The 72,089-nt window shown below is 42.6% G+C and overlaps 1 long non-coding RNA gene and 2 pseudogenes across 1 annotated transcript; 2 read left to right on the top strand and 1 right to left on the bottom strand.

The window, feature by feature from the left end:
* Positions 1–7,553: 7,553 nt before the first annotated feature.
* On the bottom strand, positions 7,554–8,499 carry LOC141548873 (uncharacterized). Its single transcript, XR_012484138.1, has 2 exons — positions 8,289–8,499; positions 7,554–7,848 (listed from the first exon to the last, which is right to left on the bottom strand). It is a non-coding gene; the product is annotated as an uncharacterized LOC141548873 (long non-coding RNA).
* Positions 8,500–28,315: 19,816 nt separating this feature from the next.
* On the top strand, positions 28,316–35,498 carry LOC141549073 (structural maintenance of chromosomes protein 6 pseudogene; annotated as a pseudogene).
* Positions 35,499–71,782: 36,284 nt separating this feature from the next.
* LOC141549074 (structural maintenance of chromosomes protein 6 pseudogene) overlaps positions 71,783–72,089 on the top strand; it is a 9,985-nt pseudogene continuing 9,678 nt past the window's right edge.

The raw sequence follows: 72,089 nt of genomic DNA on the forward strand, positions 1-72,089 counted from the left end.
AACATAGGGAGGCACAATATATTCATCCATGTACTCAGATGCTTTCTTTTCAGGACTATATAGATATATATTTATATATGTGTATATATATGTATATATATATATATATTTATATATGTGTATATATATGTATATGTATATATATATATATATATATATATATATATATATATATATATATATATATATATATATATATATATATATGTATATAGTCATTCCACCAATAAATTATCTCTTCCTGAAAATGAGAATTATTCTCCCTTGCTAAGTCCGGGAGTACTCATGTATGCCTCTTGGTCCATAGCTATCAGTATCCATGTGGTATTTATGTATGTATGTGTGCACAAGTTCTCTCTCTCTCTTTACACACATTAAGATCTCCTCTGTGATGTCTGCATATCTAACAGCATTCCGCTGCTTCTCCCAGGAGAGAAACTATCTGGAGTCTCTTCTCCATGTACGCGCAGAGGTTCTCAGTTCCTCATCCACAGCGTTACTGACAGAAAAGAAGGTTTCCCTACATGGAAGAATAGGGGAGGAATGAGCGTCCACAAATGTTCATATACGGAACATATAGATAGGAGTCAGGAGAGATAATGTAGTGTATTATATGTGCTGAATGCACGGGTGCTTATGTGTGTGTATATCGATGTATATATGACCATGTGCAGTAGATGGGGGAGCCTGTATATACTGATGCATTTACAGAGAGGACATGTGAGTACTAACATCTTCCCCGCAAGGGAGTAGGGAGGAATATTAAATATATATGTGTGTGTGCATGTATATATGAATATGTAAAGAGAACATTTCAATTCCCAGATTTATCATATCCGGAGAAAGGAGGTGAGTCCTCACACACGGAAGACAGGAATACCCACCCAAGGGACAAATATGTCCACCTGCCCTTCCACCTTTTCCCATGAGATTTCCTTTAGGAGTTCAGCTTCTCAGCCTGTTGTGACTTTGCCCCATCTCTGCTCGGCCCAAGTCAATGAGATGTTTCTCAAGATGCTCTTGAGACCCCCTTTTTTCCTTCAGCATGATTCATAATTGAAATGGATTAATCTTTTTTTTTCTGTTCCTTATATATTTGTATATTTTATTTTTAAATTCTTAAAAAAATTGGTAGTTCACATATGGCATACATGACTTTCTATATACCCACCACATAACACAATATAAATACAATAATGCTCCACCTTTATGAATTTCACTGCTAGAAACCTTAGCCATTTTTATCACTGCTGGGATTCTGGGGGAAGCTTGGGGGGAGGAGAGGGAGGAAGGGGGAAGCACAAAAAAAATAACTGTCACAAAAATGGATTAATCTTTTTAATGAAATTACTGATGTGCGTCATGAGTGAGTGTGTGGGTGTGAAGGTGTTTCTGTGTTTGTGTTTATGTCCCCACGTCCATCCCACCCTCTGTTGGATCCTTGCTGCGCCAATGTGTGTGGTCATGTGGGAGCCTGTGTAGAGCTTTGTGTGTCTGTTCCGAGGTAAATGCCACCCACTGTGTGATTATTGATACACATGTCTGTGTGTCTGGGAGCATGAGTGTTTCTGTGAGTCTCTGGCGTCTGGGCGTCCTGACTTCCGCCCCACCCCCCCTTTCCATGGTAAGGAACAGGCTGGAAGAGGTTCCATGGGAGAGCTGTTGCTCTAAGCTGCATTGCGGCTCCCTCTCCGCCCCCGCAGCGCCCAGAGGCCGTGACGTCAATGCCCATCACCTTGGAGATGCAGCAGTCTCTCAGCTCCCATGGCTGCCCCCTTCATTGACCCCCACCAGACATCCCCTCCCTGTTCCCTGCAGTAGTCTCCTTCCTGTACACAGCCTTTCGGACTGGTCCAGCTCCCCCATTCCTTCTTCTCTTCCTTTCCCTTCCCCCATCCGCCCCCCTAGTGGGGCGAGCAGCCTGGGGAGGGTCCCGACTGGGCTGGTTCTGGGAGCCGGGGAGGGAGGGAGAGGAATTGTCTAGCTTTCCCACCATCTTGTCTCCCATTGTTTTTTCTTAACCCCAAAGTTCAGGTACTTATTTATTAAAGTACAAATAAATGAATAAATAATAAAAAAGGATATAGAAAGCTTTATTCTCATAAAGATCAGTAACCATTCTCTCTTCACAATATATAACAACATGAATACCTACATCTTGTCTAATCATATTTGTGAGCACGCATATTTTCTCTCTATATACAAATTTTCTCTATGCAGTATAACTGTTCTTTTAGAATCCTTTCTTTTTTCCTAAACTTGTTTTACTATTTCCCTTCCATGAGAGAATATATGAAGAATAATTTCTATGGATACAAAGATATTTATATGTAGAAAATAGAGAAGAGGAGTGCCCTAAAATGTAGAAAGAAGACGTGAATGAGTACTCCTAAATGAAATACTCATAAACATAAAATGACTATAGGAGAGCTCATAGATGTGACTTATGGTAAAAGTATACATATGGACCAACAGAGTTATAATGTATATGCATATATATGTGTGTCTATATATATATGGTTGTAAACACATACATACAATGAATTATGATAGCTCATAAAATATGTGCATAGGAGTACCTATGGAATAACCTCCATATATATGTATATATGTAAAGAGCGAGACAGAGACAGAGACAGACACAGACAGAGACACACACAGAGTCAGAGTATGGATATTGGTGTGTTTCGGGATGACTGTGCATGTGCTTATGTCCCAACTTCTACCTCACCCCCTGTGTCCATCATAGCTACCACACTGAGCAGTGTTTAAACCACATCTTTCTGTATTGTGCTTCCTCCCTTCTCCCTCTGCCTGGGCTTAGAGCCCAAGGCCGGTGTCCTCAATGACCATCACCTTGCTGATGCAGGAATCCTGCTGCTTCCAAGGCAGCCCCTCCCTCTGTGGTCCCCACACAGACATGCCACTCGCTGGTCTCCCCGTAGTCAGCCTCAGCTCCCCACACAGCCTTTTCCCAAAGTCCTTCTGCTCATTTCCCTTCCCCCACTCCAGGTCCCACTCATTTCTCCTATAAATTTCTACCTAGAGCAAAGGATGAACATATTTAACATCTGTGCGTTCTGTATTCATGTGTGAATGCTGTTACATGTGGCTACAGTGTTCTAATACATAAAATTCATATTTGTGTAAATAAATGCATGTATCACATCTGACACATATGAAGACAAAGTGGATGCCCAGTTAGAGAAGTACTCACGTCCTTTCTCTCATTCCCATGTACATGTTGCTCATTTATTCTTTCTATAAAGTCATTTACAGGAAATAGGTTCTACCTCAGAAACACTGGTGAGCGTTTCTCTATACCTACATGTGAGACTTCCCATTTCCACTCTCTATTCATCTATGTAAGTACTCACGCTCCCTTTTCATTCATGTGTTTCTGTGCACACACTTACATTATCCCCTTTTACTGACTTCTAAGAGTTCTCTAATATTCTTCCAGTATACCTGAAAGTGTCCCCCACTGCGGCCTCCCAGCAGAAGGAGTATGTCACTACTCATACACAGACATGGAGGCAGAGAACATGGATAAGGAATAAGGACTGAATGAGTCCTTTTAAAGAAAGTCCTCTAATGGGAATAGAGAAAGATTATGTAAGTGCTCTTTATGAGAGAGTTCATGAGTAATAAATGATATTGATGTAGTGTGCCCCCCATAAGCTTTTGGGGGGCTCTTACGTACCCCTCGGGGGAAAGGGTGTTCCTGAGTCTCATCATCTCCCACCTTCTGGCAGGGGCCACACTCATTCACCATAGGCAAACTCATTCACCAGAAGACCTTGTCCAGGGGCACAATCCCAGCCTTCTGCCTTCTGCTGAATTGGAGATTAGTCCCTGGAACGGCTCCCAGCTCCTGGCCTGGGCAAACCCTGATAAAGCCTCAGAAAGCTAAGAAAAAACAGTTCTGAACCCCGAATCTTTGCCAAATTCCTAATCAGGAGTTGGCCCCTTGAAAGCTGTCTTCTTTATGTACTCTTTTCTTATCCCATCTTTGCTAATTCCTATCAGGAGGTATTTGCCTGTCTGGACTTAGCCCACTGATGAAGATATTTTCTTCTCAGGGTAAACCAGTCTCTGCAAAATCATCCTAACAAGATTCTTCACCCACTCAGAAAGCTTTCTCCTTACTCTAAATAAATCCCCCTTTGCCACAGACTTCGGCTTTTCACATTCTTTCACAAGGGACCTGAGACAATGACCAGAGGGGATCTCTTACCCTCGATTCTCGCACCTCCACAACATGATCCAAAAGAGGCCATAGAGCATAATTATATACACTGAGTACACCAGTGCTCTTACATGAACTATGATTGAGGGAAAAGGGTGAAACCAATAAGTGAAAAAGATACATGAAAAACGAAATACAAACAAGGAAAAATGGAGCATTCATAGCCATGAGAACATGGCAATATTCAGATGCACAGGTATAGTGAGAGAAGAGGGGATTTCTCACACATGTCAAAATACACATGGAAGCTGGGAATGCTACGTCCAGATTTCTCAACCTCCTTCCCATGAGATTCCCCTTAGGAATTCAGCTTCTCAGGCTGTTCTGACTTGGTCTGTACCACCTGCCACCTTCCCAAGTAAATCTGTGGTTCCAGATGACATTCTTGAGACAGCGACCCCCCTCCCCCACCCCGACTTCATCTCTTTGTCCTGAGTACTGTGGGGTAAGGCAAGTCCTAACTCAAAAGGACGACTCAGAGATTTCTGAAAGTGAAGAACAGAAGCTTTATTAGAATCCTGTGAGAAGCGGGTGGTCCCATCATTGTGTTCTCCAGAGAGAAGAGGCCAATTTCACAGAAGTTAAAGGAGATTATATGGTCATAAACCACAAGAATCCATGACCTCCTCTCCTGATTGTGTTAATTTTCACTACCTTGCTCAATGCCTGCTCAAGTGGGAATAGAACGGGTTTGCTAAATTCTAGTCAGGCTGATAGAGTTGACTTATTGCAGATGTGCTTACCTCAGTTTGTGGTCAGTTACAAATTCCTGCAGGTGTGCTGGCCTAAGTTTATGTGGTGGTCAGTTTTAAAAGGTTTACAAAGGCTAACTTGAGCTAGTATTGATAAAGTCAAATAAAGAGATAGTTCAAGATAAAAATAATTAACAGGAAATTCTTGTCTGAGGAGGGGTAAAAGGAGATAATTTGAGATACAAATGATTAAGAGAAATTTCTGTCTTATTTACAGATATCTCTGGAACCTCTTGGATAACATCTCTGTGCAATCTTGATCCCTAGTTATGGATAAAAGAATCTCTAAAATTGTTTTCCTTGCACTGGGTCTACACCAGCCTTATGCCCGCCAACTGGCATCCCCTTGCCAGGCAGTTTGGCCTTCTTGGAGGCCAAATGTCTGTCTATCCCATTACTATCAATAAAGACTTTGTTTTGATACAGCATTGAGTAGAGAATTCATTCCCTACCAAACCTGACCTACATTACTTTAGGAAAAGAGGGAGAGGTTAATCAGACCAGGAGGAGCAGAGCTGATCCATCTGGGCTTAGAGCCTCAATTTATTCCTCCTCAGTAGGAGCATTCTTTTGTAAGTTTGGTACAAAGAATTTCATTTTCCCAAACCCCTCAGATCTTCACAAACTAAAATTTAGCTTCAATCTACCTTTGTTAATAATTTTAGGAGAAACCACACAATCCCTCACAATAAGGAGATTTATTTAGAGGTAAGTAATCCATTCAGCCAGAGGAGTCAGAATGGTTCTAGAATAACCAAAGAAATTTAGTTTACCTCAGGCTTCCTCAATCAATACATGGAGACTTCTTGAATATCTCCAAGCCCTTAAATAATTAGTCCTGTTCTTCTCTAAGCAGTTAACAAAAGGTCAAGGGGATTATCTCAGGTATTTCTGCTAAAAAAGCAAGTCTTTGCTCTTCTTCCCAGAGCCTTAATAATAAACAGTTCTTTGGTGCAGAGTCTGAAGTTTTCCGAAGTTATTATTCTGAGGATTCCTCAGTTTCCCATTTCAGTCATTACTAACTGACAGAAATTGAAAGTGTTAGGAAATGACTGTATTGGGAGTAAGGGTGGGAATGTATGTTTCTGTATGTGTGTGTGTCATTGTAGCTGTATCTGGGTTTCTGTGTGTCTCAGATTCTATCTTAACCCCTGCTGCCCCCCACCCCCGTTCAATCATTGCTAACACCTCAAAATAGACCAAATTGGAGGGTTTCATGTCAGCCTCCTCTTTTTCTGTTGTACTTTCCTTTAGATTTCTCTCAGCTACAGCATTCACTGGAGTCAGTTTAGTCATGTTGAGGAAGTTTATACTGTTCTTGCTAAAGGTGCCCTCCTACATGTCTGGCTTGGATTTGACAAGCAGTCAGATTAGGCTCCCACTTCTGTCCTCTTCAGCCTGTTTGCAGCACTGTGAGTGATGGATGTCTACCAGCAAAACAGAGATGAGCCTGGCCAAGGTGGACTCCCTCCCTCCCCGCTGAGAGCAATGGCCAGGGTGCTCAGCGCTCCTTTTCCCCTCCCCGACCTCTGCTGCAATTGCAGGAGGGGCCAGGGGCTTCCCTTGGCTTTTGCCACCCTGGGGGCTGAACATGAGAGAAAGCAGCCCGGGGACCACAACTGATTCTTCCTTCCCTTGTCCTTAATTCACTTTCCGTTTGTGGTGTTCTGTGACCCTATCAAAACGAGCTTTCTACATTCTTCTCAATGAATACTCACATTGTTTCTTTTCCATTTCCTGGAGTATTCTTTCTCTTATTACCCTGCTTCATTATTTGTCAATTCCCTTTATTATTAGAAACATCGAATGAAGTCGTATCGCATATGTGTGCATGAATTTGGGGACAGATCATGAGGAAGAAGATGTGTATTCATATCTTGAGAATATTTATACTCATTAATATAGAGAATGTGATTCCTTTTGCATATGAGAATAAAGAATATATATGTGAATTCATGCATGTCAATATGTGGAGGATATATATGAAGAGCACCTGTAGCACCTGCATGAGTACTCTTAGTTGTCAATATATAGAGAACCTGTGGGTACTCATGTGAGTCGACATGGAGAAAGCGTGTGAGTACTCACACGTGCCAACATGGAGAACACGGGAGTGCTCACATATCACTATAGAGAATGTGTGAATACTCATGTATGTTAGCAAAGTGTTACAGAACTTGGTAAAGTTATCAGAGTTCGCTCACTTGCATGTTAGCCCATGTGAGTGCTAATAAATGGGTTCTGTAGAAAGTGTGAGTCTCATACATGTTAATAACAGGGTGTATATATTCATCTCCCAGGAGATCTATCCCATCCTACAGCTGTCCTGTGTGTGCTCACCCTGTTTTGGCATTGGATGCCTGATCTCTCATGTTAGAAAATTAGTAAAATGTTTCTTAGAAAACGTGGGAGGCTCCACTTTTCTTCCCTCACTTTGATAAATTACATATATATATATATATCTCCTTTAAAATTGCCCGTGCCCTGATTGTTGTGGGTCCTTTCTCCAATCCCCAGTTCCCTTTCAGCCATGCCGAACACTCTGCAATGGGTCATGTTGTAATGCTTTTATTATAGGCCACATCTGTCTCTGTTATGCTTTTTCTTAGTTTTATAGTAAAGTCAGTCTCTTTCCTAATACAACGGTGTCTACGTATGTAGCCACTGTCTGTTGAGGATGGGATGAAGGTTGCTTCTCTTTCTCGCTTTACTCTCACCGACTATTTGCTTTTCTTCCTGGCCTTAGTATCTTCCTCCTCTGGATAACTAGGAGAAGGACATCATGATGGTGATTTCCACGAACTCTGTAGGACTGGGAAGTGCCTCTCTCCTTCTCTGTGGCAGAACCTGAGAAATTCACCCAGAGAGGAAAAGAGAGGGTACAAGAGCTGCTCTTGATCACTGCTGAGGTCTCCTTTATCAAAACCCATCCTACCCAACATGGAAGCCCATTCAGACTGCACCCCGACGTCCACACAGTCCCCTCCAACATTAGTAACTGGTCCCCCAACATAGACCCAAGAAGTCCCCCCTAGTCCAATGCTTTCCCTTGGAGCAGCCCCATCCAGTAAGTTCTGCCCTTAGTCTAACCCACAAGCGACCATAAAACTCCTTGTTTTTCCGTGGCCTGTTTGCTGCACCAGAGCCGCTCTCCCCGCCCCGTTCCCGCTCCGCCTTCCCACCTTCCCACCTTCCAGGGACTGGCAGACCTCAGAGCAGGTGGGGGGGGGGGGCGGTGTGTGGAGGGACAAGCTGCCCTAAGGAGCAGTTGGGTTCTGTTTCCTCACCTCCTGCACTGGCACTGGGGTGTTGGGGCGGATGTTTCTTCGCCGCCTGCGGCGTTTGCCCCGACGTTTACGCTTCCGTTGGATGTTGGTCGGGTTTGCTGGCATCTTCGATTCCACAGATTTCCACTACCAGCACCCAAGGTCCTTAGCGAGTCCCCAGCCAAGGAGAACTGAGTCTGGGCAAATCGGACCTCGCGGTGTCATCCATCTCGCCGTGACGTCGACAGCCCCCTTTGTGAGGCAGTAGCTGCCCACGTGGGAGCCCTGCGTCCCCTTCACCGCCCCTGACGCCTGGCTCCTGGTGCCCCACTCACCTTAGGGCACTCCAAGTTCCACTGCCTCTCTCCTTTCTCCCCACCCCAGCCCTCATATTTGGGGCTCCCCACAAAGCTCCCAGACGCCCACAGAAAAATCCGCATTGCCGGCCCGCCCACCTGACTGCTCTCAGTGCCCTGCCTCCAACATTACTAGCCGGGACTCTGGCCAAGTGACTTTCCTCTGTTTCCCTCTGTAAAACTGGCAAACCCTCCGGTATCTTTGCCTAGAAAACCCCAAATGAAGAGTTGCACATGACTGAAGAAGTACTCAACCCATTTCTGGAGTTTCTCCTTTATCCGGGAGTCTTCATATCGTCTCTGCAGGCTTAAATGAGTGTGACCCTCTCCCTGTGACAGAGGAAGAAGATGAAGATGCAGAGAATCTGACTATTCACATGCATAAACTGGGAGAGAAGAGGGAGTCCTCACAGATATAGAACCATGGGAGGACTCCTTTATGGGATATAGCCCCAGATGTGCCCAGTAGAAGCGGACATGGAGATGTGTGAGTAATTATACAGAACAATGAGAGACACAGAACACATACATGAGCACATTCTCTCTCTAATTCCTCACCTATCTGAACAGAGAATGAAGGAGGACTTATATAGAAGGGATACATGAGAACTCCTATAGGAATGGAGAAAGAGGAATAGAGAGAGAGGGAGATGGAGAGACAGAATATCTGTACAAATATATATGACTCTAGAGGATATGTAAGTGTTCCCCAGATCCCCATTCAGAGAGAATACCCGAGTACTCATCCACATGAAGATATGTCCCAAATCTTCACCCGCTTTTTGCATGAGATTTGACAAATGTGTTTAGAGCCAGAACTTGGTTTTTCCACAGCTACCAGATCCCTCCCCTTAGAAAGTAAGTGAAATGTGGGGGAAAGTCTTTGGTGCAGCCTTTGCTCACCTTACCATTACAAACGATTTCTCTCAGTTACAGTTCTCTATGCTTGCATTAGAATAGTGTGTGTGTGTGTGTGTGTGTGTGTGTGTGTGTGTGTGTGTGTGTGTGTGTGTGTTGTGCACCAGCTTTTGCTTCGATGCACATTCCCCTTCAAAACCTGAGTAACAGACGGTAATGAGTGAGGGTGGACAAGTTTTTCTGTCGAGCCCCATTTCTTTTGGTTCTGCCTTCTTTTCTCTAACCAGTGACTCATTTGGCTGAAGGACTCACAGCTCCCCTGGTGACAGGGCTGTCCCACGTTTGTGGCCCCATGTAATTGGATTCGGTTTCTCCCTCATCTTCCTCTTCAGTCTGTTTGCAGCCAGGAGCTGCTCTTAGTGATGCCTTTGGGGCGGATCCCCACACACTGGGGAAGACTCTTCTCCTGCATGGCAGAACCCGATAGATACATCCAGGCTAGGAAAGGAAAGGGCCCACGAGCTTTGCTGAAGGTCCCCGTCACCCCATTGACCCTAGCTGCCCCTTCTCACCAATGAAGATGTTGGACCAGATGAGCTCTGACATCTCTTGCAGCCTCCATCCCATGAAACTCTACACGTCCACTCAGACTCCCCTCGCACACGTCTGCCTCACTCCAGGGGAGGAAACCAGGCTGGTCTAATGCTTTCCCTTGGGACAGCTGCCAACCAGAGTTTTGGCTGGGCATCTGGATCTAAGGCTTGGAACAAAACCCCTGGGTTGTTCTGGACCCCTGGGGTGCTTCAGGAACAGGAGCTGAGCAGGGTTAATGGTCAGTGACATCAGTGACAAAGCTCCCCCAACTCAGCGACCCCCAACCCCTTTGCCACGTCCGGTGCCTGGGCTCTGCGCCCCCTTCTACATTAGCTCATCCCTTGGCTCCATATCCCTCCCCCATCCCCCCATTTTCCTGTGCCCCAGGTATTTGTATGGATGAGTCCTCATAGATTCCCTGTATTCTCACACATGCAATTCCTTATATCCTTGACTCCTATTCACATGAGTTATTGTATATTCTCTATGTTCATGTGCATAGATTCTCTCTGTGTTCATCTGGATGAGGATTCATCCATTTTTATTAGTGTATCAATGAGGATTTCTATATTCCGTTTATAGTCACAGGAGCCCTCATACATTTTCTCTATACAGTCATATGTGTGCGTGCTCCTGTATTTTCCCTGCAGATCTGTGTGTATTTGTCTCTGAATATTTTGTGAGTTCTCATTTAGTTTTGCCCAGTCATGTGGGGGTTCCTCCCTTCTCTCCTGATGTCTGTGAGGATACATATGCTTTCCCTGGATCCTCAGGCACGTTTCCTCAGATCCTCTCCATTCTTATATCTGAGGGCTCACATATTCTCTGTCCTGCCTTTCACAAATGGGGGACTCAGCATTCTCTCCCAAGGGGAGAAGCAGCGGAGCTTTAAAGAATGTTCAGGTACAAAGGTAAGACCGGCCAAAGGCATTGAAGGATGGACCTGAAGGGAAGATGACAAAAAGAAGAAAGACAGAAGGAATGGCCACAGTTTGAATTCTGAACACTCTACAGGGTCCGTTGTCCCTGGGAACCATTTTTGAGATAGGAGGCTCTAAGTGCTTGAATTTGATTTTTCAATTCAAAAACAATGGAAAAGGGCTTCCTCTGTGCCAGGCATTGTCCTCAGGATAGAGGCACCGAGATAGAAAGCAGGTTCTGTGCTCTGGGGGTTCCGGTTCCCCAGAGAACATTGACTGCTAGATGTCCTCTCCAAGCCAGCCTAAGGTAGGAGCTGAAATCCTCTGGCTACTTTCTATTGCAATCCCTGCTTCTTAAAGGGGAGACCTGGTTTGGGAGGCCACAGTCCCATGGACCCTCAGCAAAGATCCTCCTACAAGCAACCTCCAGCACTTTGTAGAAGTAAAGTCACCTTTACCAAGAAATGAACAAGTCCTGTGAGGCTAAGGTAAGGGGTGAGGAACTGGCTACTGGGATTCTCTGCAGAACCTGCAACTGGGAATGTAGACATAACTCCTCTGGGCTGGTTCCTTTGTGAGAAGTAAAGCTTTGGGACCCAGGGATCTCTCAGCAGGATCTACCCATCATCACTCCCAGATACCTTATTCACTGATCTGCTTATTTTAGAAAACTTTCCCTTATTTTGCTGTCCAAGTTAACAACAGTGAAAACTCCTTAGAATGACATAGAATAGGGAGAAAGGTAAAGTCCTGAACTTGGTTTCAAAAATGACTGCACAAGTATAAGCTGAGGGAGCTGTGACTCAATGCCAGTATGGAACAGTCCTGTTACTATATTCTTCCTGGTCCAGGCCACATCCAGAATTATCTCAATCTAGATCCTCTTAAGAAGGGAAAGGAAACATATGGACCTGGGAGTACTCAGTAGGAAGTATCCATGATGCTTGTCTGGAAATTGGATCTGTCAATCTATTTGTCTATCACTCCATCCATCATCTCTCTTTCTCTCCTATCTATCTGCCTATCTCTATCTACCTCTATCTGTATCCATCTATCTGTTTGTCTATATCTATATAATCAATCATTTGTGTTCATGATATTTTCATTGATCCCTCTGATTTTCCCATCACGTTTATTTCTAAATATATTTCTCTCATTCTTCCTACCAAAGATTCTCACTTCTCCTGACAAAGATTTTTCAAAAGAAGATAAAAACAATGCAGTTAAGTTCATATAGCAAATGCTAATGCACCTATCTGATGTACTGATTCACTAATAGTGGATATTAAAGTTGTGTTGAACTTATCTTCCTACCAAAGTATAACTGCTGTGAGGTCAGGGATGTTCTTTCCCAAATGTTGCATTTCTCCCAGGGCCTAGGATAATTCTGCTGCAAATGGCAGGTCCTGAATCAATGTTTATTCTAGCCCATTCATTCTGTAAAACAATTTGGTAGTAAGCCTAGAAAGTGACTTAAAATGGGAATGTCCTTATATGTCCTTATAAGCTACAGATTCCACTTGTTGTTCCCAAAATCATAGGACATCTTTAAGTTTTTTTAATTTATTTAGAATTTTTTCCACAGTATATATGCATGAGTAATTTTTAATAATATTATCCCTTGTATTTATTTTTCCAAATTATCCCCTCCCTCCCTCTACTCCCTCCCCTTGATGACAGGCAATCCCATACATTTTACATGTGTTACAATATAGTCTAGATACAATACATCATTTTCTTGTTGCAAATTAAGATTTTGAAAATAAAAAGGTTTAAAAAAAGCTTTCTCTGAAAAATGAACCATCCAGGATAAAAAAAAAATAAAGAATTTAGAATGAGAGCTCTAAGGTCCTGAAGTTTCTTTACAATTCAGTAAGATGCACCTATGATGCATCAGGTATGGGACTGGAATGGGAATGCAGAGATCCAAACCAGTCCTGCTTCTCTAGGGGAGAAATTCCCAGTGTCCCAAGATCAAGTTCCCTTGCTTCTTACCAAAGCTGGCCCCTCCGCCTGTTCAAAACATCTCATTCCACAGCATCTCCTCCAACAGAAGCAATCCTCCTCTTGCATCTTCCCTCTTTCATTCACTTTGGACCTCTCCCTCTCTCCTGACATTCCCTACTGTCTAGAAGTATGAGTGTACCTTTTCTCATTCCAGGAAAGCTCCTCCTTTGATCCTTCTATCCCCACTAAATAGCAATTAGCTTCTTAATACATTAGAGCAATTGGCTTCTGAATACATTTCTCCCATTCTCCTACCCAAGAAGTCATCCTACAAAATAGAGATTTTCAAAGGTCAAAAAACCCTCAAAACAACTCAATTCATTCATTCATTTCGCACAGTTATTGAATGTGTAAACAATTTGCTACTAAATCTCAATAGTGACTGATAATGCGGATGCCTTGGAGTATTGTTGAGTTGCATTACAAATAGGGGGAAAATATTTCTGTATACCCCACTTTCCTAAACCATAGGGACAACTTTCAGTCCTTAAAGCTGTAAGAGTTTAAAGTTTGGGGCTGTATACAAAAGATTCGCTGTTACACTTGGTGGTCACAAAGAATTGGGAACAAAATGGAAGCCTGTCGATTGCAGAAACAAATGAATCAGTTTTCATGAGGGAGAGAAAAGCATGTATTAAGTGTCATCTGTGTCCTGGCACACAGAAGGTGCTTAAGGAGTAAACTGTCATTCAATACTACAAAGCAGGCTCTGTGCAGAGGCTCTACAAGAACCATCTCATCTATTGCACAGAATGGCACTGCCTTCTGAAGCAGGAGTCCCCCCATCTCACAGGGACTGTCTGACCTCTGAGCCCAAGGGGGTGAAAGGACAAAGTCCCTTAGGGACCATTTGGGGGCCAAAGTCCCAAGGCGAGGGCTTATGTTTTTCAGACACTTGTCTCAGGAACCCGAAACTCAGGTGGGCTTGGGCTGGTCCCCTCCCCCCTCTTCCCCCGCTTCTCATCCCTGGGCATCTCTCTGCAGACTTCAGGTTACTCAGGGAACCACCAGGTAAAGCCCACTGATTTTGGAAAAAGGGGATCCCCCCACGCCCTGCTGAGCATCAGTGCCCGGTGACATCAGATCCCACCATGGGACCAACTTCCTTCGCCACCCTTCCTTCACTGAGCACCTGCAGACATCTCCCTGCAGGCAGCCTCCCTCCTACATAAATCTTGAGCACATTTCTCCTCCCCTCCCTTACTGCCTCCTGCTCATTTTCCTCCTGTCAACCAGCTTCTCCTTCTCACTTACCCCCCCACTACAGGTGGCCAGGGCTGCCAGTGGGGTTTACTGACGGTTGTCATGGTTTGACCAGGGCAGGGAGAGGGAGGACCCCAGAGACCAGGACTTCTGCCCAGTGACCTCCTGCTGCCTGTGCAGATGATCCCCTGTATAGCGGGCCAGGAGGTAAGAATCCATTCCAGGCCCTGAATCTTACAGTAACTGGGCTCACCCAAACTCCCTTTCCTCATTGAAGTAGCAGAGACTGCTTCTTAATATAGTCAATTAATAATCTAGCAACGGACCCAAATGCATACCCGGCTCTTTGGATTAAAGGCAAACCTTTGAATTTAGGACGGGAAAACAGCCCTTGATAGAGAGCAAAGGCAGTTGGGAGAAAGTGACTTGAGACCCTGATGTGTATCTAAACTATGTGCATCTCTGTCTCATTAACCCAGATCCGGTGGTGATCCTTTACATCTCAGTGGATCTTGTTTGTTAGAGAAAAGTATAGGCCCTTCAAAGAGTGCACTTTGAGGTACATATATCTGTCTCTCTGTTCCATAAACTGTGAAGAGTTCTGACTGAATTGTTTTGCCTGGATCCTTCACACCCTCATTCCCTTGGGGAGGGGGATTCCTACACTGCTGTCCCTCTCCCCCAACCCTTGGGTTGTGTGCAAGCATTCTCAGCCATGAGGGTTCTCCTAATTCCTCTCTCCATTCATTTTCCTCTTTATTAGCACAGAACGACTCTTTTTATTCCTATCTATGGCCTTCTATGCACACATGTGCAATATGGTAATATAATCCTGTGTAATCCAAAAAACTCCTAATCTCATTTCTTCATATCTCTATATTTCTCTATAGTTACTCATATATAATTACAATTTCTCCTCTAGAAAGTACAAATTCTTCCTAATTTTGCCAATGAACATATAGAGAATGTATGGCAACTCATAGTGTGAAGTGAGAGGAGAGATGCACACATATAGGTATGTCTGAATCTATGTAGTCTAGTTCTCTCTTCATCCCTACATAGATGTCCTCATTTGATCTTTCTAGAAATTCTTTGGCATGATTTATGTCTTCTATTTCAGAATCACCATTAGTAACCATTCTCTCTATTCCTCCATGTAAAAGTTCTCCCATTCACTCTCTCTTCATCTGCAGGAGTACCCGTATTTCTGTTCATGTGTGTACATAGAGGCTTACTTTCTTCCACTGTTTGCACTGATGAAGTTCTCCTATGTTCTGTCCATCCACCTGAAGGTTTTCCACTTCTCTCCTCATCAGAGGACGCAGGAAGATGCTGCCCATGGACGCAGAGACTATTTGGTACTCTTGTGCAGTAATGCAGACAGAAGAAGGGGGCCTGCACCTCTGTGGATATCAGCTGAAGGAGTATCATAAATGAGCTACTCCTGTCTGAGCCTCGATTGAACATCAGAGATCATCTGCTTCACGCTCCTTACTTGAGGTTCAGGAAAACTGATTTCAAAAGGAGGGACATGGACAAGAGCACACAGCCCATATGGGGCAGATCCAGACGTTGAACTTCCCTCTTACTTGCCAGGTTGCCTGGCTTTTGCATCTTGGTCTCTCTCTCCTCCCCACAGCCAAGCTTCATGAGCTGAAGCTCCTTGGGGAGCACTCCCCCAAGCAGGTGGGCAGGTTCCCCATAGAGCTGGGGTTCTGGATGTCTGCAGTTGTTACCGTGATGTTCAGTAAAAATAAACCAAGACTCCCATTCCCCAGCTTAGGGACAAACTGGGACACATACACACTTACCAATCAGAATGTCTTCCCTGAAACATTTTTTCCCATTTATGAACATTTCCCTTTAGAGTTGTGACTCTAGTCAAGGTCCCTGTTTCTGCCTCAGAGAATTACCAACACAGTGAAGGCAAAGAGGCAACGGTGGCCAAGCCTCCACTAACGGTGGTAAGCCCTGGAGAAGGAGATATCAAGGCCTTCTTGGTGTGGGAGGGCTGAATGAGAGTTGGGCTTTCAGTGAGAGAAAAGAAGGTGTCGATTATTACCAGACCGCAGATGGGAACATTCTGCTGTGCAAAGGAACCTGCTTGGGCTGCAGAAGGTGCTCTGGAAGTCAAGGTGAGAAAGGGAGGAAAAATTCCTCCTTGACCAGAGCTCCTGTGAGCTTTCCTTTTCCCCCATGGACAATTCAGTAGATCCCTGACCACCAGGGAAAGAGGGCTTCTTCATCCTGCATCCAGGGAGAACAGAGGGCGTTATTACATTCTGAGGATTTAGAGTAATTACCGATCATGCTGGTTTCTCTGTCCAGAGTTGTGGACTATCAACCATCGTGGGCAGTGAGGATGACTATAAGGGTAGAGTCTATGGGCATGTGGAATGGAGGGCCATAAGAGACTTCAGAGCTTATCTGGCCCATTATCCTCATTGAGAAAAAAGGAAAAGTGAGTTTAAGAAGAGGGCAAAGACATGGCCAATGTCATACAGCTAGTAAAGAGCAGACCCAGGCTGTGAACTGCTTCTCTCTTGACTTCAAGGCTAAGAGGCTTCCAAGATGGCCTCTTCCTCCTCCCATAGCCAAGATTCATGGGCCAAAGATCCCCGGGTACTTGCTTTCCACAAGTAGGTGGGCAGGTTGAGCTAGGATTCTGGTTATCTGCAGTTATTGCTCTGGAGTTAAGGAAGAAGTAACCCAAGACTTCCATTCCCTAGCTTTGGACCAGTGTGGGAGGCACACTTTTCAGAGTGAGCCTTAGCAAACCTCATGCCTTTCCTCACTTTTCCCATTTGTGAAATAAGGGGATGGCTTACTTTGCTCAGACCTACTTGACCATTTTCCTACAGCTTAGAGGTGATAGTTTAGGCAATGCTCTGCTGTCCGAGAATTCCCATTCTGATGAAGGAAAACGTGGGCCTTTAGAGACCCAGGGAAGAGAAACAGCTTGGTGGAAGTGAAATGCTTGAAAGTTGCGATTTGTGTTTTGGGATAGAAGGGGGATGTAATCAACACAACAGAGCTAGGGATTTGCATCTATACACTGGCAACTGTTGGGGCTGCAGAAGGGGATTCGGGAAATCAGGGTGCAACAAGAAGCCTAAACAACCTCTTGACTGGAGCTCATGCACTCTATGCTCGCACTTCTTCCAGAAGCAAGTGGGGTTCTTTCCATCAGGGAAAGAGGGCTTCTCCCACAGCCTCATGGACATCTATCACTCAGGTTTGATACCCCAACGGTGAGAGGGGGTACCTGCGATGCCCGGAAGCATCCCACAGGCCCTGGAGGCGCAGCTCCTCAGCACAGAAACATGTGATCAGGGAGCATAACCCCAGGCCCCAGGACTCATTCCCGCTAGAAGGACACAGGGTCGCTGGGAGACCCCGTCCTCCCCCTCCTGGGCTCTGAGGGGCAACAGGCTCTTGGGATATATGGGAACCAGGGGAACTTTGGTTCAAGAAGCAGCTCCAGGAAGAGCCATAGGCTTCATTTTAAGCGTTAAAGGTAGAAGCAGCCCAGAAAGCGAGAGACAGCAAGGCCTTCTCACCCAGAGTGCCGGGTACTTTATGTCCATTGTTGGGGGGGGATGGTTCTGGCTTTGAGGGCAGGGCCTGCGGGCTCTAGGCTGGGGAGGATGCAGCACTAGCAGAGACCTCGGAGCCGTCTGGCCCAGGCCCTCCTGAGGAAAAGGAAAAGCGGCTTCTAGAGAGGGCGGGGACATGGTCAGTACCACTTCCCTCTTACCTGCCAGGCTAGCTGGCTTCCACCTTGGCCTCCTCCCCCCCCCTCCCACAGTCCAGCTGCAGGGGCTGAAGGCGCTGGGAAGCTTGTCCTCAGAAGGGGAGGAGCAGCATCCTCACAGAGCTGAGCCTTCTGGGCACCTGAAGTTTCCTTAAAAGTAGCCCAAGCTTCCATCCCCAGCCTGGGATGCCCATGTACCACAAGGAGCCTTAGCAACCGCCATGCCCCCTTCCATTTATGACCTAGGGGATGATGCCGGGTTACTTCGCTCACATGGAACACTTTAGTGGGTTGAAAGGTGTTAGTCTAGGCAAGGTGAGGTTCCTACCCTCAAAGCATTCCGAGGCTATTGAGGGGAAAGCTGGACATGCCCACTATGGTCTTGGTGGAAAATTCTTGCCAAAAGCAGCAAGCTTTGGATAAACAGCTTGGGGTTGCTGCTGGGTTGGGGTTGGCTGAGGGGCAGTTGGGCTTGCAGGTGCAGATGGTCCACAGAACCGAGTGGAGAATTTTCATCTGTGCAAAGGGACCCATTGGGCTGCAGAAAGAGGCTCTGGGAATCAGGGTGGGAAAGGAAGAACAAATAACCCCGTGACCAGAGCTCATGTGCTCTATTAGGGGCAAATAGACCAAAAAGTAATTGGAAACTAAATAATCTCATCTTAAAGAATGACTGGGTGAAGTAGCAAATTATAGAAACAATAATTTCAGTCAAGATAATGACAACAATGAGACATCATACCAAAATTTGTGGGATTCAGCTAAAGTGGTAATAAGGGGAAATTTTATATCTTTAGAGGCTTCCTTGAATAAAATAGAGAAAGAGAAGATCAATGAATTGGGCCTTCAACTTAAAAAGCTAAAAAAAGACGAAATACTTGAGACTTTAAAATTAAAAAAATAAATTGATAAAATTAAAAATAAAATTTTTTTTTTAAGAATTAATAAATACACTGATGAGGGTTGGGGTCCCTTTAAGATTCCTAATTGCCCAACCCATGACTGACCTTGATTCACAAATCCTGGTCAAAGGCACCCTTTGAATATCTGGGCTCAACCCCCAATCTCAGCTCAGCTTCCCCCAGCCCTCACCTGATCTGGGCTAACTGAAAAGCTTGCCAGAATTGGGTACCGCCCATCATCTTCTAGGTTTGAAAGAAACAAGCTGGACCACCCTTAATGCAGGAGCCCTCCCAGCCAACACATGGTATCCTTCCAGCCATGTAAGGGTTCCTTCCCACAAATGGCCACCTTTGGCCCTGGCATCTTTCTAACTGAGCTTTACTTCCAAATTCCTACAATAAACCTTTTATTTATCAACCTAAGTTTTCGGGCCTCTAAATTCATTTTACAGGGGACACTGCACCTCATGGGATTATCTATGTACAGAGAAATGGGATTCCCCCTTTGCTTTCCCTCATTAAAACTGAGTTGGTTTTATGAAAAAAGCAATAAAATAGATAAACCTTTGGTAAATCTGATTGGAAAAAGAAAGAGGAAAATCAAATTGTTACTTTTAAAAATGAAAAGTGGGATCTTTCCACCAATGAAGAGGAAATTAGAGACATAATAAAGAGTTACTTTGCCCAACTTCATGCCAATAAATTTGATAACTTAAGTGAAATGGATGACTACCTCAAAAATATAGGCTTCCCAGATTAACAGAGGAATAAGTAAATTGGTTAAATAGTCCCATTTCAGAAAAAGAAATAGAACAAGCTATTAACCAACTCCCCAAGAAAAAATCCCCAGGACCAGAAGGATTTAAAAGTGAATTCTACCAAACATTTAAAGAACAATTAGCCCCAATATTATATAAGCTATTTGAAAAAATAGTGAATGTAGGAGTCCCCCCAAATTCATTTTATGACACAGACATGGTACTGAAATCTAAACCAGATGGGTTGAAAACTGAGAAAGAAAACTGTAGACCAATCTCCTTGATGAATATTGATACTAAAATCTTAAATAAGATATTAGCAAAAAGACCTCAGAAAATCATCCCCAGGATAATACGCTATGATCAAGTAGGATTTATACCAGGAATGCAAGGCCGGTTTAATATTAGGAAACTTATTAGTATAAATGACCATATTAATAATAAAATTAACAAAAATCATATGATAATCTCAATAGATGCAGAAAAAGCATTTGATAAAATACAACATCCATTCCTACTAAAAGCATTTGAGAGTATAGGAATAAATGGATTATTCCTTGAAATAGTAAGGAGAATATATTTAAAACAGTCAGTAAGCATCATATGTAATGGGGATAAACTGGAAACCTTCCCAGTAAGATCAGGGATGAAACAAGGTTGCCCAGTATCACCATTACTACTCAATATTGTATTAGCCTCGGCAATAAGAGTTGAGAAAGAGATTAAAGGAATAAGAGTAGGTAATGAAGAAATCAAACTATCAATCGTTGCAGATGATATAATGGTATACTTAGAGAACCCCAGAGATTCTAATAGAAAGTTATTAGAAATAATTCACAACTTTAGCAAAGTTGCTGAATACAAAATAAATCCACATAAATCCTCAGCATTTTTATACATCACCAACAAAATGCAACAGCAAGAGATAGAAAGAGAAATTCAATTCAAAACAACTGTCGAGAGTATAAAATATTTGGGAATCCATCTACCAAAGAAAAGTCAGGAATTAATTGAGCAAAATTACAAAACACCACAAAAATAAAGTCAGAGTTAAATAATTGGAAAGACATTAAGTGCTCTTGGATAGGCCGAGCAAATATAATAAATATGACAATACTCCCTAAACTAATCTATTTATTTAATGCTCTACCAATCAGACTCCAAGAAACTATTTTAATGACGTAGAAAAAATAACAACAAAATTCATATGGAAGAACAAAAGGTTGACAATTTCAAGGTAAGTAATGAAAAAAAAAATCACATGAAGGTGGCGTAGGTGTAACCTGATCTAGAACTATATTATAAAGCAGCAGTCACCAAAATCATTTGGTATTGGCTAAGAAATAGACCAGTTGATTAGTGCAACAGGTTAGGTTCACAGGACAAAATATTGTACAACTATAGCAATCCAGTGTTTGACAAACCCAAAGCTACCAACATTTGGGATAAGAATTCATTATTTGAAAAAAACTGTTGGGAAAACTGGAAATTAGTATGGCAGAAATTAGATGTGGACGCACACTTAACACCATGTACCAAGATACGATCAAAATGGGTACATGATTTAGGCATAAAGAATGAGATCATAAATAGATTAGAGGAACATGGGAGAGTTAACCTCTCAGACTTGTGGAGGAGGAAGAAATTTATGACCAAAGAAAACTAGAGATCAATATTGATCACAAAATAGAGGATTTTGATTACATCAAATTAAAAAGCTTTTGTACAAACAAAACTAATGCAAACAAGATTAGAAGGGAAGTAGCAAATTAGGAAAATGTTTTTACAGTTAAAGGTTCGGATAAAGGCCTCATTTCCAAAATATATAGAGAACTGAATCTAATTGATAAGAATTCAAACCATTCTCCAATTGGTAAATGGTCAAAGGATATGAACAGACAATTTTCAGATGAAGAAATGGAAAGTATTTCCACTCATATGAAAGAGGGTGCCAAATCACTACTGATCAGAGAAATGGAAACTAAGACAATTCTGTGATACCACGACACACCTGTCAGATTGGCTAAAATGACAGGAAAAAATGATAATGAATGTTGGAGGGACTGTGGGGAAACTGGGACACTGATGCATTATTGGAGGAGTTGTGAAAGAATCCAGCCATTCTGGAGAGCAATTTGGAACTATGCCCCAAAAGTTATCAAACTGTGCATACCCTTTGATCCAGCATTGCTGCTATTGGGCTTATATCCCAAAGAAACACTAAAGAAGGGAAAGGGACCAGTATGTGCCAAAATGTTTGTGGCAGCTGTTTTTGTAGTGGCTAGAAACTGGAAAATGAATGGTTGCCCATTAATTGGAGAATGGTTGATCAATGATAGAAACAGCTACACCCAGAGAAGGGACACTGGGAATTGAGTGTAAACCGTTTGCACTACTGTCTTTCAACCGAGGTTACTTATACCTTCGGAATCCAATTCTTACCGTGCAACAAGAAATTTGGTTTTACACACATATAGGTTATACTGTAACACATTTAATATGTATGGGATTGCCTGTCATATAGTGGAGGGGGTAGAGGGAGGGAGGGAGAAGAAAATTTGGAAAAATGAATACAAGGGATATTGTTGTAAAAAAAATTACCCATGCATATGTACTGTCAAAAAATTATAATTATAAAATTAATAAAAAAAAACTTGTGGTGAAATATATTAGATAAACCTCTTGATTATAATAATGTGCTGGTAAAATGACACTCTTATTGGTGAGAAAAGTTCTGGGAAATCTTTAGTTGGATATTTCTTTTCAGTGATGTTAGAAAGTCATAACCCCATTAAGGTGTCTTATGACCCCATTCACTTCTTTTCTCTACTTGCATATTTTTAACATAGATTCTGTCACCTTGACTACAATGGAAGTAAGAAAAATCCCCTGAATTGCCTTATTGATTGAAATATGAGACTTGTGAGGACTTTACCTTATTGAATTATTTTTTCTCTTTTGGATCCTTGAGTATTTCCAATATTGATTCAGAAAACCTTAAATCATTATCCCCACAAACTAATTTGAACTTACATTCAAGAAATAAAAAAAAAGCATACCCTCCTTTTCAGAAAAGAAAAAGGAAGTGTGAAAGAAATTTTATTTAATGATAAAACCCCTTACAAAGTTGGAGCATGCCAAATGGGGATAAAAATACTTCAGTATAAGAAATTTACTGGTACATACTCCATTGTCATACACTTGGGTCAACATAGTTGATTATCTTTTGACATACAATTAAAGCAAGAGTGTATCAGCATGTATGAGTCAACTTTATTACAGAACTACATTTTTTTCTATTTTTATGCATTGATCATATGATAATATAACTTAACTTCCAAATTTGATGTAGTGCTTTTATTGATTAAATTTGGAATCAATTGTTTCATTCTATTTTTCCTTTTCCCTTCACAGTCTCTTTTTTTCCCTTTCCATTCTATAAAGCTCATTTTCATTTGCCTTTTAATTATTTTCAACCAAAATATTCTAAACTTGAAGAGGTGACTTAGAGGAATAAAAGTCTCCAATGGAAGTTATGATTTAGTATTTCTTATACGTAATTACCCCTTTTCACTAAATTGCCTCATCTTCATTGTTACTTTCTGAAGTGTTCTATATGCACAAACATTTTCATTCATGTTTTAATAAAAGAGAAATAAGCATGTAATGTTGCTTAATTTTTCTTGCTATAATCTAAAACAACATAGGTTGATCAAGTGTGCAAGATATAAAGTGTAAAATACAAAGAAAAGATATACAAATCACAGTATAAAACTTTAAATGAAGTTGTTTGGCAGCTATAAAATATACTGTATTGGTATGTAATATTCATTCTAAAGCAGCTAAAATTGCTGAATTGAAGACTTCATGTCTACATGAACTTTCCTATATTTTTAATTCTGTTTGATAAACTTAATTTTTCTTGAACATAAAAAAAAGAATTTATGACACTGCCCCTCTAAAATATTCCAAAAGATAAGACTATCCCAGATACCTCTTGGACATCTTTACTTCTGTTTATTCAAACATCCTGACTCTGGTTTTAGTAAGAATTATTAGCCTCCCCCCATCCTGGCAGAACCAAATGGTTCTGAGAAACTTCCCACTCTCAGTGTTCTGACTCCTTGCCTGCCTGGGTCTACTCTGTGCCATGTGGGTATATGTTATGCATATTTGTAAACTCACGTTCATCACTGGATACTTTGAGACGAGAGTCCTGTCTAGTCAATTATACTCTGCAAATAATCAAATATTAAAAACTCTCTAATTTCTATCTTGCCTCAGTTTCTCCAGCATTACATTTTCTTTTTTTTCTTTTAATAATAGTTTTTATGTACCAGGTATTTGCATGGGTAATTCCACAACGTTGACAATTGCCAAAACCCTTGCTCCAATTCCTCCCCTCCTTCCCCTCCCACTCCACAGATGGCAGGTCTACAAATACATGTTACACAAAGCATTAGACTTTCAAAAAGTTGTGTCATGAACCGATTCTGAGTGAAGTAAGCAGAAGGAGAACATCGTACACAGTAAAATAAGATGAATTGTGATAGATCGAAGAGATTCATTGCAATTCCTATAGAATTGGGATGGAAAGTGACATGCCCATCCTGAAAACTACTGTAAAGACTGAATGTGGATAAAAGCATAGTATTTTAACCCCTTTTGTTGTTTACTTGTTTTTTTTTTCTTTCTTGTGTTTTTTTCCCTTTAGATCTGATTTTTCTTGCACAGCATGACAAATATGGGAATAGGTTTAGAAGAATTGCCCATGTTTAACCTATACCACATTGCTTGTTGTCTTGGAGAAGGGGCGTGGGGGAGAAAAATTTGGAACACAAAGTTTTGCCAGAGTGAATGGTGAAAACTATCTTTGAATATATTGGGGAAAATAAAATACTACCAAAAATAAATAAAACAACTCTGAGGTACCATCTAAAATCCACACAAAATTATGTCAATCTGTGTTTTGGTGAAAGAAGCTTTCTCTAAAAAATGAATCAATCCGGTTAAAAAAAGAGTGACTGTCATGACTGGATGATCAACTACAACTTTTCAGTGCTTGTTGATCAGGAACCTGCTGCCTTTTCACTGTGGGATTTAACAGGAGAGTACAACTAGAAGGGATTCTTGACTGTGAATTTGCCTTGGCCCTGCACTGATAATGTGAAAATCCTTTTTAGAATGACAGTCCTAAGGTACTGAAGTTACTTCTATTTCAGTAAGTGTATATGAAAGCACCTAGGCTGCAGCAGGTGTGGGACTTGGGGGGAGGACTCAAAGCTCCCAACCAGTCCTGGTTCTCTAGGTGGGGAAATTCCAGGTGTCCCAAGATCAAGCCGCCTTGCTCCTTACCAAAGCTGACCTCTCAACCTGTTCAACCCATCCCATTCTGCAGCATCTCCTGCAACAGATTGCCTCCCCTGGCATCTCCATCCTTTCATTGTCTTCCAATCTCTCCCTCCCTCCTGCACTGCCTTCTGAAGCAGAGGTCCCCGCCCATCTCACAGGGACTGTCTGACCTCAGAGCCCAAGGGGGGCAGGACAAAGGCCTTTAGGGACCGGGCTTATGTTTCCTGCATCCTTGTCTCCCATCCTCAGGAGGCTGAGTCTGCAGCCCCTTCCGCTGCTCTGCCTCAGCCATCCATCTGCAGCTTTCAGGTTACTCAGGGAACTCAGGGAATCACCAGGTCAAGGGAACTGCCTCTGCAAAAGGTGGAGCCCCCCCCACCCTCTCTTCTCCCCAAGCCCGAGCTCCAGTGGCCAGTGACGTCAGCGCCCACCTTGGTGAGGCCGAAGTCTCACACCCTCCCAGCCCTCCCTCCACTGGCCCCCAGCAGATACCTCCCTCCCTCCCTCCCTCCAGTCAGCATCCCTCCCCCAAACTGCTGGCTCTCTCTGCTTGCCCACCCCCGGCTGCGGCCCGTGGCCAGAGCAGAGAGCCCCTTTCAGTGCCCACCAGGCTCCCCAGTCTGCCATGCTCGCATGCATCCTTCTTTCTGGCTGCGTGATCTCCTGTCCCTCCATCACTATGTAAAACCTGGCTTGGTGTAGTCTTATCCAGGAATATTCAGACACCTTCTCTTCATATCCATGTAAGGGAGCATTAACCCCCTCACTCTCTAGTCCTATATATGAGTCCTCAGCCCTGCTTTGTATCATCATATATTTCCTTCCTTTCTGTTCTACACATTCACATAGGATTCAGACATTGATGTGTGGAGTACAGGACCACACGTCAGAACTCACGGACTCATTCTTCACGTCCTGCTATACAAAAGCACCCAGAGGCCCCTACTGATTTTCGGATTTATGGATCCATAGGTTCACTATTTTCCCCTCCCTTCTCCCTCTACACTGTTTCCCTGGGTGATCTCATCCGCGCCCATGGATTTAATGGCCATCTCAGTGCCCAGGATCATCACCTCTGTCTCTCTGGCCTTGATCTCTCTGCTCACCTCCAATGGGGGGTCTGCATCTACCTATTAAGTAACTCAGACTGGATGCTGTGTAGGCATCTTTAATTCAACAAGCCCAAAGCTAATTCCTTCCCTTTGTGCCTAACTCTTTCTCCCGCTCAGATGCCCTGTTCCTGGCTAAGGCATCGCCATCCTCAGTCTCTCCCACTCACAGCCTAGGAGTCCCTGTGCATCCTTCCCTGTCTCCCACCCCTCCGTCCCATCCAGTCACAGCATTGTTTTCTGTGAGATTTACAAGGCTGCCACATCTCCCCCCGGGGTAAGCTTGTCCAATGTCTTCCTTTTTTACAAAAGTGTTTACACTTTCTCTTTGTGGAGGTGACATTTTCACTTCCAAACTGTCTCCTCCTTTTCCTTCCTCCCTCCCCTGCAGCTAGCCAGGGCGCCATTTGCCATATATGTGTACATGTGTGTGAACATACATATATAAATGCACCCCATATTACGCCCAGTTTTACTTCTCTGTTTTAATTTTCTGCAGGTGGACAGCAGCTTCCCTCCTAGGTCTTTGTAGTAGGTTTTAGTGTTTCTAGCACTGACATAGTGAGAGTAACTCCTCACTCACAGTGGTTTGGACTCATCGCCATTACTGTCCATAGCATTTTCTTGGTTCTGCTCCTTTCACTCTTCACTGTTTCCTGCAGGTCTTTCCATGTTTTCTAGAATCCATTAGCTCATCATTTCTTACATGTCAAATGGGGTTTCAAGCCCTTTTCAGGATCCCTTTGGTGCCTTTCCTTGGGTAAAGCATTTACACCCATTCAAATTCTATATGAAAGCCATTTGTAGGTGGGTTCTTTTGTCAATCCCCCCCCTTTGACTATAACAGATTTCAGGTCATGGTAGGGGAGTTTTAATTGGAGGCTACACTCATTCTGGTTACTTTATAGCTTTCTGCAAACTTTGGCCTTTTTTCTCAGGTTGATGGTGATTGAAATAAGAGGGAACAGCCATGACCATTCCACTGTCCTTTAAGGACTGCAAAGCATGTTCCCAAAATGACTCCCTTTACCCTTCACAACAAGCCAGGGAAGCAGGGGCTCTTGGCCTCCTGATTTTACAGATAAGGAAAGTGAGGCAGAGGGAGGGTCGGGAAGCTCTTGCTCAGGCGCACACAACTACTGAGCCGGAGACCATATGTGGACTCACGTCTCCGGGATTTCAGGGTGAATGCTCTGCTCCCTCACTGCATTAGCGAGAGGCAGATGACTTTCATGTCCATGCAGAGCACATACTCCCATGACAAAGTGAGGAGCCGGCCTGCAGCCTTGAGGGTGTGCAGGGAAAGACGGGTAGTCAGCCTGTAAAGGGAAGCCTGATGGAGACTGCAGGGCTTTAAAAGTCAAACAGAACCGTTTGTATTTCATCTTAAGGGGCCAGTAGGGCCAAGGAATCTTCTAGACCATCACAGTGACAGAGTCATAGATGTGCTTTCTGAGTGTGGGAACTGTGGCTGGTTGATTGCCTTTTATTAATGACCAAGAGTGGGGGCTCAGGGCATGCTTTCTGCAAGTGTTGTTTAGCTGAAAGTCTGTTTTCCATTAGTATGAACTTCCTCTGAGAGCCACGGGAGGCACTCTTCCCTCCCTGCCCACTGGAAACCTGATTTTGGCGCTCCTGGGGCCCCCCTTTGTTTGAGAACGGGAAGGTGGGGGAGGGCACAAGGCAGGAGGTAGTGCGCAGGTGTAGGCGCAGGCGCAGGGGCCCTCCAGAACTCTGACTCCGCCCCTTTCCCTCCTGTCACTTCCTGTCACTTCCTGTCACTCCCTGTCACAGCTTGGTAGCCATCTTTGGGTCTGTGCCTTGTAGCTGTTGACCATGAGGGGTTGAGTGCTGAGGGGGTCGCAGTCTCAGGGCCAGGTCGGGCAGGCAGTGGCGAGGACTCGCGTGGCCGTGAGTGGGCCGCGTGGCGCGGGCGGACTGGGCTGGAAGGCAATAGAGAGCTTTTCCCGCTGTTGGGGCCTCTGCTGAGCCTCAACCGCTTGGGCGTTTTTCCCTGGTGGGGTTTTCCCGCCATCCGGGAAATCACAGGCAGGGCCTGGCTTGTCTGTCTCTGCTGATGTAGAACAGGAAATTGGGGCCAGAGTGTAGTTCTAAGGGCTTAGAGACTCCATAGAGGCACATTGTGCCTCCTTGGAAAGGGTGGGGCAGGGAAGGAGCAGGAAGTGACTCTGGAAGAGTCCTCCCACCCAGGCGGGTTTTTGTGTCACTGACAAAATGGCGCAGAGGAAACTGGATTTGGCAGTACCCTCTACCTCAGGGGAGGAGCCAAGAGAGAGGCCAGGGCCAGCGGGTTGCATGAGTGAGGACACGGCGCCGGTCCTCTTCCAGAACGTGTCTCCTGAACGTTCTGTTTCTCAGTCAGCCCCAGGGGAAGCGGGTATCATTGAGAGTATTCAGCTGGAGAATTTCATGAGCTATTCCAAGCTCGGGCCCGTGAGATTTGGGTCCAGTGTCAACTTGGTGGTGGGACACAGCGGGAAGAGCGCATTGCTGGCAGCCCTGATAGTGGGTCTGGGCGGGAAATCCTTAGGATTGTCTCTCAGACACTTTGTGAAAGAAGGAGAGACTTCCGCTACCATCTCCATTACTTTAAGGAACACAGGGGAAAAGGCTTTTAAGGCTGAGGTTTTTGGGGATTCCATAACTGTACAGCAATGCATCTGGGTAGATAGGAATCCAAGCCACCAACTAAAAGACCAAGCAGGAAACCTAGTTGTTTGTGAGGGAGACGAGCTGCCAGCCATTCTCGACCATTTTAAGATCAGAGTAGACAATCCCGTGACCGTTTTACACCAAGAGGTGGGTGGGCAGTTACTGCAGATCAAAGATGATGGTGAGAGATACAGATTATTTCTGAAAGCAACCAAGCTTGAGGGGATGAGGGAAGAGTATTCAGAAATTCTAGAGAAAAAAGCAAGAAACCAGCAGAGCCTAGAGGAAGGGAAAGAGCAGCTTCAGTGTCTCAATGATGACCTCACAGTATTAGAGAGACGTCATGAGAATTTGATTTATATGATGGATGACTTGGAAGACTTGAGTTCTGAGATGGCTTGGGCAATTGTAATTCAAATTGAGAGAGACATTCATAAAAAGATAAGTAATATGAGTGTTGAAGAACAGCGCAGCAGAGAGTTAGGACAGGAACAGGAGCTTTCCAAGTCCAGATTAAATGAAGCAGAAAAGAGGCTCCAAGCCATCATCCTGAACATAGAAAAGTTAAATGAGGACCACAGTGGATTACAGCAGGAATACACTGAAGCAAAAGAAAATACCAAGAAAATAGATATGGCCTATACTCAAATGAGGTCTTTATATAATTTGTCCCAAAATGAATTGAATAAATTAGAAATAGTGGCAAGACAGCTTCAAGAAGAAATTGAAAACAAGAAATCAAGTCTACAACCAGCAGAATTGGAGAGGCAGAAAAACATTTCCACATTGACAGAAAGATTAAAGACCCTCAGAAAGCAAGAATATTCACTTGTCCAAGATATAAACATTATTCACAGAACTGTAGAAAAAGATGATGAAGAACTTTTTCGACTTAAGAGAGAAGAGTCTGATATACAGGAGATGCTGCATGAGAAGCAAAACCAGCTAAGGCAGTGTGAGGATTGCAAATCTGAGCCACTGAAAAGATTCGGAGCCCAGATTGCAGCTCTTGTTGAAGCTGTAGACCATGCCCATAGTCAAGGGCACTTTACTCACAAACCATTAGGCCCCCTCGGTGCTTGCATTCGTCTCCGAGATCCCGAATTTGCTTTGGCTATTGAGTGCTGCTTGGGGGGCCTTCTCCTTCACTTTTTCTGTGACAACCACAATGACGAGCTGATTCTTCAGGGGCTGATGAAAAACATTTATCCACCAGGCTCTCCAGGACCACAGATAATCGTGTCACCATTTGACTGTGAGTTGTATGATGTCACAGGCAGAGCAGCGGATCACCCACAATTTCCAACAGTTCTCAAAGCCTTAGAAATACGTGATGCAGTGGTGGCCAATACTCTGATTGATATGAAGGGCATACAGTCTGTGCTGCTCATTAAAAGTAACTCTGTGGCCCATGCAGTGATGCAGGGTGAGGAATTTCCCAAGAACTGCTGCAAAATTTTAACTGCCTCTGGGGATGAAGTGTTTGAAGGACGCTATTCCCCATGTGAAAAATCCAGACCTACTTACTTGGGAGATATGGACATTGAAATAAATAATTTGCAGAAAGAAGTGGAAAATAAAATAGCACAGTTGTCTGCATTTCACCAACATATGAATTTACTTGAAAATGATCTCAACAAGAATCGAGAAACTATTGATAGTCATTACAAAACTTTAAATGAAATGAGGGTTGAACGAACAGATATTACTTCAGAAATAAAAGATCTCAAGAATCAAAATGAAAACCAGTCAAAAGAAATCTCAGGTCTGGAAACTGTAGCTCAGGAAATTAAAGAAAGTATAAAAGCAGTTGAGAAAAAAATTGAGTCTCGAAAGGCAGAGATGGAGAACTTAAGGCAAGTGAGAATAAATAGTGAAGAGAAACTGAAAGATTTTGAGGCCAAATTTCGTCAAATTTCAAAGTTATCAGAATCATTTATGGAAGAACGGAACGCGGCTGGGCTGGAAGTGAGCATCCGACACAATTCAGAGAGGTGTTGTGCAGCTCGGCTTGAGCGAAAACTATATCAAATCCAAAACATTAAAGAGGAGGTGGACATGAAGAAGAGAGAACTCCAGAGGGCGATCACTCTGGCCACATGCACATGTCCTGTGCGTATGGAAGTTACAAGAATGGCCTCTGTTATTTATCAAGAAATCAATATGGTCAAAGAGAATATAGAATCAGAAATCTATACTCATGGAACCCGAGAAGAAATAAGGAACGAGTACATAGATGTCAAAGAAAGATGTGCAGAGGTAAATGGTCAAGTGAAGAATTTGAAAAAACTTGTCAGAAACCTGAATAAAATGGCAACCCAGAAAGTTGGGTCATACAAGAGAGAGAGAGGAAATCTTTTCAAGCAATGCAAGTGTTACTTTGACAACTTACTATCTCAGTGGTCTTTCTGTGGGGAAATACACGTGGATCATGAGAACGAGACCCTTTCTATAACTATCCAGCCTGCAGAGGGGAGCGGAGCAGCTGTGGATGCCATGAACGCCTTCTCAAATGACAGACACGCTTTTTCAAACTTTTTCTTCATTCTTACCTTATGGTCCATCACAGGATCACCTTTCAGATGTTTTGACTCATTTGACATCTACATGGACAGAAACCAAATAAAAATCGCCATGGACATGATCCTCCAGGTAGCCCATTGTCAACCACACCACCAGTTCCTCTTATTCATTCCGCAACATATAGGTTCTCTTCCTCCAAGTTCACTTGCTGAAATAGTCTACATACCAGAGCCTGAAACAGAGGGAACCCTGCCTCCCCAAGAAGTCAGTTCAGAAGAAGAAAGTCAATAAATCTTTAATGTCGTGTTTTCAGTTCATTGTGGTTTGCTTGTTTTTTTTTTTTTCCCCTCAAAGTATCAACATGGTAATTTGAGAAATGTTCCTACTTCAAAAAATATTTTCAGGAAGGAATAGTCAAGACAGAAGGGTAGCAGGAGAAATTTAAACATGTTACCCCCCCCAACCAAGCCTTTAGCATAAAGATTTACAAACTACCTCCACACCAAATTCTGATCAGGAAATTCCAAGGAAAAGTCCCCAACTCCTGCAGATGAGGGATAAACGTACACAGAACTGTGGACACTGATGATGATATCAGATTGCTTGCTTTCTTGGGGAAGAGTTGTCGGGGAGAAACATTTGATGCACAAAGTTTTGGAAAAACGAATAGTGAAAAGTTTCTTCTAATATATTGCAGAAAATAAAATACTATTGAAAAATAAATAAAACAACTGAGTGTACCAGCTAACACATAATATAAAGTTATGTCAAGCTATGTTTTGATGAAAACAGCTTTCTCTGAAATGCAAAGTAAGACAACTCTGAGGGAGCACTACACCCCTCTCAGATTGGCAAATATCACAGGGAAAGGTAATGGCTAATGTTGGAGGGGATTTAGGGAAATTGAGACATTAACAGATTGTTGATGGAGTTGTAGACCATTTCAACCCTTCTGGAGAGTATTTTGGAACTATGCCCAAAGGACTATCAACCCGTGCATACCATTTGATCCAGCAGAGTTTCTAATGGGCATGTATTTCAAATAGACCATAAAGGCGAGAAAGAGACCCACACATGCAAAAATGTTTGAGGCGGCCTCTTTTGTTGTGGCGAGCAAGTGGAAACTGACTGAATACCCATCACTTGGAGAATGACTTAATAAATTGTGATCTACAGATGTTATGGAATATTATTGTTCCATAAAATATGATCCTGTAGGATGCAGTCAGACAGGCCTGGAAAAAGTGAAATGAACTGATGCTGGGTGAAATGTGCAGAACCAGCATATCACTGGACATTGCAACAAAAAGAGTATACGATGATCGATTCTGATGGACATTGGCTCTTCTGACTGAGATTATTCAGGACAGTTCCAGTGGTCTTGTGATGAAGACAGCCATCTGCAACCAGAGAGAGGACTGTGGGAACTAAGTTGGACTACAATATAATATTTTCATTTATTTGTTCTTGTGATCTTGCATTTTGTATTTTGGATGCTGTCAGATTGGCTTGGAGAAACTGAACTGATGCTGGGTGAAATGGGCAGAGCCAGAAGATCATTGGACATTGCACCAACATACGGTGATCGATTCTGATGGACATTGGCTCTTCTAACAAGGACATTATTCAGGACAGTTCCAATTGTCTTGTGATGAAGACAGCCATCTGCAACCAGAGAGAAGACTATGGGAACTATGTTGGACGACAATATACTATTTTCACTTATTTGTTCTTGTTATCTTGCATTTTGTTTTCTTTCTTATGTTTTTTTCTTTTTGATCTGATCATTCATGATAATTCATCACAGAATGATAATAGTAGAAAATGTATTGAAGAATTGCACATGCTTAACATTGATTGAATTACTTGCCATTTGAGGAGAGGGTGCGGTGAGGGAGGCAATGAATTAGAACACAAGGTTTAGCTAGGGTAAATATTGAATTTTTCACTTTTTTGTTGTTTGCTTGAATTTTCCTTTTTTTCTTATTTTTCCCCTTTTTTATCTGATCTTTCTTGTGCATCATAATTGTGGAAATATGTATAGAAGAAACTGCACATGATTAATATATATTGAATTACTTGTTATCTGGAGGGGGGAAGAGAGGCAAAAAATCGTGACACAAGGTTTTCCATGCTTGAACGTTGAAAGTTATATCTGTATAGGTTTTGAAAATAAAAAGGTTTTAAAAAAAGCTTTCTCTGAAAAATGAACCTTCCAGGTTAAAAAAAAGAGTGCCTCCCATGATTGGATGACCAACCTCAAGGCTCAGTGGTTCCTGATTAAGATGCTGCTGCCTTTTAGGGAATGTTGTTTAGCTTAGGACCCACCTTTTAGCAAAGACTGAACTAAATTACTTTTTTTGCCTTGGCTCTGCACTGAGAAGGTGGACATACTTTTTAGAATGAGAGTTCTAAGGTTCTGAACTTTCTTTACAAGTCAGTAAGATGCACCTATGATGCATCAGGTATGGGACTAGAATGGGAATGCAGAGATCCAAACCAGTCCTGCTTCTCTAGGTGGGGAAATTCCCAGTGTCCCAAGATCAAGTTCCCTTGCTTCTTACCAAAGCTGGCCCCTCCGCCTGTTCAAAACATCTCATTCCACAGCATCTCCTCCAACAGAAGCAATCCTCCTCTGGCATCTTCCCTCTTTCATTCACTTTTGACCTCTCCCTCTCTCCTAACATTCCCTACTGCCCAGAAGTATGAGTGTACCTTTTCTCATTCTAGGAAAGCTCCTCCTTTGATCCTTCTATCCCCACTAAATAGCAATTGGCTTCTGAATACATTTCTCCCCCTTCTCCTACCCAAGAAGTCATCCTACAAAATAGACATTTTCAAAGGTCAAAAACCCTGAAGCAAAACAACTGAGTTCATTCATTCATTTCACACAGTTATTGAATGTGTAACATTAACAATTTGCTACTAAATCTCAAAAGCGAATGATAATGTGGATGCCCTTGTAGTATTGTTGAGTTGCATTACAAACAGGTGAAAACTACTTCTGTATACCCCACGTTCCTAAATCAAAGGGACAGCTTTCAGTCCTTAAACCTGTAAGAGTTTAAAGTTTGAGGCTATATACAAAAGATTCGCCATTATACTTGATGGTCACAAAGAATCTGGAACAGAATAGAAGAATATAATTTCTCCTCTACAAAGTACAAATTCTTCCTAATTTTGCCAATGAATATATAGAGAATGTATGGCAACTCAGTGTGAAGTGAGAGGAGAGATTCACATATATAGGTATGTATGAATCTATGTAGTCTAGTTCTCTCTTCATCTCTACATAGATGTCCTCATTTGATCTTTCTAGAAATTCTTTTGCATGATTTATGTCTTCTATTTCCGAATCACCATTAGTAACCATTCTCTCTATTCCTCCATGTAAAAGTTCTCCCATTCACTCTCTCTTCATCTGCAGGAGTACCCGTATTTTCTGTTCATGTGTGTACATAGAGGCTTACTTTCTTCCACTGTTTTCACTGATGAAGTTCTCCCATGTTCTGTCCATCCACCTGAAGGTTTTCCACTTCTCTCCTCATCAGAGGACGCAGGAAGATGCTGCCCATGGACGCAGAGACTGTTTTATACTCTTGTGTAGTAATGCAGAGAGAGAAGAAGGGGGCCTGCACCTCAGTGGATATCAGCTGAAGGAGTATCATAAATGAGCTACTCCTGTCTGAGCCTCGATTGAACCTCTGGACTTTCTAAGTTCAGGCTCACTGCTCCATCCACTGTGCTGCTTGTCTGTCTGATGGCGCCTATGCTACTTGACCACTACTGGGCCATAAGAAATGACAAACAGGCTCCCTCTCCAGGGCCCCGCCCTGTCCCCACTACTACATGTCCACCCTGTCAAAGGTGCTCCTCTCCCTTCCCCCCCAGGACAGAAACTGGGACCTGACCTAGGCTCCCCCCTCCAAGCCTCAGGAAAGTGTTCAAACAGGGCCCTGGGGGAAGCAGCTGGGGGCCATTCTCCTTTCTCAGAAAGGAAGAACCTCATTCAGGCAGGCATGGGATTTGCTCAGGCTCCCCCTGCTAACTGGGTGGGCCAGGCTGGCTCATTATCGGGGTGGGGGCGGGTGTGTTTAGAGGCTTGGTTTGCCCTTTCTTTTACCCCACAGTCCTAACTGAAGACTCCAAGAACCCCAAGTTCTATGGGCAACGTTTCCACCTGCTTTTGGGATGTGCCTTCCCAGGGACCTTCAGCCCATGAAGCCTGGCTGTGGGAGGAGGAGAGGCCAAGATGGAAGCCAGCTAGCCTAGCAGGGCTCCAGGTCTGGATCTGCCCCTTCCTGGCTATGTGAGACCTTGGCTTTGTCTCTGCCCTGCTCTTGGCTTCAGTTTCCCTTTTTCCCCAAAGTAGGAGCTTGGACCAGTTGAGCTCTGTGGTCTCCCTCCATTCTATCCCAAATACAAGTCCTGTGAGACCCCCTTCCCACAGCCATTCACCTAGCCCCCAGCCCCTCCTCCAGTTGCTAATCTAATGGTTTCCCTGGGGACAGCCCCCTTTCAGTCAGTTCTGCCCTGAGTCTCGCCACACAGGCTGAAAAGCAGTCCATGGCTCTTCCCGGACCTGCCTCTGGAACCACATGACCCCACCTGAGCCTCACTGGGCCAGTCCCACCTCTGAGCCCTGGGGCTGGAAGGCAGCTGGGGACCCTCTCCCTGCCATGGGCAGGAGTCCTGGGCTCTGGCTTCCTCACCAATTTTCTCCCGTCAGGGAAGCTTTGGGCTGGTGCCTCAGCCTGTCTCTCCTCTCAGATATCCACCCCCAGCCCTCGGGATCCTGCCAGCAGCCAGGGGCAACTGAGTCTGGAAAAGATGGACCCCCCCCCACTGAGTGCCTGTAGCCTAAAAAACCAAAGTACTCATTTTTAATCCTAATTGTTGTAAAATGTCTCTTCCCCCCAGATTCATGGGGACTTTTTCTACTATAGAAGGAGTAGAAACTCCTGTTTTACCTTCAAGAGTCCATCTCAAAGGGGCAGCACTAACTCCCGCTGCCATTGATCCTCCTAAGCCGGACATGTCTGCCTTCATCTCTGGCCGTTGACTGGGCCGGTTGGCACCTCTGATGACTGTGCCATCTGCCCCTGTGCCCACCAGTGCTTCTAATGGTATGCCATTTACATAGATAGGGAGCATAGGTCGGGCAGCGGCCACAGCTGCTGTCCATTATTCCTGGCTTTTGTTGCTTGGAGTCAGACTCTGGGTGACGGTCACCAGATTGCTTATTGGGCGTCTGTGTCAGTAAACCCGAGGCTACGACTTCCCCTGGTCGATAAGTCACACATTGTCTACCTGAGTTAGTGACTGGGATGTTATCTACACATCCCCCAGTTTCCCCCATCAGTGTATGGATGGACACAGTTTTGTAAGTACTCTCAGGAGGTGACATGCTCCAGCCTACTGTGCCTGGAGGCAAGGGATCCATGGCTGGGGAGGAACAGATTTCACCTCTCCAGGGGGTATCTCAGTTGTCCCAGCTGCCTATAACTCTACTGTCCCCGATTGTCGTCCCTTCCTCCCCTCAGGTTGCTTCCTGGCTGACTGGTCCTGTCTGGGTACTGAAAGGTGAGTCCTCTACTTTCTTGACTTTTCTTGAGTTAAAGTGCTGAATCACAGGGGATGTGCCTGTTTTCCAATCAGCTCCGGACTCATGTGCGGGAACACAGAGAGACAAGAAAGGCATCTCCATGCAGAAGAACACAGAGTGAATGAGTCCTCACCAATGACGGGCTTCTGTTAGAATGCAGAAAGGCTTCATGGAGATACATATTTATGCCAAAACACAGAACGGATGTGGGAAAACTCAGGTACCTGAGCCACGGGAGACAGTAGAGTATGTCTGTAAACACTGAATACACGCCTGCTTATCCATACACACACATCAGTATGGGACTGTGGGCAGTACTGGGGAGCCTCTCTATCAGGCGGGGAACCTTTCTCTGCTAAGGGCCATTTGGATGTTTATAACGTCATTCTCAGGCCATCCAAAAGGCTCAACTTAGAGAACTCAAGCAGAGGGAGATCATTGTACCTAAGAAGTTCTCCATCTCTGTGTCTCCAGGGCTTGCCACCCTTCCCCTAAGGCTGTGCCAACGCCAACCCATGGGACATGTCCAAGAGGGCAGAAAACAGGGACCCCAGGACCTCTAAACGCCAGGAAAATGCTCAGTTAGGGCACTGAGGGAAGCACTTGGGGATCATCCCCCTCATTTCACAAATGGAAGAAAATCCTTTCAGGGAAGGCCTGACTTTCCTAAGGCTCTCCTGGGGAGCCCAAGCGGGTTCAGACCTAGGGGCAAGGGGGGCAGCTTTGCTTTTGACAAACCCATAAATCATAAGGTAAAACGCCCAGAACCTCCAGCTCTATGGGGAACCTGACCATCTGCTTCTGGGGAGCCCCTTCCCAGGGACTGCAGACCATGACGCTTGACTGTGGGAGGAGAGAGAGGCCCAGGAGGAAGCTGGCAGGCCCCAGAGATCTGGCCTCCAGGCCTGAACGGGCCCTTCCCGGCTGGGGGACCATGGCCACGTCCCTGCTCTCTTCTTGGCCTCAGCTAAGACTTTTTGAAACGAGGAGGTTGGACCAGGTGAGTGCTGAGGGCTCCTCAGCCTCCTCCCTGTCCCAGCAGGCGAGCCCACTGGTGCTCCGCTCCCACATCCATTCTCCTGTGTCCCCCCTCCCCTCCCTGAGAAACCCCCGCTACCTCAGGGCAGCTCAGCAAGCCCGGCCCTTTTTGAACCTCAAAGCCTGAAACAAACCCCTCGGTTCTTCCTGGGTTATTGCTGAGTTAGAGGTTCCCCCCCCCCCATCCCCTTTGGATTGTCACCTCTCAGAACTCGGGGGGGTTGGGGGGAGAAGGACAAAGTGTTCTCGTGACCATTTGCGGACCGTTGCCCTACCAGAGGGGGGGCGGAAATATGGGGCTTCCATTTTGGGGTCACAGGTCATCCATGCTGGGGAGCCCGAGCCTCAGGTGGGCTTTGGGTGGGGCCGCGGCCTCTCTAGTTTTTCACTTATGTATTCCCGTCCCTCGGGGACGTCACGGAGGCAGCAGCCAATCGGAGCGGAGTCTGGCAGCGTGACCCGCCCCCCGGTGAACGCCAGTGGCCGGTGGCATCAGGGCCAACCTGAGACAGGAGTTTTCCTCCAGCCAATCCCGCCGCTGCCTGCATTGGTCCCAAGCAAACATCCTCCTCACCCGTCTCCTTGGAGACAGCATCCCCCCCCCCATCCCGTTGTTCTCAGCTCCCCCTCCCCCTCAGGCCTCCAGCTCTGTTGGTCCTCTCCGCCCCCGTACCCTCTGAGGCTCCTTTTCCCCTGTCCGGCTCCCAGACATCCCAGTCAGCTTTTCTCTTCTGAAGCTTCCATCCCCCACACGGTGTTTCCCCTGGAGAGAATAACTTCTCCCTTATACAAAGGAATGTTTATAATACATGAAAACATAGGGAGGCACAATATATTCATCCATGTACTCAGATGCTTTCTTTTCAGTGCTATATACATGCTCATTCTTCCAATAAATTAATTCACGTGACTCATATTCTATCTCTTCCTGAAAATGAGAATTATTCTCTCTTGCTAAGTCCGGGAGTACTCATGTATGCCTCTTGATCCATAGCTATAAGTATCCATGTGGTATTTATGTATGTATGTGTGCACAAGTTCTCTCTCTCTCTTTACACACATTAAGATCTCCTCTGTGATGTCCGCATATCTAACAGCATTCCGCTGCTTCTCCCAGGAGAGAAAATATCTGGAGTCTCTTCTCCATGTTCGCGCAGAGGTTCTCAGTTCCTCATCCACAGCGTTACTGACAGAAAAGAAGGTTTCCCTACATGGAGGAACAGGGGAGGAATGAGCGTCCACAAATGTTCATATACGGAACATATAGATAGGAGTCAGGAGAGATAATGTAGTGTATTTATATGTGCTGAATGCACGGGTGCTTATGTGTGTGTATATCTATGTATATATGACCATGAGCAGTAGATGGGGGAGCCTGTATATACTGATGCATTTACAGAGAGGACATGTGAGTACTAACATCTTACCCACAAGGGAGTAGGGAGGAATATTAAATATATATGTATGTAAATATATATATGTATGTATACATATATATACACACATACACATACACACACATATATATGAATATGTAAAGAGAACATATCAATTCTCAGATTCATAATATGGGAAGAAAAGAGGTGTCTTACTGCCGTATTTGGACTTCCTTTCTCTCAGTGATTCCTAGGGCCTCCTTCTGCAGCTCAAGGGGATCCCTTTGCACAGCTGAACTTTCTCCCCTGTGTTCTATTGCTAATGGCTCCCTTCCTTCCCATCATCAAAAGCCCAGCTGCCACCAAGCCCAACTCTGTGAAACAAATGTTGATCCCTCTCCCTCCAAGGGTTTCCTCCTTGGGCTGAGCCTTCACCAGCACTCCTGACTTTGGCATGTTGAAGGACACCTTTTCCCTCAATAGCCTGGGCGTTCTCTGAGGGCAGAAATCAGGGACCTTGCCTAGAAGAACTCCTCAACTGCCAGAGAAATGTTCAAATTAGACTCTGAGGGAAGTGGCTGTGGTCCTCCCACTTTATTTCTCAAATGAAAGAAACCCCCAAAGAAAGGCATTGGATGTGCTCAGACTCCCCCTGTGTACCCCAGGCTGTTACAAACCCGGAGGGGATGGTGGTGGTGGTGGGCTTGGTTTGCTTTTTACTTAACCCACCCAGAGGCTTCTGAAGAGTACCTGCCCAGGGACCTCCAGCCCATGAAGCTTGGCTGTCCTAGGAAGGAGAGGCCAGGACTGAAGCCAACTAGCCTGGCAAATAAGGGCAACCTGGGGTCAAGGCCTATCTCATATTCTCCATCCCTCCCCACAAGTGGCTCAGGCTGCCAGTGTGGTTACCAGCTATTCTGTGAGCCAGAGAGGAAGGCAGAGGAGTTCTCAGAGCCAGGCAGCCAGATTGGTGACCAGAGAAAGTGTTACTTAAGGCTTCCTCAATCACCAAGTAAAGATGGCTAGTTTGGAGACTCCTTGACTATCTCCAGCGCATTAAATAATTAGTTCTGTTCTTCTCTAAGCAGTTAACAAAAGGTCAAGGGGATTATCTCAGGTATTTCTGCTAAAAAGCAAGTCTTTGTTCTTCTTCTCAGAGTCTTAATAATGAACAGTTCTTTGGTGCAGAGTCTGAAGTTTTCCGAAGTTATTATTCTGAGGATTCCTCAGTTTCCCATTTCAGTCATTACTAACTGACAGAAATTGAAAGTGTTAGGAAATGACTGTATTGGGAGTAAGGGTGGGAATGTATGTTTCTGTATGTGTGTGTGTAATTGTAGCTCCATCTGTGTTTGTGTGTGTCTCAACATCTATCTTAACCCCTGTTGCCCCCCACCCCCATTCAATCATTGCTAACACCTCAAAATAGACCAAATTGGAGGGTTTCATGTCAGCCTCCTCTTTTTCTGTTGTACTTTCCTTTAGATTTCTCTCAGCTACAGCATTCATTGGAGTCAGTTTAGTCATGTTGAGGAAGTTTATACTGTTCTTGCTAAAGGTGCCCTCCTACAGGTCTGGCTTGGATTTGACAAGCAGTCAGATTAGGCTCCCACTTCTGTCCTCTTCAGCCTGTTTGCAGCACTGTGAGTGATGGATGTCTACCAGCAAAATAGAGATGAGCCTGGCCAAGGTGGACTCCCTCCCTCCCCGCTGAGAGCAATGGCCAGGGTGCTCAGCGCTCCTTTTCCCCTCCCCGACCTCTGCTGCAAGTGGCAGGAGCGGCCAGGGGTTCACTTGGCTTTTGCCACCCTGGGGGCTGAACATGAGAGAAAGCAGCCCGGGGACCACAACTGATTCTTCCTTCCCTTGTCCTTAATTCACTTTCCGTTTGTGGTGTTCTGTGACCCTATCAAAACGAGCTTTCTACATTATTCTCAATGAATACTCACATTGTTTCTTTTCCATTTCCTGGAGTATTCTTTCTCTAAATACCCTGCTTCATTAGTAGTCAATTCCCTTTATTATTCGAAACATTGAATGAAGTCGTATCGCATATGTGTGCATGAATTTGTGCACAGATCATGAGCAAGAGGATGTGTATTCATATCTTGAGAATATTTATACTCATTAATATAGAGAATGTGATTCCTTTTTCATATGAGAGTAAAGAATATATATGTGAATTCATGCATGTCAATATGTGGAGGATATATATGAAGAGCACCTGTAGCACTTGCATGAGTACTCTTATTTGTCAATATATAGAGAACCTGTGGGTACTCATGTGAGTCGACATGGAGAAAGCGTGTGAGTACTCACACGTGCCAACATGGAGAACACAGGAGTGCTCACATATCACTATAGAGAATGTGTGAATACTCAGGTATGTTAGCAAAGTGTTACAAAACTTGGTAAAGTTATCAGAGTTCGCTCACTTGCACGTTAGCCCATGTGAGTGCTAATAAATGGGTTCTGTAGAAAGTGTGAGTCTCATACATGTTAATAACAGGGTGTATATATTCATCTCCCAGGAGATCTATCCCATCCTACAGCTGTCCTGTGTGTGCTCACCCTGTTTTGGCATTGGATGCCTGATCTCTCATGTTAGAAAATTAGTAAAATGTTTCTTAGGAAACGTTGGAGGCTCCACTTTTGTTCCCTCACTTTGATAAATTACATATATATATTTATCCTTTAAAATTCCTCGTGCCCTGATTGTTGTGGGTCCTTTCTCCAATCCCCAGTTCCCTTTCAGCCATGCCGAACACTCTGCAATGGGTCATGTTGTAATGCTTTTATTATAGGCCACATCTGTTTCTGTTATGCTTTTTCTTAGTTTTATAGTAAAGTCAGTCTCTTTCCTAATACAACGGTGTCTACGTATGTAGCCACTGTCTGTTGAGGATGGGATGAAGGTTGCTTCTCTTTCTCGCTTTACTCTCACCGACTATTTGCTTTTCTTCCTGGCCTTAGTATCTTCCTCCTCGGGATAACTACGAGAAGGACATCATGATGGTGATTTCCACGAACTCTGTAGGACTGGGAAGTGCCTCTCTCCTTCTCTGTGGCAGAACCTGAGAAATTCACCCAGAGAGGAAAAGAGAGGGTACAAGAGCTGCTCTTGATCACTGCTGAGGTCTCCTTTATCAAAACCCATCCCACCCACACATGGAAGCCCATTCAGACTGCACCCCGACGTCCACACAGTCCCCTCCAATGTTAATAACCGGTCCCCCAACATAGACCCAAGAAGTCCCCCCTAGTCCAATGCTTTCCCTTGGAGCAGCCCCATCCAGTAAGTTCTGCCCTTAGTCTAACCCACAAGCACCCATAAAACTCCTTGTTTTTCCGTGGCCTGTTTGCTGCACCAGAGCCGCTCTCCCGGCCCCCGTTCCCGCTCCCCCTTCCCACCTTCCCACCTTCCAGGGACTGGCAGACCTCAGAGCAGGTGGGGGGGCGGCGGTGTGTGGAGGGACAAGCTGCCCTAAAGAGCAGTTGGGTTCTGTTTCCTCACCTCCTGCACTGGCACTGCGGTGTTGGGGCGGATGTTTCTTCGCCGCCTGCGGCGTTTGCCCCGACGTTTACGCTTCCGTTGGATGTTGGGCGGGTTTGCTGGCATCTTCGATTCAGCAGATTTCCACTACCACCACCCAAGGTCCTTAGCGAGCCCCCAGCCAAGGAGAACTGAGTCTGGGCAAATCGGACCTCGCGGTGTCATCCATCTCGCCGTGACGTCGACAGCCCCCTTTGTGAGGCAGTAGCTGCCCACGTGGGAGCCCTGCGTCCCCTTCACCGCCCCTGACGCCTGGCTCCCGGTGCCCCACTTACCTTAGGGCACTCCAAGTTCCACTGCCTCTCTCCTTTCTTCCCACCCCAGCCCTCATTTTGGGGGCTCCCTACAAAGCTCCCAGACGCCCACAGAACAATCCGCATTGCCGGCCCGCCCACCTGACTGCTCTCAGTGCCCCTGCCTCCAACACTTACTAGCCGGGACTCTGGCCAAGTGACTTTCCTCTGTTTCCCTCTGTAAAACTGGCAAATCCTCCGGTAACTTTGCCTAGAAAACCCCAAATGAAGAGTTGGACATGACTGAAGAAGTACTCAACCCATTTCTGGAGTTTCTCCTTTATCCGGGAGTCTTCATATCGTCTCTGCAGGCTTAAATGAGTGTGACCCTCTCCCTGTGACAGAGGAAGAAGATGAAGATGCAGAGAATCTGACTATTCACATGTATAAACTGGGAGAGAAGAGGGAGTCCTCACAGATATAGAAGCATGGGAGGACTCCTTTATGGGATATAGCCCCAGATGTGCCCAGTAGAAGCAGACATGGAGATGTGTGAGTAATTATACAGAACAATGAGAGACACAGAACACATACATGAGCACATTCTCTCTCTAATTCCTCACCTATCTGAACAGAGAATGAAGGAGGACTTATTTAGAAGGGATACATGAGAACTCCTATAGGAATGGAGAAAGAGGAATAGAGAGAGAGGGAGATGGAGAGACAGAATATCTGTACAAATATATATGACTCTAGAGGATATGTAAGTGTTCCCCAGATCGCCATTCAGAGAGAATACCCGAGTACTCATCCACATGAAGATATGTCCCAAATCTTCACCCGCTTTTTGCATGAGATTTGACAAATGTGTTTAGAGCCAGAACTTGGATTTTCCACAGCTACCAGATCCCTCCCCTTAGAAAGTAAGTGAAATGTGGGGGGAAAGTCTTTGGTGCAGCCTTTCCTCACCTTACCATTACAAACGATTTCTCTCAGTTACAGTTCTCTATGCTTGCATTAGAATAGTGTGTGTGTGTGTGTGTGTGTGTGTGTGTGTGTGTGTGTGTGTGTTGTGCACCCACTTTTCTTCAATGCACATTCCCTTGCAAAACATGAGTAACAGACGGTAATGAGTGAGGTTGGACAAGTTTTTCTGTCGAGCCCCATTTCTTTTTGTTCTGCCTTCTTTTCTCTAACCAGTGACTCATTTGGCTGAAGGAATCACAGCTCCCCTGGTGACAGGGCTGTCCCATGTTTGTGGCCCCATGTAATTGGATTCGGTTTCTCCCTCATCTTCCTCTTCAGACTGTTTGCAGCCAGGAGCTGCTCTTAGTGATGCCTTTGGGGCTGATCCCCACACCCTGGGGAAGACTCTTCTCCTGCATGGCAGAACCCGATAGCTACATCCAGGCTAGGAAAGGAAAGGGCCCGCAAGCTTTGCTGAAGGTCCCTGTCCCCCATTGACCTTAGTTACCCTTTCTCATCAATGAAGATGTTGGACCAGAAGAGCTCTGACATCTCTTGCAGCCTCCATCCCATGAAACTCTACACGTCCACTCAGACTCCCCTCGCACACGTCTGCCTCTCCCAGCCACTCACTCCAGGGGAGGAAACCAGGCTGGTCTAATGCTTTCCCTTGGGACAGCTGCCAACCAGAGTTTTGGCTGGGCATCTGGATCTAAGGCTTGGAACAAAACCCCTGGGTTGTTCTGGACCCCTGGGATGCTTCAGGAACAGGAACTGAGCAGGGTTAATGGTCAGTGACATCAGTGACAAAGCTCCCCCAACTCAGTGACCCCCAACCCCTTTGCCACGTCCGGTGCCTGGGCTCTGCGCCCCCTTCTACATTAGCTCATCCCTTGGCTCCATATCCCTCCCCCATCCCCCCACTTTCCTGTGCCCCAGGTATTTGTATGGATGAGTCCTCATAGATTCCCTGTATTCTCACACATGCAATTCCTTCTATTCTTGACTCCTATTCACATGAGTTATTGTATATTCTCTATGTTCATGTGCATAGATTCTCTCTGTGTTCATCTGGATGAGGATTCATCCATTTTTATTAGTTTATCGATGAGGATTTCTATATTCCGTTTACAGTCACAGGAGCCCTCATACATTTTCTCTATACAGTCACATGTGTGAGTGCTCCTGTATTTTCCCTGCAGATCTGTGTGTATTTGTCTCTGAATATTTCGTGAGTTCTCATTTAGTTTTGACCAGTCATGTGGGGGTTCCTCCCTTCTCTCCTGATGTCTGTGAGGATACATATGCTTTCCCTGCATCCTCAGGCATGTTTCCTCAGATCCTCTCCATTCTTATATCTGAGGGCTCACATATTCTCTGTCCTGACTTTCACAAATGGGGGACTCAGCATTCTCTCCCAAGGGGAGAAGCAGCGGAGCTTTAAAGTATGTTCAGGTACAAAGGTAAGACCGGCCAAAGGCATTGAAGGATGGACCTGAAGGGAAGATAACATAAAGAAGAAAGACAGAAGGAATGGCCACAGTTTGAATTCTGAACACTCTACAGGGTCCGTTGTCCCTGGGAACCTTTTTAGAGATAGGAGGCTCTAAGTGCTTGAATTTGATTTTTCAATTCAAAAACAATGGAAAAGGGCTTCCTCTGTGCCAGGCATTGTCCTCAGGATAGAGGCACCGAGATAGAAAGCTGGTTCTGTGCTCTGGGGGTTCCGGTTCCCCAGAGAACATTGACTGCTAGATGTCCTCTCCAAGCCAGCCTAAGGTAGGAGCTGAAATCCTCTGGCTACTTTCTATTGCAATCCCTGCTTCTTTTTTAAAAATTTTATTTATTTATAATTTTTGACAGTATATATGCATGAGTAATTTTTTTCAATTAACATTATCCCTTGTATTCATTTTTCCAAATTATCCCCTCCCTCCCTCTACTCACTCCCCTTGAAGACATGCAATCCCATACATTTTACATGCGTTACAGTATAACCTAGATACAATATATGTGTGTAAATACCTTTTTCTTGTTGCACATTAATTATTAGCTTCTGAAGGTATAAGTAACCTGGGTAGATAGACAGTAGTGCTAACAGTTTACATTCACTTCCCAGTGTTCCTTCCCTGGGTGTAGTTGTTTTTGTTTTTGTTTTTGTTTTTGTTTTTGTTTTTTTTAAATTTTATTTAGAATTTTTTTTCCACAGTACATATGCATGAGTAATTCTTTTTTTTTTTTATATTATTATCCCTTGTATTCATTTTTCCAAATTATTCCCCCCCCCTCCCTCCACTCCCTCCCCCCGATGACAGGCAATCCCATACATTTTACATGTGTTACAGTATAACCCAGCTACAATATATGTATGTAAATACCATTTTCTTGTTGCACATTAAGTATTAGATTCAGAAGGTATAAGTAACCTGGGTAGACAGACAGTAGTGCTAACAATTTACATTCACTTCCCAGTGTTCCTTCTCTGGGTGTAGTTATTTCTGTCCATCATTGATCAACTGGAAGTGAGTTTATCAGTTCATTCTTTTTTTTTTTAATATAATTATAACATTTTTTGACAGTACATATGCATGGGTAATTTTTTACAACATTATCCCTTGCACTTACTTCTATTCAGATTTTTTCCCTTCCTCCCCCAACCCCCTCCCCCAGATGGCAAGCAGTCTTATATATGTTAAATATATTACAGTATAATTTAGATACAATATATGTGTGTAGAACTGAATTTTTTGTTGCACAGGAAGAATTGGATTCAGAAGGTAAAAATAACAGTTTACATTCATTTCCCAGTGTTCCCTTTCTGGATGTAGCTGATTCTGTCCATCATTAATCAACTGGAATTGGATTAGCTCTTCTCTATGTTGAAGATATCCACTTCCATCAGAATACATCCTCATACAGTATTGTTGTTGAAGTGTATAATGATCTCCTGGTTCTGTTCATTTCACTCAGCATCAGTTGATTTAAGTCTCTCCAAGCCTCTCTGTATTCCTCCTGCTGGTCATTTCTTACAGAGCAATAATATTCCATAATCTTCATATACCACAATTTACCCAACCATTCTCCAATTGATGGACATCCATTCATCTTCTAGTTTCTAGCCACTACGAAAAGAGCTGCCACAAACATTTTGGCACATACAGGTCCCTTTCCCCTCCTCAGTATTTCATTGGGATATAAGCCCAATATATTATATCCCAATATTTGGGATATAAGCAATGCTGGATCAAAGGGTATGCACAGTTTGATAACTTCTTGGGCACAGTTCCAGATTGCTCTCCAGAATGGCTGGATTCTTTCACAACTCCACCAACAATGTATTAGTGTCCCAGTTTTCTCACATCCCCTCCAAGATTCATCATTATTTGTTCCTGTCATCTTAGCCAATCTGACAGGTATGTAATGATATCTCAGAGTTGTCTTAATTTGCATTTCTCTGATCAATAGTGATTTGGAACACTCTTTCATATGAGTGGAAATAGTTTCAATTTCATCATCTGAGAATTGTCTGTTCATATCCTTTGACCATGTATTAATTGGAGAATGCCTTGATTTCTTATAAATTAGAGTCAATTCTCTGTATATTTTGGAGATGAGGCCTTTATTAGAACCTTTGACTGTAAAAATATTTTCCCAATTTGTTCTTTCCCTTCTAATCTTGTTTGCATTAGTATTGTTTGTACAGAGATTTTTTAGTTTGATGTAATATAAATCTTCTATTTTGTGATCAATAATGGTCTCTAGTTCTCCTCTGGTCATAAATTCCTTCCTCCTCCACAGGTCTGAGAGGTAGACTATCCTCTGTTCCTCTAAGAGAACATTGACTGCTAGATGTCCTCTCCAAGCTAGCCTAAGGTAGGAGCTGAAATCCTCTGGCTACTTTCTATTGCAATCCCTGCTTCTTAAAGGGGAGACCTGGTTTGGGAGGCCACAGTCCCATGGACACTCCTACATGCAACCTCCAGCACTTTGTAGAAGTAAAGGCATCTTTACCAAGAAATGAACAAGTCCTGTGAGGCTAAGGTAAGGGGTGAGGAACTGGCTACTGGGATTCTCTGCAGAACCTGCAACTGGGAATGTAGACATAACTCCTCTGGGCTGGTTCCTTTGTGAGAAGTAAAGCTTTGGGACCCAGGGATCTCTCAGCAGGATCTACCCATCATCACTCCCAGATATTCACTGATCTGCTTATTTTAGAAAACTTTCCCTTTATTGTGCTGTCCAAGTTAACAACAGTGAAAACTTCTTAGAATGACATAGAATAGGGAGAAAGGTAAAGTCCTGAACTTGGTTTCAAAAATGACTGGACAAGTATAAGGTGAGGGAGCTGTGACTCAATGCCAGTATGGAACAGTCCTGTTACTATATTGTTCCTGGTCCAGGCCACATCCAGAATTATCTCAATCTGGATCCTCTTAAGAAGGGAAAGGAAACATATGGACCTGGGATTCCTCAATAAGAAGTATCCTTGATTCCTGTCTAGAAATTGGATCTCTCAATCTATTTGTCTATCTATTCATCCATCCATCCATATGTCTCTTTGTCTATACCTATCCACCCAACTTTCTTTCTCTCCTATCTGCCTATCTCTATCTACCTCTATCTGTATTCATCTATCTGTTTGTCTATATCTATATAATCAATCATTTGTGTTCATGATATTTTCATTGATCCCTCTGATTTTCTCATCACGTTTATTTCTAAATATATTTCTCTCACTTTTCCTACCAAAGATTCTCACTTCTCCTGACAAAGATTTTTCAAAAGAAGATAAAATCAATGCAATTAATTTCAATTCATATAGCAAATGCTAATGCACCTAGCTGATGTACTGATTCACTAATAGTGGATATTGAAGTTGTGTTGAACTTATCTTCCTACCAAAGTATAACTGCTGTGAGGTCAGGGATGTCCTTTTCCAAATGTCGCATTTCTCCCAGCGCCTAGGATAATTGTGCTGCAAATGGCAGGTCCTTAATCAATGTTTATTCTAGCCCATTCATTCTGCAAAACAATTTGGTAGTAAGCCTAGAAAGTGACTTAAAATGGGAATGTCCTTTTATGTCCTTATAACCTACAGATTCCCTTTGTTGTCCCCAAAATCATAGGGCATCTTTAAGTTTTTAAACCTTTACAAGTTTAAAGTTTGAGGGGTATATATAAGGATATTTACTGCCAGAAACTGCCTATAGCTAACCCAAACCAGAAGTGAGACAGCACAAATCGGGGCATGCCTTCTGCTGTCTGGGGCTTTTCCTTGGGGCAATTAAGAACCTGCAGGGTGTGGGGAACACAGGCCAGAGAACCCTCTAATCCCACAGTTGGGGCTTGACCTGAGGCAGTGGAACTTCCATAGCAGCAAATCTACTGCACTAGTGACTGTGCTTCCTGGAGCAGAGATACTTCTGGTCTGTGTGCTGGGGCTATTTGCTGGTCAGCTGCTAATATCCAAGGCGAGAGGGGGCGAGTGGCTTTGGCCTGGGGTTGTGACACTTTCACTGTTCAGCCTCTAGCTTTAGGGCAGTCACTAGGCTACAAAGCATGGGTCCTTCCCTGGGCACAGCTGCAACCCGGCTCTGAACCACTTCTGGAGGAGGAGGATGGAACTCTCTCCCAGGGTCATAACTTTTTCACCCCGTTAAAAAGACAGCTGCCTTTCAAATCTTTGTTCTGTAGAGCAAGCTGGGAACCCCTTAATCAGAAAGCAGACCCCACAAGTTATAAAAAATGAGTAAGAAATTGAAGAGAACGATTGGGAGCTTCTGTATAGAATAAGAGTGGATCTCTAACCCTGAGGAGGCTAATAGCAGACAGTCTCCAGATAATACCCTGAAGGGGAATGTTACCTGGCCCCCATGACATAACTCTCTCTTAGAAGAGACTATTAAAGAGCTGAAAAAAAGAGTTAGAAGATAAATGGGGAAAGGAAAGAGAAGCTATGTTAGAGAGTAAGAGCATCCTGAAATTTGAATTGGCAAAGATAAAGAATTCACAGGAAATGCAGGGAAACAAATTTGGTGAATTGGAAAAAGTTTAAAAAAAATCCCAGAAAATTAGGATTTCTGAATTGGACAAGATAAAGAAATCTCAAGAAAGTAGGATTTGTGAATTGGAAAAAAAAATAACTCAAGAAAAAAAAAAAGGTTAGTGAAATGGAAAAACATTCCACAGAGCAAAATAATTCCTTTAAAAACTGTGTTGGACATAAACAAAAAGAACTAAAAAAATGCGAATTAAGAAAACAACTCATTCAAAATCAGGACTGAACAAATAGATATGAATGATTAAACGAGACAGCAAGAATCAGTCAATCAAAATTTTAAAAAATGAAAAACTGGAGAATAATGTCAAATATTTATTGGGAAAATCTATAGACGTGGAAAATAGATCTAGGAGAGACAATCTGAAGATCATTGGACTTGCTGAAAATTAAGATTAAAAAAAGAGCCTAGATTCTATTTTACAGGAAATAATCAAAGAGAACTGTCCAGAGATAATAGAAACAGAAAGTCCACATGTATAGTTTGATTTTACTGATATAATATAAAAAAGGGAAGTAATAAAGGGAAGGGGATAGTATCAGAAAAACGGGTAAAGAGGAGATAAAAAGAGGGAAAATACATTCCAGGAAGAGGCAAAGAAAATTTACCACATTTGAGAGAATTTAGACAGGAGGAGGAACATTGTGTGAATCTTATTCTCATCAGAGTAGGCTCAAAAAGTTAATAATTGACATATTTTTTTCAGAGAATTCTCTCTCACATCATTAAAAGGGGGGAGAAAAAGGGAAAATGAAAAGAGTAATAAGGGAAGAGTACAAGAAAGGGGAAGGGATTTAAAAGGATGGGGGAGGGATACTAAAAATGAATGGCTGCGTGACTCAAGTAAGGCCCATAAGTTAAACACTGGGGAAGGGAGTCATGTGGGACAAGGGAAAAAAAGCATAATATGGGGATAATATGATAGCAGGAAATACAGAATTAGTAATTTTCATTGTAAATGTGAATGGGATGAACTCTCCTATTAAGCAGAGGCGGATAGCAGACTGGATCAAAAGTCAGAACGCTACAATATGTTGTTTACAGGAAACACATTTAGGGAGAAAAACAAAAAATGCTAATAGTTTACACTCATTTCCCAGTGTTCCTTCTCTGTGTGTAGCTGATTCTGTCCATCACTGATCAACTGGAATTGGATTAGCTCTTCTTCATGTTGAAGATATCCACTTCCATCAGAATACATCCTCATATAGTATTGTTGTTGAAGTGTATAATGATCTCCTAGTCCTGCTCATTTCACTCAGAATCAGTTGATGTAAGTCTCTCTGAGCCTCTCTGTATTCATGATGCTGGTCATTTCTTACAGAACAAGAATATTCCATAACGTTCATATACCATAATTTATCCAACCATTCTCCAGTTGATGGGCATCCATTCATTGTTCAGTTTCTAGCCACTACGAAAAAAGCTGCCACAAACATTTTGGCACATACAGGTCCCTTTCCCTTCTTTAGTATTTCCTTGGGATATAAGCCCAGTAGTAGCACTGCTGGATCAAAGGGTATGCACAGTTTGATAACTTTTTGGGCACAGTTCCAGATTCCTCTCCAGAATGGTTGGATTCCCTAACAACTCCACCAGCAATGCATCAGTATCCCAGTTTTCACACATGCCCTCTAACATTCATCATTATTTGTTCCTGTCATCTTAGCCAATCTGACAGGTGTGTAATGATATCTCAGAGTTGTCTTAATTTGCATTTCTCTGATCAGTAGTGATTTGGAACCCTCTTTCATATGAGTGGATATAATTTCAATTTCATCATCTGAAAATTGTCTGTTCATATCCTTTGACCATTTATCAATTGGAGAATGCCTTGATTTCTTATAGAGTTAATTCTCTGTATATTTTGTAGATGAGGCCTTTATCAGAACCTTTAACTATAAAACTTTTCCCAATTTGTTTCTTCCCCTCTAATCTTGTTTGCATCAGTGTTGTTTGTACAAAAGCTTTTTAATTTGATGAAATCAAAATTTTCTATTTTGTGATCAATAATGATCTCTAGTTCTCCTTTGATCACAAATTTCCTTCCTCCTCCACAAGTCTGAGAGGTAAACTATCCTATGTTCCTCTTATTTATTTATGATCTTGTTTTTATGCCTAAATCATGGACCTATTGTGATCTTATATTAGTATGTGGTGTTAAGTGTGGTTAAATGCCTTGTTTCTGCCATACTACTTTCCAGTTTTCTTTACAGTTTTTATAAAATTAAGTTTATAATTATAACATTTTTTTTGACACTACATATGTTTAGGTAATTTTTTACACCATTATCCCTTGTACTCCCTTCTGTTCCGAATTTTTCCCCTCCTTCCCTCCACCCTCTCCACTAGATGGCAGGCAATCCCATACATATTAAATATGTTATAGTATGTCCTAGGTACAATATATACATGCAGAACCAAATTTTGTTGTTGCTGTTGTTGCAAAGGAAGGATTGTATTCGGAAGGTAAAAATAACCTAGGGAGAAAAACAAAAACAATGCTAACAGTTCACACTCATTTCCCAGTGTTCCTTCTTTGGGTGTAGCTGATTCTGTTCATCATTAATCAATTGGAATTGGATTAGCTCTTCTCTATGTTGACAATATCCACTTCCATCAGAATATATCCTCATATAGTATTGTTGTTGAAGTGTATAATGATCTCCTAGTTCTGCTCATTTCACTCAGCATCAGTTCATGCAAGTCTCTCTAAGCCTCTCTGTATTCATGATACTGGTCATTTCTTACAGAACAACAATATTACATAGCCTTCATATACCATAATTTACCCAACCATTCTCCAATTGATGGGCATCCATTCATTTTTCAGTTTCTAGCCACTACAAAAAAAGCTGCCACAAACATTTTGGCACATACAGGTCCCTTTCCCTTCTTTAATATTTCCTTGGGACATAAGCCCAGTAGTAGCACTGCTGGATCAAAGATTCACATTTTGATAACTTTTTGGGCACAGTTAAAAATTGTTCTCCAGAATGGCTGGATTCTTTCACAACTCCCCCAACAACGCATCAGTGTCCCAGTTTTCCCACATCGCCTCCAACATTCATCACTATTTGTTCCTGTCATTTTAACCAATCTGAGAGGTGTGTAGTGGTATCTCAGAGTTGTCTTAATTTTCATTTCTCTGATCAGTACTGATTTGGAACAATCTTTCATATGAGTGGAAATAATTTCAATTTCATCATCTGAGAATTGTCTGTTCATATCCTTTGACCATTTATCAATTGGAGAATTGCTTGATTTCTTATAAATTAGAGTCAATTCTCTGTATATTTTGGAGATGAGGCCTTTATCAGAACCTTTAACTGTAAAAATGTTTTCCCAATTTGGTACTTGCCTTCTAATCTTGTTTGTATTAATTTTGTTTGTACAAAAGCTTCTTAATTTGATGTAATCAAAATTTTCTATTTTGTGATCAATAATGATCTCTAGTTCTCCCATGGACACAAATTCCTTCCTCCTCCAAAAGTCTGAGAGGTAAACTATCCTATGTTCTTCTAATTTATTTATGATCTCCTCCTTTATGCCTAAATCATGGGCCCATTTTGATCATATCTTAATATGTGGTGTTAAGTGTGGGTCCATGCATAATTTAAGCCATACTGATTTCCAGTTTTCCCAGCAGTTTTTGTCAAATAATGAACTCTTATAACAAAAGTTGGGATCTTTAGTTTTTCAAACACTAGATTACTATAGTTATTCACTACCTTGTCCTGTGAACCTAATCTGTTCCACTGATCAAATGGTGTATTTCTTAGCAAATACCAAATGGTTTTGGTGACTGCTGCTATATAATATAGCTTTAGATCAGGTACACCTACACTACCTTCATCTGATTTTTTTTTCATTAATTCCCTTGAAATTCTCGACATTTTGTTATTCTATATGAATTTTGTTATTTTTTTCTAGGTCATTAAAATAGTTTCTTGGGATTCTCAATGGTATAGCACTAAATAAATAGATTAGTTTAGGGAGTATTGTCATCTTGATTATATTCGCTTGGCCTATCTAAGAGCACTGAATGTCTTCATGAAATAATTTCTGAGAGAAAAAACGCAGAGCTCAAGCAGCTGTGTGCCTCACGGCTGCCATCTTGGCCGGAAGTCCCGAAATTCTAAAATTAAAATTAGAAATCAATTACATTGAAATTTAAAAAAAACTATCGAATTAATAAATAAAACTAAGAGTTGGTTTTATGAAAAAGCCAATAAAATAGATAAACCTTTGGTAAATCTAATCAGAAAAAGGAAAGAGGAAAATCAAATTGTTAGTCTTAAAAATGAAAAGGGGGATCTTTCCACCAATGAAGAGGAAATTAGAGCAGTAATAAGGAGTTACTTTGCCCAACTTTATGCCAATAAATTTGATAACTTAAGTTAAATGGATTACTACCTCCAAAAATATAGGCTTCCCAGATTAACAGAGGAGGAAGTAAATTGGTTAAATAATCCCATTTCAGAAAAAGAAATAGAACAAGCTATTAACCAAATCCCCAAGAAAAAATCTCCAGGACCAGATTGATTTACATGTGAATTCTACCAAACATTTAAAGACCAATTAGCCTCAATGTGATATAAACTATTTGAAAAAGTAGGGGATGAAGGAGTCCTACCAAACTCCTTTTATGACACAGACATGGTACTGATACCTAAACCAGGTAGGTTGAAAACAGAGAAAGAAAACTATAGACCAATCTCCTTAATGAATATTGATGCTAAAATCTTAAATAAGATAATAGCAGAAAGGCTTCAGAAAATCATCCCGAGGTTAATACATTATGGTGAAGTAGGAATTGTACCAGGAATGCAGGACTGATTTAATATTAGGAAAACTATTAGTATAATTGACCATATTAATATTCAAATTAACAAAAACCCTATGATCATATCAATACATATAGAAAAAGCATTTGATAAAATCCAACATCCATTCCTACTAAAAACACTTGAGAGTATAGGAATAAATGGACTATTCCTTAAAATAATCAGGAGCATATATTTAAAACCGTCAGTAAGCATCATATGTAATGGGGATAAAGTGGAACCTTTCCCAGTAAGATCAGGAGTGAAAAAGGTTCCCCACTATCACCATTACTATTCAATATAGTACTAGAAACGCTAGCCTTGGCAATAAGAGCCGAGAAAGATATTCAAGGAATTAGAGTAGGTAATGAGGAAATCAAACTATCACTCTTTGCAGATGATATGATGTTATACTTAGAGAACCCCAGAGATTCTAATAAAAAGTTATTAGAAATAATTCACAACTTTAGCACAGTAGCAGGATACAAAATAAATCCATATAAATTCTTAGCATTTTTATACATTACCAACACAATCCAACAGCAAGAGATACAAAGAGAAATTCCATTCAAAACAACTGTCGACAATATAAAATATTTGGGAATCCATCTACCAAAGAAAATTTAGGAATTATATGAGCAAAATTACAAAGCACTTGCCACAAAAATGAAGTCAGATTTAAATAATTGGAAAGACATTCAGTGCTCTTGGAGAGGGCGAGCGAATATACTCAAGATGACAACACTCCCCAAACTAATCTATTTATTTAGTGCTCTACCAGTCAAACTCCCAAGAAACTATTTTAATGACCTAGAAAAAATAACAACAATATTCACATGAAAGAACAAAAGGTTGAGAATTTCAAGGGAATTAATGAAAAAAAATCAAATGAAGGTGTTCTAGCTGTACCTGATTTAAATCTATATTATAAAGCAGCAGTCACCAAAACCATTTCGTATTGGCTAAGAAATAGACCAGTTGATTAGCGGAACAAGTTAGGTACACAGGACAAGATAGTGAATAACTATAGCAATCCGGTGTTTGACAAACCCAAAGATCCCAACTTTTGGGATAAGAATTCCTTATTTGAAAAAAACTGTTGGCAAAACTGGAAATTAGTATGGCAGAAATTAGATATGGACCCACACTTAACAACATATATCAAGATAAGATCAAGGTGGGTCCATGATTTAGGCATAAAGAACGAGATCATAAATAGATTAGAGGAACACAGGATAGTTTACCTCTCACACTTTTGGAGGAGGAAGGAATTTATGACCAAAGCAGAACTAGAGATCATTATTGATCACAAAATAGGAGATTTTGATTTCATGAAATTAAGAAGCTTTTGTACAAACAAAACTAATGGAAGCAAGATTAGAAGGGAAGTAACAAATTGGTAAAATATTTTTATAGTTAAAGGTTTTGATAAAGGCCTCATTTCCAAAATATACAGAGAACTGATTCTAATTTATAAGAAATCAAACCATTCTGAATTGATAAATGGTCAAATGATATGAACAGACAATTTTCAGATGATGAAATTGAAAGTATATCCACTAATATGAAAGAGTGTTCCAAATCACTACTGATCAGATAAATGCAAATTAAGACAACTCTGAGATATCACTACACACCTCTCAGATTGGCTAAGATGACAGGAACAAATAGTGATGAATGTTGGAGGGGATGGGGGAAAACTGGGATACTGATGCATTTTTGGTCGAGTTGTGAAAAAATCCAGCCATTCTGGAGAGCATTCTGGAACTGTGCCCAAAAAGTTATCAAACTGAGCATACCCTTTGATCCAGCAGTGCTACTACAGGACTTATATCCCAAGGAAATACTAAAGAAGGGAAAGGGACCTGTATGTGCCAAAATGTTTGTGGCAGCCCTTTTTGTAGTGGCTAGAAACTGGAAAATGAATGGATGTCCATCAATTGGAGAATGAATGGGTAAATTATGGTATATGAATGTTATGGAATATTATTGCTCTGTAAGAAATGACCAGGAGGATCAATACAGAGAAGTTTGGAGAGACTTACATCAACTGATGCTGAGTGAAATGAGCCGAACCAGAAGATCACTGTACACTTCAATAACAATACCGTATGAAGATATATTCTGATTGAAGTGGATATCTTCAACATAAAGAAGATCTAATTCACTTCCAATTGATCATTGATGGACAGAAACAGCTATGCCCAGAGAAGGAATACTGGGAATTGAATGTAAACTGTTTGCACTATTGTCTTTTTACTCAGGTTACATATACCTTCTCAATCCAATTGTTACTGTGCAACAAAAAATTTGATTTTACACACATACATTGTATCTAGGTTATACTGTAACAAATTTAATACGTATGGGGTTGCCTGTCATCCAGGGGAGGGAGTAGAGGGAGGGAGGGGAAAATTTGGAAAAATGAATGCAAGGGATAATGTTGTTAAAAAAATTTACTCATGCATATGTACTGTTAAATTTTTTTTATAATTATAAAGTTAATTAAAAAAAAAAAAAAGATGAGCTGGACATGAAGAAGAGAGAACTCCAGAGGGCGATAACTCTGGCCAGATACATATGTCCTGATCATATGGAAATTACAAGAATGCCCTTTGTTGTTTATAAAGCAATCAATATGGTAAAAAAGACTATAGAATCAGAAATCTATACTCATGGAAACCGAGAAGTAATAAGGAACGAGTACATAGAGGTCAAAGAAAGATGAGCAAAGGTAAATGGTCAAGTGAAGAATTTGAAAAAACTCGTCAGAAACCTGAATAAAATGGCAACCCAGAAAGTTGGGTCATACAAGAGACAGAGAAGAAGTCTTTTTAAGCAATGCAAGTTTTACTTTGACAACTTACTATCTCAGTGGTCTTTCTGTGGGGAAATACACGTGGATCATGAGAACGAGACCCTTTCTATAACTATTCAGCCTGCAGAGGGGAGCGGAGCAGCTGTGGATGCCATGAACGCCTTCTCAAATGACAGACACGCTTTTTCAAACTTTTTCTTCATTCTTACCTTATGGTCCATCACAGGATCACCTTTCAGATGTTTTGATTCATTTGACATCTACATGGACAGAAACCAAAGAAAAATTGCCATGGACATGATTCTCCAAATAGCCCATTCTCAAGCACACCACCAGTTCCTCTTATTCATTCCTCAACACATGTGCTCTCTTCCTCCAAGTTCACTTCCTGAAATAGTCCACAGACCAGAGCCTGAAAGAGAGGTAACTGTGCCTCCCCAAGAAGTCAGTTCAGAAGAAGAAAGTCAATAAATGTTTAATGTCATTATGTTTTCTGTTCATTGTGTGTTTGCTTGTTTGTTTTTCTCAAAGTATCAAGGTGGTAATTTGACAAATGTTCCTACTTCAAAAAATATTTTCAGGAAGGAAGAGTCAAGACAGAAGGGTAGCAGGAGAAATTTAAACATGTTACCCCCCACCAAGCCTTTTCCATAAAGAATTACAAACTACCTCCACACCAAATTCTGATCAGGAAATTCCAAGGGAAAGTCCCCAACTCCTGGCACATGAGGGAGAAACATACAGAACTGTGGACACTGATGATGATATCAGATTGCTTGCTTTCTTGGGGAAGAGTTGTGGGGAAGAATCATTTGGCACACAAAGTTTTCCAAAAATGAATAGTGAAAAGTATCTTCTAATATATTGCAGAAAATAATTTAATATTGAAAAATAAAACAACTGAGTGTACCCGCTAAAAAGTAATATAAGGTTATGTCAAGCTATGATTTAATGAAAACAGCTTTCTCTGAAATGCAAATTAAGACTTCTGAGGGAGCACTACGCCTCTCAGATTGGTGAATATCACAGGGAAAGGTAATGGCTAATGTTGGAGGGCATTTAGGAATCCTGGGACATTAATAGATTGTTGATGGAGTTGTAGACCATTTCAACCCTTCTGGAGAGTAATTTGGAACTATGCCCAAAGGACTATCAAACTGTGCATACCATTTGATCCAGCAGAGTTGCTAATGGGCCTGTATCTCAAATAGACCATAAAGGAGGAAGAGACCCACACATGCAAAAATGTTTGAGGCGGCCCTTTTGGTTGTGGCAAGCAACTGAAAACTGACTGAATACCCATCACTTGGAGAATGACTTAATAAATTACGATATATGAATGTTATGGAATGCTATTGTTCCATGACTTTCGATTCTGCAGGATGTTGTCAGAGAGGCCTGGAGAAAGTAAAATGAACTGATGCTGGGTGATATGAGCAGAACCAGAAGATCATTGGACATTGCAACAACAAGAGTATATGATGATCCATTCTGATGGACATGGCTCTTCTAACAATGACATTATTCAGGATAGTTCCAATTGTTTTGTGATGAAGACAGCCATCTGCAAGCAGAGAGAGGACTGTGGGAACTAAGTTGGACGACAACAGAGTATTTTCACTTATTTGTTCTTGTTATTTTGCATTTTGTTTTCTTTTCTCATTTTTTTCCTTTTTGATCTGAGTGTTCATGATATTTCATCGCAGCATGATAATAGTAGAAAAATGTATTGAAGAATTACACATGCTAAATATATATTGAATTACTTGCCATTTTTTGAGAGGTTGGGGTGAAGGGAGATAAAGAATTGGAACACAAGGTTTAGCAAGGGTGAATGTTGAAATTTTCCACTTTGTTGTTTGCTTGCATTTTGCTTTCTTTCTCAGTTTTTCCCTTTTTTATCTGATCTTTCTTGTGCAGCATAATTGTGGAAATATGTATAGAAGAAACTGCACATGATTAACATATATTGAATTACTTGTTGTCTTGGGAGAGAGTGGGGAGAAGGGAGGCAAAATATTGGGACACAAGGTTTCCATGCTTGAACGTTGAAAATTATCTCTGTATGGATTTTGAAAATAAAAAGGTTTAAAAAAAAGCTTTCTCTGAAAAATGAAATATCTAGGTTAAAAAAAAGAGTGCCTGATACCTAAACCAGGTAGATCGAAAACTGATACCTAAACCAGGTAGATCGAAAACTGAGAAAGAAAACTATAGACCAATTTCCTTAATGAATATTGATGCTAAAATCTTAAATAAGATATTAGCAAATAGACTTCAGAAAATCATCCCCAGGATAATACACTATGACCAAGTGGGATTTATACCAGGAATGCAGGGCTGGTTTAATATTAGGAAAACTATTAGTATAATTGACCATATTAATAATCAAATTAATAAAAACCATATGATCATCTCAATAGATGCAGAAAAAGCATTTGATAAAATCCAACATCCATTCCTACTAAAAACGCTTGAGAGTATAGGAATAAATGAACTATTCCTTAAAATAATAAGGAGCATATATTTAAAACCTTCAGTAAACATCATATGTAATGGCGATAAACTAGAACCTTTCCCTGTAAAATCAGGAGTGAAACAAGGTTGCCCACTATCACCATTACTTTTCAATATAGTACTAGAAACTCTAGCCTCAGCAATAAGAGCTGAGAAAGAGATTCAAGGAATTAGAGTAGGAAATGAGGAAATCAAATTATCGCTTTTTGCAGATGACATGATGGTATACTTAGAGAACCCCAAAGACTCTGCTAAAAAGCTATTAGAAATAATTCAGAATTTTAGCAAAGTGACAGGATACAAAATAAATCCACATAAATCCTCAGCATTTTTATACATTACCAACACAATCCAACAGCAAGATATACAAAGAGAAATTCCATTCAAAATAATGGTCGATAGTATAAAATATTTGGGAATATACCTACCAAAGGAGAGTCAGGAATTATATGAGCAAAATTACAAAACACTTGCCACAAAAAGTAAGTCAGATTTAAATAATTGGAAAGACATTCAGTGCTCTTGGATAGGCAGAACGAATATAATTAAGATGACAATACTCCCTAAACTAATCTATTTATTTAGTGCTATACCAATCAGACTTCCAAGAAACTATTTTAATAACCTAGAAAAAATAACAACAGAATTCATATGGAACAACAAAAGGTCTAAAACTTCAAGGGAAGTAATGAAAAAAAAATTAAGTGAAGGTGGTCTAGCTGTACCTGATCTAGAACTGTATTATAAAGCAACAGTCACCAAAACCATTTGGTATTGGCTAAGAAATAGACCAGTTGATCAGTGGCATAGGTTAGGTTCACAGGGCAAGATAGTGAATAAAAATAGCAATCTAGTGTTTGACAAACCCAAAGATCCCAAATTTTGGGATAAGAATTCATTATTTGACAAAAACTGCTGGGAAAACTGGAAATTAGTATGGCAGAAACTAGGCATGGACCCACATTTAACATCACATACTAAGATTAGATCAAAATGGGTCCAATATTTAGGCATAAAGAACAAAATCATAAATAAATTGGAGGAACAGGGGATGGTTTACCTCTCAGACTTGTGGAGGAGGGAGTTTGTGTCCAAGGGAGAATTAGAGACCATTATAGATCACAAAATAGAACATTTTGATTACACCAAATTAAAAAGTTTCTGCAGAAACAAAACTAATGCAAACAAGATTATAAGGGAAGTAACAAATTGGGAAAACATTTTTACAGTTAAAGGTTCTGATAAAGGCCTCATCTCCAAAATATACAGAGAATTGACTTTAATTTATAAGAAATCAAGCCATTCTCCAATTGATAAGTGGTCAAAGGATATGAACAGACAATTTTCAGATGATGAAATTAAAACTATTTCCACTCATATGAAAGAGTGTTCCAAATCACTATTGATCAGAGAAATGCAAATTACGACAACTCTGAGGTATCATTACACACCTGTCAGATTGGCTAAGATGACAGGAACAAATAACGATGAATGTTGGAGGGGCTGTGGGAAAACTGGGACACTGATGCATTGTTGGTGGAGTTGTGAAAGAATCCAACCATTCTGGAGAGCAATCTGGAATTATGCCCAACAAGTTATCAAAATGTGCATACCCTTTGACCCAGCCATACTACTAAGGGAAAGGGACCTGTATGTGCCAAAATGTTTGTGGCAGCCCTTTTCATAGTGGCTAGAAGCTGGAAGATGAATGGATGTCCATCAATTGGAGAATGGTTGGGTAAACTATGGTATATGAATGTTATGGAATATTATTGTTCTGTAAGAAATGACCAACAGGAGAAATACAGAGAGGCTTGGAGAGACTTACATCAACTGATGCTGAGTGAAACGAGCAGAACCAGAAGATCATTATACACTTCAACAATGATACTGTACGAGGATGTATGCTGATGGAAGTGGATTTCTTCAACATAGAGAAGAGCTAATCCAATTCCAATTGATTAATGATGGACAGAACCAGCTACATCCAGAAAAGGAACAATGGGAAATGAGTGTAAACTGTTATTTTTACCTTCTGAATCCAATTCTTCCTGTGCAACAAAAAATTTGGTTCTACACACATATATTGTATCTAGAATATACTGTAATATATTTAACATGTATAAGACTGCTTGCCATCTGGGGGAGGGGGTTGTTGGAGGAAGGGAAAAAATCTGAATAGAAGTAAGTGCAAGGGATAATGTTGTAAAAAATTACCCATGCATATGTACTGTCAAAAAATGTTATAATTATAAAATAAAATAAAAATTAAAAAAAAAAGAGTGCCTCCCATGATTGGATGACTAATCCCAAGGCTCAATGGTTTTTGATCAAGATGCTGCTGCCTTTTAGGGAATGTTGTTAAGCTTAGGACCCACCTTTTAGCAAAGACTGAACTAAATGGATCCTTGATTACTTTTTTTGCCTTGGCTCTGCACTGAGAAGGTGGACATAATTTTTAGAATGAGAGGTCTAAGGTCCTGAAGTTTCTTTACAATTCAGTAAGATGCACCTATGATGCATCAGGTATGGGACTGGGATGGGACTGCAGAGATCCAAACCAGTCCTGCTTCTCTAGGTGGGGAAATTCTGGGTGTCCTAAGATCAAGTTCCCTTGCTTCTTACCAAAGCTGACCCCTCCGCCTGTACAAAACATCTCATTCCACAGCATCTCCTCCAACAGAAGCAATCCCCCTTTGGCATCTTCACTCTTTCATTCACTTTTGACCTCTCCCTCTCTCCTGACATTCCCTACTGCCCAGAAGTATGAGTGTACTTTTTCTCATTCTAGGAAAGCTCCTCCTTTGATCCTTCTATCCCCACTAAATAGCAATTGGCTTCTGAACACATTTCTCCCCCTTCTCCTACCCAAGAAGTCATCCTACAAAATAGAGATTTTCAAAGGTCAAAAACCCTGAAGCAAAACAACTGAGTTCATTCATTCATTTCGCACAGTTATTGAATGTGTAATATTAACAATTTGCTATTAAATCTCAAAAGTGACTGATAAAGCAGATGCACTTGTAGTATTGTTGAGTTGCATTACAAACAGGTGAAAAATACTTCTGTATACCCCACTTTCCTAAATCAAAGGGACAGCTTTCAGTCCTCAAACCTGTAAGAGTTTAAAGTTTGGGGTTATATACAAAAGATTCGCCGTTATACTTGATGGTCACAAAGAATCTGGAACAGAATAGAAGAATATAATTTCTCCTCTACAAAGCACAAATTCTTCATAATTTTGCCAATGAATATATAGAGAATGTATGGCAACTCAGTGTGAAGTGAGAGGAGAGATTCACACATATAGGTATGTCTGAATCTATGTAGTCTAGTTCTCTCTTCATCCCTACATAGATGTCCTCATTTGATCTTTCTAGAAATTCTTTGGCATGATTTATGTCTTCTATTTCCGAATCACCATTAGTAACCATTCTCTCTATTCCTCCATGTAAAAGTTCTCCCATTCACTGTCTCTTCATCTGCAGGAGTACCCGTATTTTCTGTTCATGTGTGTACATAGAGGCTTACTTTCTTCCACTGTTTTCACTGATGAAGTTCTCCTATGTTCTGTCCATCCACCTGAAGATTTTCCACTTCTCTCCTCATCAGAGGACGCAGGAAGATGCTGCCCATGGACGCAGAGACTATTTGGTACTCTTGTGCAGTAATGCAGAGAGAGAAGAAGGGGGCCTGCACCTCTGTGGATATCAGCTGAAGGAGTATCATAAATGAGCTACTCCTGTCTGAGCCTCGATTGAACATCAGAGATCATCTGCTTCACGCTCCTTACTTGAGGTACAGGAAAACTGATTTCAAAAGGAGGGACATGAACAAGAGCACACAGCCAATGTGGGGCAGATCCAGACCTTGAACTTCCCTCTTACTTGCCAGGTTGCCTGGCTTAGCATCTTGGTCTCTCTCTCCTCCCCACAGCCAAGCTTCATGAGCTGAAGCTCCTTGGGGAGCACTCCCCCAAGCAGGTGGGCAGGTTCCCCATAGAGCTGGGGTTCTGGATGTCTGCAGTTGTTACCGTGATGTTCAGTAAACATAAACCAAGACTCCCATTCCCCAGCTTGGGGACAAACTGGGACACATACACACTTACAAATCAGAACGTCTTCCCTGAAACATTTTTTCCCATTTATGAACACTTCCCCTTAGAGTTGTTAGTACAGTCAAGGTCCCTGTTTCTGCCTCAGAGAATTACCAATACAGTGAAGGCAAAGAGGCAACGGTGGCCAAGCCTCCACTAACGGTGGTAAGCCCTGGAGAAGGAGATATCAAGGCCTTCTTGGTGTGGGAGGGCTGAATGAGAGGTGGGCTTTCAGTGAGAGAAAAGAAGGTGTAGATTATTACCAGACCGCAGATGGGAACATTCTTCTGTGCAAAGGAACCTGCTTGGGCTGCAGAAGGTGCTCTGGAAGTCAAGGTGAGAAAGGGAGGAGAAATTCCTCCTTGACCAGAGCTCCTGTGAGCTTTCCTTTTCCCCCATGGACAATTCAGTAGATCCCTGACCACCAGGGAAAGAGGGCTTCTTCATCCTGCATCCAGGGAGAACAGAGGGCTTTATTACATTCTGAGGATTTAGAGTAATTACCGATCATGCCGGTTTCTCTGTCCAGAGTTGTGGACTATCAACCATCGTGGGCAGTGAGGATGACTATAAGGGTAGAGTCTATGGGCATGTAGAATGGAGGGCCATAAGAGACTTCAGAGCTTATCTGGCCCATTATCCTCATTGAGAAAAAAGGAAAAGTGAGTTTAAGAAGAGGGCAAAGACATGGCCAATGTCATACAGCTAGTAAAGAGCAGACCCAGGCTGTGAACTGCTTCTCTCTTGACTTCAAGGCTAAGAGGCTTCCAAGATGGCCTCTTCCGCCTCCCATAGCCAAGATTCATGGGCCAAAGATCCCCGGGTACTTGCTTTCCACAAGTAGGTGGGCAGGTTGAGCTAGGATTCTGGTTATCTGCAGTTATTGCTCTGGAGTTAAGGAAGAAGTAACCCAAGACTTCCATTCCCTAGCTTTGGACCAGTGTGGGAGGCACACTTTTCAGAGTGAGCCTTAGCAAACCTCATGCCTTTCCTCATTTTTCCCATTTGTGAAATAAGGGGATGGCTTACTTTGCTCAGACCTACTTGACCATTTTCCTACAGCTTAGAGGTGATAGTTTAGGCAATGCTCTGCTGTCCGAGAATTCCCATTCTGATGAAGGAAAACGTGGGCCTTTAGAGACCCAGGGAAGAGAAACAGCTTGGTGGAAGTGAACTGCTTGAAAGTTGCGATTTGTGTTTTGGGATAGAAGGGGGAAGTAATCAACACAACAGAGCTAGGGATTTGCATCTATACACTGGCAACTGTTGGGGCTGCAGAAGGGGATTCGGGAAATCAGGGTGCAACAAGAAGCCTAAACAACCTCTTGACTGGAGCTCATGCACTCTATGCTCGCACTTCTTCAGGAAGCAAGTGGGGTTCTTTCCATCAGGGAAAGAGGGCTTCTCCCACAGCCTCATGGACATCTATCACTCAGGTGTGATACCCCAGCGGTGAGAGGGGGTACCTGCGATGCCCGGAAGCATCCCACAGGCCCTTGAGGCGCAGCTCCTCAGTACAGAAACATGTGATCAGGGGGCATAACCCCAGGCCCCAGGACTCATTCCCGCTAGAAGGACACGGGGTCGCTGGGAGACCCTGTTCTCCCCCCTCCTGGGCTCTGTGGGGCGACAGGCTCTTGGGATATGTGGGAGCCGGGGGAACTTTGGTACAAGAAGCAGCTCCAGGAAGAGCCATAGGCTTCATTTTAACCGTTAAAGGGAGAAGCGGCCCAGAAAGCGAGAGACAGCGAGGCCTTCTCGGCCCGGAGTGCGGGGTGCTCTACGCCCATTGTTGGGGGGGGGATGGTTCTGGCTTTGAGGGCAGGGCCTGCGGGCTCTAGGCTGGGGAGGATGCAACACTAGCAGAAACCTCGGAGCCATCTGGCCCAGGCCCTCCTGAGGAAAAGGAAAAGCGGCTTCTAGAGAAGGGCGGGGACATGGTCAGTACCACATCCCTCCTACCTGCCAGGCTAGCTGGCTTCCACCTTGGCCTCCTCCCCCTCCTCCTCCCACAGTCCAGCTGCAGGGGCTGAAGGCGCTGGGAAGCTTGTCCTCAGAAGGGGAGGAGCAGCATCCTCACAGAGCTGAGCCTTCTGGGCATCTGAAGTTTCCTTAAAAGTAGCCCAAGCTTCCATCCCCAGCCTGGGATGCCCATGTACCACAAGGAATCTTGGCAACCGCCATGCCCCCTTCCATTTATGACCTAGGGGATGATGCCGGGTTACTTCCCTCACGTGGAACACTTTAGGGGGTTGAAAGGTGTTAGTCTAGGCAAGGTGAGGTTCCTACCCTCAAAGCAATCCGAGGCTATTGAGGGGAAAGCTGGACATGACCACTATGGTACTGGTGGAAAATTCTTGCCAAAAGCAGCAAGCTTTGGATAAGCAGCTTGGGGTTGCTGCTGGGTTGGGGTTGGCTGAGGGGCAGTTGGGCTTGCAGGTGCAGATGGTCCACAGAAGGGAGTGGGGAATTGTCATCTGTGCAAAGGGACCCATTGGGCTGCAGAAAGAGGCTCTGGGAATCAGGGTGGGAAAGGAAGAACAAATAACCCCGTGACCAGAGCTCATGTGCTCTATTAGGGGCAAATAGACCAAAAAGTAATTGGAAACTAAATAATCTCATCTTAAAGAATGACTGGGTGAAGCAGCAAATTATAGAAACAATAATTTCACTCAAGACAATGACAACGATGAGACATCATACCAAAATTTGTGGGATTCAGCTAAAGTGGTAATAAGGGGAAATTTTATATCTTTAGAGGCTTCCTTGAATAAAATAGAGAAAGAGAAGATCAGTGAATTGGGCCTGCAACTTAAAAAGCTAAAAAAAGACCAAATTGAAAACCCCCCATCAAGTACCATACTTGAGATTTTAAAATTAAAAGGATAAATTGATAAAATTAAAAATAAAAAAAAATTTTAAGAATTAATAAATACACTGATGAGGGTTGGGGTCCCTTTAAGATTCCTAATTGCCCAACCCATGACTGACCTTGATTCACAAATCCTGGTCAAAGGCACCCTTTGAATATCTGGGCTCAACCCCCAATCTCAGCTCAGCTTCCCCCATTCCTCACCTGATCTGGGCTAACTGAAAAGCTTGCCAGAACTGGGTACCGCCCATCATCTTCTAGGTTTGAAAGAAACAAGCTGGACCACCCTTAATGCAGGAGCCCTCCCAGCCAACACATGGTATCCTTCCAGCCATGTAAGGGTTCCTTCCCACAAATGGCCACCTTTGGCCCTGGCGTCTTTCTAACTGAGCTTTACTTCCAAATTCCTACAATAAACCTTTTATTTATCAACCTAAGTTTTCGGGCCTGTAAATTCATTTTACAGGGGACACTGCACCTCATGGGATTATCTATGTACAGAGAAATGGGGTTCCCCCTTTGCTTTCCCTCATTAAAACTGAGTTGGTTTTATGAAAAAAGCAATAAAATAGATAAACCTTTGGTAAATCTGATTGGAAAAAGAAAGAGGAAAATCAAATTGTTACTTTTAAAAATGAAAAGTGGCATCTTTCCACCAATGAAGAGGAAATTAGAGAAATAATAAAGAGTTACTTTGCCCAACTTTATGCCAATAAATTTGATAACTTAAGTGAAATGGATGACTACCTCAAAAAATATATGCTTCCCAGATTATCAGAGGAGTAAGTAAATTACTTAAATAGTCCCATTTCAGAAAAAGAAATAGTACAAGCTATTAACCAACTCCCCAAGAAAAAATCCCCAGGACCAGAAGGATTTAAATGTGAATTCTACCAAACATTTAAAGAACAATTAGCCCCAATATTATATAAGCTATTTGAAAAAATAGTGAATGTAGGAGTCCTCCCAAATTCATTTTATGACACAGACATGGTACTGAAATCTAAACCAGATGGGTTGAAAACTGAGAAAGAAAACTGTAGACCAATCTCCTTGATGAATATTGATACTAAAATCTTAAATAAGATATTAGCAAAAAGACCCCAGAAAATCATCCCCAGGATAATACACTATGATGAAGTAGGATTTATACCAGGAATGTAAGGCAGGTTTAATATTAGGAAACTTATTAGTATAAATGACCATATTAATAATAAAATTAACAAAAATCATATGATAATCTCAATAGATGCAGAAAAAGCATTTGATAAAATACAACATCCATTCCTACTAAAAGCACTTGAGAGTATAGGAATAAATGGATTATTCCTTGAAATAGTAAGGAGAATATATTTAAAACAGTCAGTAAGCATCATATGTAATGGGGATAAAGTGGAAACCTTCCCAGTAAGGTCAAGGGTGAAACAAGCTTGCCCAGTATCACCATTACTACTCAATATTGTATTAGCCTCGGCAATAAGAGTCGAGAAAGAGATTAAAGGAATAAGAGTAGGTAATGAAAAAATCAAACTATCACTCGTTGCAGACTTTATGATGGTATACTTAGAGAACCCCAGAGATTCTAATAAAAAGTTATTAGAAATAATTCACAACTTTAGCAAAGTGGCAGGATACAAAATAAATCCACATAAATCCTCAGCATTTTTATACATCACCAACAAAATGCAACAGCAAGAGATAGAAAGAGAAATTCAATTCAAAACAACTGTCGAGAGTATAAAATATTTGGGAATCCATCTCCCAAAGAAAAGTCAGGAATTAATTGAGCAAAATTACAAAACACCACAAAAATAAAGTCAGAGTTAAATAATTGGAAAGACATTAAGTGCTCTTGGATAGGCCGAGCAAATATAATAAATATGACAATACTCCCTAAACTAATCTATTTATTTAATGCTCTACCAATCAGACTCCAAGAAACTATTTTAATGACGTAGAAAAAATAACAACAAAATTCACATGGAAGAACAAAAGGTTGAGAATTTCAAGGTAAGTAATGAAAAAAAAATCACATGAAGGTGGCCTAGGTGTAACCTGATCTAGAACTATATTATAAAGCAGCAGTCACCAAAATCATTTGGTATTGGCTAAGAAATAGACCAGTTGATTAGTGGAACAGGTTAGGTTCACAGGACAAAATAGTGTACAACTATAGCAATCCAGTGTTTGACAAACCCAAAGCTACCAACATTTGAGATAAGAATTCATTATTTGAAAAAAAAATTTGGGAAAACTGGAAATTAGTATGGCAGAAATTAGATGTGAACCCACACTTAACACCATGTACCAAGATAAGATCAAAATGGGTCCATGATTTAGGCATAAAGAATGAGATCATAAATAGATTAGAGGAACATGAGATAGTTTACCTCTCAGACTTGTGGAGGAGGAAGAAATTTATGACCAAAGGAAAACTAGAGATCATTATTGATCACAAAATAGAGGATTTTGATTACATCAAATTAAAAAGCTTTTGTACAAACAAAACTAATGCAAATAAGATTAGAAGGGAAGTAGCAAATTAGGAAAATGTTTTTGCAGTTAAAGGTTCGGATAAAGGCCTCATTTCCAAAATATACAGAAAACTGAGTCTAATTGATAAGAATTCAAACCATTCTCCAATTGGTAAATGGTCAAAGGATATGAACAGAGAATTTTCAGATGACGAAATTGAAACTATTTCCACTCATATAAATGAGGGTGCCAAATCACTACTGATCAGAGAAATGGAAACTAAGACAATTCTGTGATACCATAACACACTTGTCAGATTGGCTAAAATGCAGGTGGACAGCAGCTTCCCTCCTAGGTCTTTGTAGTTGGTTTTAGTGTTTCTAGAACTGACATAGTGAGAGTAACTCCTCACTCACAGTGGTTTGGACTCATCGCCATTACTGTCCATAGCATTTTCTTGGTTCTGCTCCTTTCACTCTTCACTGTTTCCTGCAGGTCTTTCCATGTTTTCTAGAATCCATTAGCTCATCATTTCTTACATGTCAAATGGGGTTTCAAGCCCTTTTCAGGATCCCTTTGGTGCCTTTTCTTGGGTAAAGCATTTACACCCATTCAAATTCTATATGAAAGCCATTTGTAGGTGGGTTCTTTTGTCAATCCCCCCCCTTTGACTATAACAGATTTCAGGTCATGGTAGGGGAGTTTTAATTGGAGGCTACACTCATTCTGGTTACTTTATAGCTTTCTGCAAACTTTGGCCTTTTTTCTCAGGATGTTGGTGATTGAAATACGAGGGAACAGCCATGACCATTCCACAGTCCTTTAAGGACTGCAAAGCATGTTCCCAAAATGACTCCCTTTACCCTTCACAACAAGCCAGGGAAGCAGGGGCTCTTGGCCTCCTGATTTTACAGATAAGGAAAGTGAGGCAGACGGAGGGTCCGGAAGTTCTTGCTCAGGCGCACACAACTACTGAGCCGGAGACCATATGTGGACTCACGTCTCCGGGATTTCAGGGTGAATGCTCTGCTCCCTCACTGCATTTGCGAGAGGCAGATGACTTTCATGTCCATGCAGAGCACATACTCCCATGACAAAGTGAGGAGCCGGCCTGCAGCCTTGAGGGTGTGCGGGGAAGGACGGGGTAGTCAGCCTGTGAAGGGAAGCCTGATGGAGACTGTGCAGGGCTTTAAAAGTCAAACAGAACCGTTTGTATTTCATCTTAAGGGGCCAGTAGGGCCAAGGAATCTTCTAGACCATCACAGTGACAGGGTCAGAGATGTGCTTTCTGAGTGTGGGAACTGTGGCTGGTTGATTGCCTTTTATTAATGACCAAGAGTGGGGGCTCAGGGCATGCTTTCTGCAAGTGTTGTTTAGCTGAAAGTCTGTTTTCCATTAGTATGAACTTCCTCTGAGAGCCACGGGAGGCACTCTTCCCTCCCTGCCCACTGGAAACCTGATTTTGGCGCTCCTGGGGCCCCCCTTTGTTTGAGAACGGGAAGGTGGGGGAGGGCACAAGGCAGGAGGTAGTGCGCAGGTGTAGGCGCAGGCGCAGGGGCACTCCAGAACTCTGACTCCGCCCCTTTCCCTCCTGTCACTTCCTGTCACTTCCTGTCACTCCCTGTCACAGCTTGGTAGCCATCTTTGGGTCTGTGCCTTGTAGCTGTTGGCCATGAGGGGTTGAGTGCTGAGGGGGTCGCAGTCTCGGGGCCAGGTCGGGCAGGCAGTGGCGAGGACTCGCGTGGCCGTGAGTGGGCCGCGTGGCGCGGGCGGACGGGGCTGGAAGGCAATAGAGAGCTTTTCCCGCTGTTGGGGCCTCTGCTGAGCCTCAACCGCTTGGGCGTTTTTCCCTGGTGGCGTTTTCCCCGCCATCCGGGAAATCACAGGCAGGGCCTGGCTTGTCTGTCTCTGCTGGTGTAGAACAGGAAATTGGGGCCAGAGTGTAGTTCTAAGGGCTTAGAGACTCCATAGAGGCACATTGTGCCTCCTTGGAAAGGGTGGGGCAGGGAAGGAGCAGGAAGTGACTCTGGAAGAGTCCTCCCACCCAGGCGGGTTTTTGTGTCACTGACAAAATGGCGCAGAGGAAACTGGATTTGGCAGTACCCTCTACCTCAGGGGAGGAGCCAAGAGAGAGGCCAGGGCCAGCGGGTTGCATGAGTGAGGACACGGCGCCGGTCCTCTTCCAGAACGTGTCTCCTGAACGTTCTGTTTCTCAGTCAGCCCCAGGGGAAGCGGGTATCATTGAGAGTATTCAGCTGGAGAATTTCATGAGCTATTCCAAGCTCGGGCCCGTGAGATTTGGGTCCAGTGTCAACTTGGTGGTGGGACACAGCGGGAAGAGCGCATTGCTGGCAGCCCTGATAGTGGGTCTGGGCGGGA

This window comes from Sminthopsis crassicaudata, chromosome X (assembly GCF_048593235.1).
Source record: "Sminthopsis crassicaudata isolate SCR6 chromosome X, ASM4859323v1, whole genome shotgun sequence".
Taxonomy (NCBI): domain Eukaryota; kingdom Metazoa; phylum Chordata; class Mammalia; order Dasyuromorphia; family Dasyuridae; genus Sminthopsis; species Sminthopsis crassicaudata.